This window comes from Punica granatum, chromosome 2 (genome assembly GCF_007655135.1).
Source record: "Punica granatum isolate Tunisia-2019 chromosome 2, ASM765513v2, whole genome shotgun sequence".
In the NCBI taxonomy this organism is placed as follows: domain Eukaryota; kingdom Viridiplantae; phylum Streptophyta; class Magnoliopsida; order Myrtales; family Lythraceae; genus Punica; species Punica granatum.
In genome coordinates, this window is record NC_045128.1 from 15,491,091 (window position 1) to 15,563,179 (window position 72,089).

At 36.8% G+C, this 72,089-nt stretch overlaps 5 protein-coding genes across 6 annotated transcripts; 1 reads left to right on the forward strand and 4 right to left on the reverse strand.

Annotated features, from left to right (window-relative positions):
- Positions 1-13,821: 13,821 nt before the first annotated feature.
- On the reverse strand, positions 13,822-14,715 carry LOC116197135. Of its 2 annotated transcripts, none has more exons than XM_031527171.1 (2): positions 14,456-14,715; positions 13,822-14,360 (listed from the first exon to the last, which is right to left on the reverse strand). In XM_031527171.1, the coding sequence occupies exons 1-2, from the start codon at positions 14,590-14,592 to the stop codon at positions 14,036-14,038; spliced, it is 462 nt and encodes a 153-aa protein (XP_031383031.1). In that variant the 5' UTR covers positions 14,593-14,715; the 3' UTR covers positions 13,822-14,035. The 2 variants fall into 2 exon arrangements, with proteins under 2 accessions (XP_031383031.1, XP_031383030.1); XM_031527170.1 differs by having other exon boundaries at positions 13,822-14,378.
- Positions 14,716-15,763: 1,048 nt separating this feature from the next.
- Positions 15,764-19,272, reverse strand: LOC116197839 (methylthioribose-1-phosphate isomerase). Its single transcript, XM_031528093.1, has 9 exons — positions 18,818-19,272; positions 18,611-18,666; positions 18,289-18,447; positions 18,019-18,118; positions 17,751-17,893; positions 17,567-17,672; positions 16,907-17,045; positions 16,552-16,820; positions 15,764-16,087 (listed from the first exon to the last, which is right to left on the reverse strand). Exons 1-9 carry the CDS (start codon positions 18,914-18,916, stop codon positions 16,016-16,018), a joined length of 1,143 nt encoding a protein of 380 aa, XP_031383953.1. The 5' UTR covers positions 18,917-19,272; the 3' UTR covers positions 15,764-16,015.
- A 13,272-nt stretch (positions 19,273-32,544) lies between these two features.
- Positions 32,545-39,954, forward strand: LOC116196435 (inter-alpha-trypsin inhibitor heavy chain H3). Its single transcript, XM_031526153.1, has 13 exons — positions 32,545-33,318; positions 33,560-33,712; positions 33,796-34,008; positions 34,109-34,198; positions 34,312-34,428; positions 34,515-34,784; positions 35,405-35,561; positions 36,411-36,488; positions 36,998-37,095; positions 37,635-37,805; positions 38,085-38,159; positions 38,639-38,746; positions 39,270-39,954. Exons 1-13 carry the CDS (start codon positions 32,926-32,928, stop codon positions 39,588-39,590), a joined length of 2,244 nt encoding a protein of 747 aa, XP_031382013.1. The 5' UTR covers positions 32,545-32,925; the 3' UTR covers positions 39,591-39,954.
- Positions 39,955-58,290: 18,336 nt separating this feature from the next.
- On the reverse strand, positions 58,291-60,308 carry LOC116196525. The gene has a single exon (XM_031526284.1). It carries the CDS (start codon positions 60,291-60,293, stop codon positions 58,500-58,502), a length of 1,794 nt encoding a protein of 597 aa, XP_031382144.1. The 5' UTR covers positions 60,294-60,308; the 3' UTR covers positions 58,291-58,499.
- A 1,631-nt stretch (positions 60,309-61,939) lies between these two features.
- Positions 61,940-65,051, reverse strand: LOC116197950 (ubiquinone biosynthesis protein COQ9-B, mitochondrial). Its single transcript, XM_031528234.1, has 6 exons — positions 64,648-65,051; positions 64,049-64,156; positions 63,307-63,465; positions 63,049-63,220; positions 62,590-62,663; positions 61,940-62,504 (listed from the first exon to the last, which is right to left on the reverse strand). Exons 1-6 carry the CDS (start codon positions 64,966-64,968, stop codon positions 62,424-62,426), a joined length of 915 nt encoding a protein of 304 aa, XP_031384094.1. The 5' UTR covers positions 64,969-65,051; the 3' UTR covers positions 61,940-62,423.
- Positions 65,052-72,089: the final 7,038 nt, after the last annotated feature.

Here is a 72,089-nt window from a genome sequence, read left to right on the forward strand (position 1 = left end):
CTCGGGAATTGGCTCCAAGCTAATGTTAATTTGCTGGATGCATAGAGACACCAAGAGCAGGATAATCCTATAGTTTTGTATATTCAACACGATGTAAAAAAAGTGATAAAGTCATTGTTGGATTGCCTGATATACATTCACGAAAAAGAAGAAACGTGAGCAAGGAGTTTCTACATAGATAATGTAGTAGTCATAAGTGGTGAGGCATAGTTTATCTATGTGAAACTATATAGCTTGCCCAATGGTACTACTCAATAGAAGGAGCAAGCTAAAAACGACTTGTTGAAATGCCTTCATGACATTCTCGTGGATATGTTCGGAAGAAAAAACCTGCCAGATGATATGAATGAGTGTATTCATGCATTGTAGAATCCCATAAGAAGATATTGTTTCTCAAAACTTCTTTTATAATTCTAATATTTTGGATATGAAAAGTTACTCTAATTATTTGAATTATCTTATCTTGTCCTTACTAATTTTGTTTATTCGCGCCACGCGAGATTTTTGGTCAAACAGTAACCGCTACATATCGCTTAGGGTACATATTGCATTACAGGATCTCAATGAGTACATGAGGACAATTCATGACTTACACCAAAACTATAAATATCTCGAAGCAATTAATCAAGCACAATTATGAAGTGCCCCATCGAAGATGGGATAGGGGGCTAAGGAGATGCCAAATCTTGGATGATTGTTAAAAAGTTTTCAAATTACAATAATAAGTACCCTAAAAGCCTATTAAAGTTCTTACGGAATGTTGTTGTCCACTCAATAGATGCATGTGCCAGGCAAAAAAAAGCTCACTCCTTACATTCTCTAATAATTGAAGTGAGAAGTGAGATTACTTTCTCTAATAATTGAATTAGCTTATTTATTTTTTATAGAAGAAAAATATGCTTGCTAATGAATTTGTCAATTTAGCTAGAGCAAGTTGATGGAGCTAATCCACGAACACTGCTTCTAGAGCAAGTTAATGTAGCCGCTGATTCGCCAGCTATCAGCAGGTTTCTCGTGCACGTATCCATTTCGCATCTCCTGATCTTAGTCATATGATAAACAACCTGAGGCTTGAATGAGTTAGTGTACTTCGTTTGGTACAAAAGTCCTTGTGTTGTGCATCATTTGGTATTGTGCGGATGGAATTGCCATTATTAAAAAGATCAATCACCTGCCATGGATGTTAAGATGCTTTCAGTAAATTGAATCTGCAAAACGAATCGCAAATGGGAAGTATACTCATCAATGTTTGCCATTGTTAGCTTAAAGCAAATTTTCATTTACTGTTTTCAAGCTTAAAACAAAATTATATATACAATTTTTTTATGACATTATTGACAAAATGACAATGGAATGCAACAAGATGAGTTTGCAAGCTAATCACCACGTTAATTGTCTTCTTTGTAAGTATGTCGAACCCAATTCTTCAAATCAGTGGATTGTATTTAAGTGGATTGTATTTCAATTAAAACCGCATGCAAAGACTAGCTCGCTCATTCGTCATCGACGTGGGAAGATCAACGGTTATGTACGAGCGCTATGGAATTAGCCTAAGGGATTGGTTCCAAGCTAATGTGAATTTGCTGGATGCATAGAGTCACTATGGATAGTATCATCCTACAGTTTTGTATATTCAACATGATGTAAAGAAAGTAATAAAAGTCATTGTTGAATTGCCCGATATACATTCACGAAAAAGAAGAAGCGTATGAGAGGAATTTCTACATAGATAATGTAGTAGTCATAAGTGGTGAGGCATAGTTTATCAATGTGAAACTATATAGCTTGCCCAATGGTACAACTCAGCAGAAGTCGCAAGCTAAAGACGACGAATGCCTTCATGACATTCTCGTGGATATGTTCGAAAGAAAAAGTATGTCAGATGATATGAATGAGTTTATTCATGCATGTGTAGAATCCCATAATAAGATATTGTTTCTCAAAACTTCTTTTACAATTCTAATATTTTGGATATGAATAGTTTCTCTAATTATTTGAATTATCTTATCTTGTCCTGACGAACTTTATTTATTCGTGCCACGAGATATTTTTGTTCGAACAGTAACCACTACATGTTGCTCAGAGTAAAAGTTGCATTACAAGATCTCAGTGAGTATATGAGGACAATTCATGACTTACACCAAAATTATAAATATTTCGAAGCGATTAATAAAGCCAGTGGGGGAGTAGCAATTATGAGTTCCCCATCGAAGATGGGATAGGGGCCAAAGAGATGCCCAATCATGGATGATTGTTAAAAGTTTTCGAATTACAATAATAAGTGCCCTAAACGCCTCTTAAGGTTCTTATGGAATGTTATTGTCCAATCAATGGATGCATGCTCTAGGGAAAAACTAAGCTCACTTCTTACTTTTCCTAACAATTGAAGTGAGAAGTGAGCTTACTTTCTCCAATAATTGAATTAGCTTATTAATTTTTTATAGAAGAAAAATATGCTTGCTAATGAATTTGTCAAATTAGCGGGAGCAAGTTGATGGAGCTAATCCGCAGACACTGGTTCTAGGGCAAGTTACTGTAGCAGCTGTTCCACTCGCTATCAACAAGCTTTTCTTGATCTTGGTCATATCATAAACAACATGATGATACAATTTTCAAGCTTAAAACAAAATTGTAGATACAATTTTTTTCATGCCATTATAGACAAAATGACAATGAAATGCAACAAGATGAGTTTGCAAGCTAGTCACCACGTTAATTGTCCTCTTAGTAAGTATGTCGAACCCTATTATTCAAATCAGTGAATTTGATTTCATTTAAAATCGCATGCAAAAATCAACTCTTGTAGTGATATCACTTACAAGTCTCTTGCTTTCATTCATCATCGACATGGGAAGATCGACAGTTATGTATGAGCTTAGCCTAAGGGATTGGTTCCAAGCTAATGTGAATTTTGGATGCACAGAGTCACCAAGGGCAGTATCATCCTATAGTTTTGTATATTCAACATGATGTAAAGAAAGTAATAAACTCATTGTTGAATTGCCTTATATACATTCACGAAAAAGAAGAAGCGTATGCAAGGAATTTCTCCATGGATAATGTAGCAGTCATAAGTGGTGAGACATAGTTTATCAATGTGAAACTATATAGCATGCCTAATTGTACAACTCAGCAGAAGGAGCAAGCTAAAGATGACGAGTTAAAATGCCTTCATGACATTCTTGTGGATATTTTCGGAAGAAAAAACCTGTCAAATGATATGAATGACTTTATGTATGCATTGTAGAATCCCATAATAAGATACTGTTTCTCAAAACTTTTTTTCAAGTTCTAATATTTTGTATATGAATGTTATGCTAATTATTTGAATTATCTTATCTTGTCTTTACTAAGTTTGTTTATTCGCGTAACATGAAATTTTTGTTCGAACAGTAACCGCTACATGTTGCTTAGAGTACATGCTGCATTATAGGATCTCAGTGAGTACATGAGGACAATTCATGACTTACACCAAAACTATAAATATCTCGAAACAATTAATCAAGCTAGTGAGGGAGTAGCAATTATGAGGTTCACCATTGAAGATGGGATAGGGCGCTAAAGAGATGCCAAATCATGGATAATTATTAAAAGTTTTCGAATTACAATAATAAACACTCTAAAAAGCCTCTTAAGGCTCTTACGGAATGTTGTTTTCCACTCAATAGATGCATGCGCTGGAGAAAAAGTAAGCTCATTCTTACTATCTCTAATAATTGAAGTGAGAAGTGAGCTTACTTTCACTAGTAATTGAATTAGCATATTTACTTTTTAAAGAAGAAAAATATGCTTACTAATGAATTTGTCAAATTAGTGGGAGCAAGTTGATGGAGCTAATCCACAGGCACTGGTTCTAGGGCAAGTTAATATAGCAGGTGATCCGCTAGCTATCAGCAGGTTTCTCGTGCATGCAATCATTTCGCATCTTTTGATCCTGCTCATATGATAAACAACCTGAGACTTGCATGAGTTAGTTTACTTCGTTTGGTCCAAAAGTCCTTGTGTTGTTCATCGTTTGGTAGTGTGCGGATGGAATTGGCATTATGAAAAAGATCGATCACCTGCCATGGATGTTATGATGCTTTCAGTAAATTGAATCGGCAAAAAGAATCGCAAGTAGGAAGAATACTCATCAATGTTCGCCATTGTTAGCTTAAAGCAAATTTTCATTTACAGTTATCAAGCGAAAAACAAAATTGTATATACAATTTTTTTTATGCCATTACTGACAAAACGATAATGGAATGCAACAAGATGAGTTTGTAGGCTAGTCACCACGTTAATTGTCTTCTCCGTAAGTATGTTGAACCCAATTCTTCAAATCAGTGGATTGTATTTCAATTAAAACCGCATGCAAAGACCAACTCTGTTCTAGTGGTATCACTTACCAGTCTCTTGCTCGCTCATTCATCGTCAATATGGGAAGATCGACAGTTATGTATGAGCACTATGGAAATAACCTCGGGAATTGGCTCCAAGCTAATGTGAATTTGCTGGATGTGCAGAGTCACCAAGGGCAGTATCATCCTATAGTTTTGTATATTCAAACGATGTAAAGAAAGTAATAAAGTCATTGTTGGACTGCCTTATATACATTCATGAAAAAGAAGAAGCGTATGCAAGGAATTTCTCCATGGATAATGTAGTAGTCATAAGTGGTGATGCATAGTTTATCAATGCCAAACTATATAGCGTTCCCAATGGTACAACTCAGTAGAAGGAGCAAGCTAAAGACGACGAGTTCAAATGCCTTCATAACATTCTTGTGGATATGTTGGGGAAAAACAAAACTTGTCAGATGAAATAAATGAGTTTATGTATGCATTGCAGAATCCCAGAATAAGATATCGTTTCTCAAAACTTTTTTTTTTTATAATTCTACTAAGTTGGACATGAATAGTTACTCTAACTATTTGAATTAACTGATCTTGTCCTTAGTAAATTTCATGCCACGCGAGATTTTTGTTCGAACAGTAAACGCTACATGTTGCTTGATAGGATCTCCTTGAGTATACGAGGACAATTCATGACTTACACCAAAACTATAAATATCTCGAAGCAATTAATCAAGCCAATGGGGGAGTAGAAATTATGAGTTCCCCATCAAAGATGGGATAGGGGGCTAAAGAGATGCCAAATCATCGATGATCGTTAAAAGTTTTCGAATTATAATAATATGTGTCCTAAAAGCCTCTTAAGGTTCTTACAGAATCTTATTGTCTAGTCAATAGATGCATGCTCTGGGGAAAAACTAAACTCACTTCTTACTTTCTCTAATAATTGAAGTGAGAAATGAGCTTACTTTCTCCAATAATTGAATTAGCTTATTAAGTTTTTATAGAAGAAAAATATGCTTGCTAATGAATTTGTCGAATTAGAGGGAGCAAGTTGATGGAACTAATTCGCAAAACACTAGTTCTAGGGCAAGTTACTATAGCCGTTGATCCGCTCACTATCAACAAGTTTTTCTTGATCTTGGTCATATGATAAACAACTTGAGACTTGCATGAGTTGGTGTACTTCGTTTGGTACATAAGTCCTTGTCTTGTGCATCATTTGGTATTGTGCAGATAGAATTGGCATTATAAAAAAGATCGATCACTTGCCATGGATGTTAAGATGTTTTCCGTAAATTGAATCTGCAAAAAGAATCGCACATGGGAAGTATACTTATCAATGTTCGCCATTGTTAGCTTAAAGTAAATTTCCACTTACAGTTTTCAAGCTTAAAACAAAATTGTAGATACATGTTTTTTTATGCCATTATTGACAAAATGACAATGGAATGCAACAAGATGAGTTTGCAAGCTAGTCACCACGTTAATTGTCCTCTTAATAAGGATGTCGAACCCTATTCTTCAAATCAGTGGATTGTATTTAAGTGGATTGTATTTCAATTAAAATCGCATACAAAGACCAACTCTATTGTAGTGATATCACTTGCAAGTCTCTTGCTCGCTCATTCGTCATCGATATGGGAAGATCGACAGATATGTATCAACGTTATGGAATTAGCCCCAGGGATTGACTCCAAGCTAATGTGAATTTGCCGGATGCACAAAGTCATCAAGGGCAGTATCATCCAATAGTTTTGTATATTCAACAAGATGTAAAGAAAGTAATAAAGTTATTGTTGGATTGCCTTATATACATTCACAAAAAAGAAGAGCGTATCCAAGGAATTTCTCCATGGATAATGTAGTAGTCATAAGTGGTGAGGCATAGTTTTATCAATGTGAAACTATATAGCGCGCCCAATAGTACAACTCAGTAGAAGGAGCAAGCTAAAGACGACAAGTTCAAATGCCTTCATGACATTCTTGTAGATATGTTCGGAAGAAAAAACTTGCCAGATGATATGAATGAGTTTATGCATGCATTGCAAAATCCCAGAATAAGATATTGTTTCTAAATTTTTTTTTATAATTCTAATAAGTTGGACATGAATAGTTACTCTAATTATTTGAATTAACTTATCTTGTCCTTACTATGCTCATTCGCGCCACGTGAGATTTTTGTTTGAACAATAACCGCTACAGATTACTTAGAGTATATGTTGCATTACAGGATCTCGATGAGTACACGAGGACAATTCGAGACTTGCACCAAATTTATAAATATCTCGAAGCAATTGATTACGCTAGCGGGAGAGTAGCAATTTTGAGGTTCCCGATTGAAGATGGGATAGGAGACTCAGGAGATGCCAAATCTTGGGTTGTTGTTAAAAGTTTTTGAATTACAATAATAAGTGCCCTAAAAGCCTCTTAAAGTTCTTACGAAATGTTGTTGTCCACTCGATAGATACATGCGTTGGGGAAAAAGTAAGCTCACTTCTTACTTTCTCTAATAATTGAAGTGAGAAGTGAGCTAACTTTCTCTAATAATTGAATTAGCTTATTTATTTTTTAAAGAAGAAAAACATGCTTGCTAATGAATTCGTCGAATTAGCGGGAGCAAGTTGATGGAGCTAATCCGCGTGCGCTGGTTTCTAGGGCAAGTTAATGTAGTAACTGGTCCGCTAGCTATTAGCAGGTTTCCCATGCAAGTAGCCATTTCGCATCTCTTGATATTGGTCATATGATAAACTACCTGAGTCTTGCATGAGTTAGTGTACTTCATTTGGTACAATATTCTTTGTGTTGTGCATCATTTAATATTATGCGGATGGAATTGGCATTATGAAAAGGAAGGATCACTTGCCATGGATGTTAAGATGGTTTCAATAAATTGAATATGCAGAAAGAATTGCAAATGGGAAGTATACTCATCAATGTTCGCCATTGTTAGCTAAAGAAAATATTCATTAACAGTTTCTAGCTTAAAACAAAATTGTAGACACAATTTTTTTTATGCCATTACTGACAAAACAACAGTGGAAAGCAAGAAGATGAGTTTGCAAGCTAGTCATCACATTAATTGTTTTCTTTGTAAGTATGTCCAACCCAATTCTTCAAATCAGTGGATTGTATTTAAGTGGATTCTAATTCATTAAAACAGCATGCAAAGACCAACTTTGTTGTAGTGATATCACTTACTAGCCTCTTGCTCGCTCATTCATCATCGACATGGGAAGATCGACAGTTATGTACGAGCGCTATGGAATTAGCCTCAGGGATTTGCTCCAACATCATGTGAATTTGCTGGATGCATAGAGTAACCAAGGGCAGTATCATCCTTCAGTTTTGGATATTCAACATGATGTAAAGAAAGTAATAAAGTCATTACTAGATTGCCTGATATACATGCACGAATAAGAAGAAGCGTATATAAGGAATTTCTCCATAGATAATGTGGTAGTCAAAAGTCGTGGGGCATAGTTTATCTATGTGAAACTATGTAGCTTGCCCAATGGTATAACTCAGTAGAAGGGACAAGTTAAAGATGACAATGTCAAATGCCTTCATGACATTCTTATGGATATGTACGGAAGAAAAAGCTTGTCAGATGATATGAATGAGTTTATGTATGCATTATAGAATCCCAAAATAAGATATTGTTTCTCAAAACTTTTTTCATAATTATAATATTTTGGATATGAATAGTTACTCTAATTATTTGAATAATCTTATTTTGTCCTTATTAACTTTGTTTATTCACGCCACGCGAGATTTTTTTTGGAAAGGTAACCGCTACATGTTGCTTAGAGAACATGTTGCATTACAGGATCTCAATGAGTACCTAAGGACAATTCATGGCTTACACTAAAACTATAAATATCTCGAAGCAATTGATCAAGCCACTGGGAGAGTAGCAGCTGATCCGCTAACTTTCAGCGATTTTTCATACACGCGGTCATTTTGCGTCTCTTGATCTTGGCCATATGATAAACAACCCAAGGCTTGCACGAGTTAGTGTCCTTCGTTTGGTATGAAAGTCCTTATGTTGTGCATCATTTGGTATTATGCGGATGGCAATGGTATTATGAAAGAGATCGATCACCTGCCATGGATGTTGATGCTTTCAATAATTTGAATTTTTTTAAAGAATCACAAATGGGAAGTATACTTATCAATGTTCGCCATTGTTAAGCAAATCTCCACTCACACTTTTCGAGCTTAAAACAAAATTGTAGATACAATTTTTTATGTCATTATTAACAAAATGAAAATGGAATGCAACAAGATGGGTTTGCAAGCTAGAGTCCACATTAATTGTATTCCTTGTAAGTATGTCGAACACATTTCTTCAAATCAGTGGTTTGTTTTTCATTGAAATTGTTTTAACCATTGATATTGCAAGTGTGATTGTCAAACATTTTCCTCACTTGGTAAGTACCAAGGTTCTTCATGAATTTAGCAACTATCTTCCAAGGACAGCTCCTTTCTTTACACCTCACTCTAATATACTCTTTACAATTTTTTTTTTAAGTATAGGTTCCTTTGGCTCTTCACAGAAGTCAAACAAATTGCATCCTTAAACTGTTTTCTATCTTCAAACAGTTGGCCTACTGTAAAAGTAGGCAACTCAGAAGTCGACTCATATTGAGAAAAAGTACCTGACTTTTTGAAGTAACTTCTGGGTTGTTTTTCTCTCACAATGTCTTCATCATCCCCAAATTTCGAAGTTGAGTCACCAAAGTTAATACCGCATGCCTCATTCGAAGATGGATAATCGGTTATGTATCCTTCATCTCCTTTTTCAACAGCAACAATAGGGCCATCTTTCTCTTTCCCCTTCTTGTCTGGCTTATCTTGTCTTGCTTCCCTTATAACAGTCTCTAGATCCTTCTGTAGCCGCAAACTCTTCAATTTTTCAGCTCTCTTCTTCTTTGCAATTTCAACTTGAGATGTGATGTCTTGGAGCTCAGGATCATCTTCTTCACTTAAATCTACAGGCACATCCGCATAAGCGAAATCACTCTCACTCCCACTTTTGTTCCCTTCGTTTTCTTCTGCAACTCGATCTACTATAGCGTCAACTCCCTTCCTTCCTACAGCACCTCCCTCAGTAGCCTTAGCACCTCCCTCGGTAACTTTAAGGCAAGGGTCGGTTATGTGCTTCACATACGATTGGCAATATTTATATTCCAACAGTTGCCCTATGAGTTGAATGACAGAACTATCCTTGTACACCTCAAATAATCCCTCTTTTAACCCCTTCCCATGGACCCTACACAAAACCACCTCTACATTACCTTTATACCCCATCTTTTCTAATTCTTTCACCATATGAGTGATAGACACTTTGTCCGGATCAATATCCCAAAGCAATATCTCATCCCCACCGTACAATAGTTCCCCTCATTCTTCCTTAAAGGACCCGCCATGATGTATTTCTAAAGTGTATCCATGATAGTTCAAATTGTGAATGTCATCCATTCTGCAAGACCAATGTAATAGAACAAGCATCACAATATTGATAATCTTTCATTAAAACACGATTTGCCAAAAAATTTCAACAATTGATGAAGAGTACCTACTAAGGAAAGCTCAGTAAATGATCAGTAAAAATTTCTACTACTTCGACGGGTCGGGTCTGCTGCTCCCCTCTCCTCCAATCCCGTATACTGTGGCCTTGTAAACCAATTGGGGTGCTTCGTCTTGTTGTTCTCCTGTGAACAGAGACAACAAGAACTCACAAACACAATCTTCTTCGGAACTCACAAGTGCATGAATTGTTGTTCTTTATACAGTAACCGAGTTGTTGTTCTCATCAGTTCTTATGCTTATGTTGTTTCATTTTTATGATCCAATGCTGTCAAAAAGTTATGGTCATACTTATCTAGCTTCTATTATGACAATTATGTCTTTTTCGTAAAGAAAGCACGACAGACAGTAGATTATGCTTCCATAGTAAAGTTATATCTTTTTGTCAACTTTCTATCATATAATTTGCGACGAAGAAAAATATAGTTATAGGTATATAAACATATAGGTACAGACATTATCAACAAAGAGGACATATAATTTATTTTTTGGCATGCATGGCTTGAATCGCCTGGACCAAATTCACTTCCGTGAAAAGCAATGTATTTACTGAACTGTTTAATTTCTTCCGTTACTGCACTCACAATCCAGCATTTACTGAACTGAACTCCAGTTGTGATTGAAACCAAAGAAATTGGTTGAACTGAAGAAAGAAGAAATTAGAAGCTCCCTCATTTACTGAACTGAACTAAACTCACAATCTTCGAAACCGAAGAAATTGGTTCACCGACATTGAAACCGAAGAAATTGGTTGAAACAGAAGAAATTAGAAGAAATTGGAAGCTCGACGCTCCCTCATTACTGAACTGAACTCACAATCTTCGAAACCAAAGAAATTAAAGTTCACCTCAACGATTTCAAAAGTTTGGGAGAAATTGGAACCTACGCAAGAATGAAATCAGCTACAGAGCACTGATACTCCACATTTGGAAGAAACGAACGGAACCGAGTTGGGGAAAGGAAAAGAAGGGCGGGAATCCGGAAATTTTAGGGTTTCGACCCGAACGGAACCAGATTGGGGAAAGGAAAAGAAGGGTGGGAATCTGGAAATTTTAGGGTTTCGACTCGAACGGAACCAGGCTGGGGAAAGGAAGAGAAGGGCGGGAATCCATAAGTTGTTTTCAACCCGAACGGAAATCTCGGGTTTATATTCGGGCCAATGGTGCCACGTCATCATTTAACTGACATGTGTAAGGAGTTGACGGTGTTAAATCCACGGTGGCGGGTTAGTAACGGAAGCGGACGGATAGGACCAATTCTGACACTTTTGCAAACGTTTTAGGACCAATTCTGACACTTTTTCAAACCTTTTAGGACTTTATTTTTCGAAATGAAACTTTTAGGACTCAATGTCAAAAATTGGCAAACATTTAGGACCGAAGCTGTCATTTTCCCGAAGAACAAGGGAGAGGGGAAGAAAGAAAAAAAGACATTTAATACCTCAAGTAAAGTGCAAAGAAAATTTAAAATAAAAAAATAAACCCAACTGTTTGAGCTAGTTGCTTAAATGGACCGGCTTTTTTATTTTTTTAATTAGGGTGTCCAGGCCCAATTTGAATGGACGGCATTTAAAATTATAATGCTTGATATAATGGTCAAGGATCCGCTTGGTTTTAGGGTTAGTTTTTAAAATTTTAACTCTAACTTTAACTTTACTCATTACACAACAAAAGTCAACAACACAATTATTACTTTTTCCATTTTTATCAATTTTTTTAACCATTCAATTCAATTTTTAATATTAAATTATCTCAACTATTCATTACTTTTTTACACTTTTTTCTCATAATTCAACAATACAATCAATACAACCTAATTAAAATCAAAATTCAACTCTACTTAACTCTAAAACCAAACACACTACAAATCTTCCTCATGAATGGTTCAAGTGATTGACCATAGAATTACTAGCCAAGTATGCCAGCACATGGGCTTTTTAATTAATGGGGTCTTTCTAGCAATGATATCGAGTCACCATAATACATTTGGTATTTTCAATTCAAGCATTTAATACTTCAGTTCAAGTATTTAATACTTTTAGTAATCGTGATTAATAAATGTTTTTTACTGCTACTTCCAATTTAAATGTTTAATATTATGGTTAAGGTATTTTGTATTTTGTATAATTCATTACAAATAGTAAAAGTACTAAACACTTGAACTGAAGTACTATTATAATATTTCAACATCATAACTGGATGTCATATTAAAATTTCTCTCATGTAAACAGATGATTAGACGTGGCATATACATTGGATGAATTGATTTCTATGTGAGGCCAAAGAATATTAGCAGCAATGGTTCCATTAGCTCGAAAGATCGAATAACATTTAGTTTATTGAAGAACCATTTCTTGATATGGAATGAATGAGAGCATTCCCCAAAATGAACCAAATGCATTTTATGGAAAGAGGGAAAAAAAATCAAATTTATGAACAAAGTTATGGCCTTTGTGATCATCTATGTATATTATTATTATTATTTATAGTAAAACATTAAAGCTGGTCCGTGGATTGGAGAAGGCGAGTGAGTAGAGTTTTGCCACTTGCGCCTCTCTTTTTCTTTTTTTAACATTAAAGTTGGTCCGTGGATTGGAGAGGAGGGCGAGTGAGCCGCTTTTTGCCACTCGCACCTCTCTTTTTCTTTTTCTTATTTTCAATTTCAGTTTCACTTTTATTTTAAATAATAATGTAGCGTTCGGATTTCATCCGACTAACTCCACCATCTGAATACCCTCTAAGCTTATGGTACATGTACGTTTAGTTATAGGCCGTGTAAGTTATTTATAAGGAAGTATTCTTCCACATCGCTTTTGATGAATTAACATAAAAGATTTGTGATACATTGGAATGGTGTATTTTTTGAAGACATGTCCACTACAATTTCGAGGAAGCGACTTCGTCAGTGCATGGATTTCAAGACCCATGTTTGACAATAGAAACCGAGTTTGACGACAAATTAATTAGTATAAAAGAATGTCACAAGTGTTGTATCCCTATAACCAATCCAATTTGATAAAATGTCTTTTCAATTTATCACCAATTTAGATAGTCCCTTTTATTTGTAATATCAGAAATAGCATTATTTTTTTCGATGAAACGCAAGACTTATTCTTTTTCGGGCATGGACTTTGTTGTCACGAAGAGATGCTTCTAATGAATGTTGAGCAACTAATACAAGTAAAGTTCATTCTTTTAAATTATTGGGCCACTTATAGCATATTATATTACGATTTTATTTTTCTAATTAGAATTATTGAAATTCAAATTAAGATTAGCAAGGCGAAACATTAGCTTATATACCATATGAAATACAATTAGTAACACTTTTAAAAGTATTTTTGGATCATTTAATATCAATCGAAAATTCATAATTCTTACAATATAATATAATTTTGTCATTAGTTTTAATTATACTCCATATTAGTTAGTACATAAACTATTACAATAAACCAAAAATTGACGAAAAAATTTCAACTTGCAGCAACGCGAGAGAGTTGCACCCTATATACTTTGATTTTATTAATAAATTATATATGCTAATATGCAGACAGTATAGATTATGCTTTTAATGAAAATTCATTCTTTGTAATTACTTGAAATTCATGAGCATATCACATTGTATCTTAAATTATAATAATTTTTCAAAAATTGAATCAAACCTATCATTCCTATTTGACAAATGACCTTTTTCCGACCCGCGGGACTGCCACGGGCATTGTCCTAGTATACATTAAAAAGGGATAAAATTAGAAAATGAAAAAAGAACAATCTAGAATATTCAAATTTGTTAATGCAGGGCACTCAATAGGGAGGAGAAACCATGAGCTGAAGCCCGAAGGGATTTGCCCAAGCAAATCAAAATGGAAAATTTGAAACCTCTCGTCAAACGAATCTGAGTAATTTCGTCGCAGGAGCCCGAATTGATATAGATAAAAGTAGATAGAAGTATACATAATACATTCCCACCGCCATCATCAACAAAACTAAACTATCATAAGTGAAGGGAATTTGAAAATTTTCCACATATACATCAGATACAATCACTTTTTACAACTGCACACATGACTTAAACACGGCTGCCATGTTTCACCAGTTTCAGGCTAGGACTTAACTAGAAATAAAAGAGAAGCAACTATCAGACCGAGCCAAAGGTGAGGCCGGGACGGGGCGGGCCGGCAGTCCTTGTGTCCTGTGCAAGGATGTGACCGAGTTCGATAGTAGAGTAGGGGGAGAATCCAAGCTCCAACAGGGTAAGCTCCCTGTGATCGGCATGGGGCACTTTGAGTCTTCATCGGGGATGAACTTCCTGAATCTTTGGCAAAAGGCTATGTGCCTGTCGAGAGCTTCTTTGACGGTGATGAGCTCTTCTGATCTCAATGCCTCATCCTTCACTGCCTCGATGCAGAGCCCACACAGCCACTTCCCCTGGTACCTGCAGCAAAAGATTATGCTATCCTAATCACGACTAGGATCATAATCGGATACAATAAAACCAGGATTGACATATATCGATAAAAGCGATGTTACCTTTCGCGGACTTTTTGAATATATGCAGGAGTGCATTCCTCGGTGAACCCACATGGGGTGCACTTCACGGTCTCGACTTCAACTACCGGAGTCGGTTCGGTGGGATTAGGTCGTATATCTGAGCCCGGAATTTGCATTTTCGTTAGGTATGTTGTTCAAGGGAAGACTGGTCTATAGAAGAAGAAAGATGAGAAGATAGTGTGTCTCATCGGCATGGATTTATCTGTTAACTTAGGTCAATGTCAGTGAATGTGACCGGAGGTTTTATGCCTGTTTGACATTTAGCAGAAAACTTGGCTTAAGATTTATGGACAATACTAGTGTCGTTTCTGGCAACCGCCAGCCAGTATTATTATTTTATTTTGAGTAAATTTCAATCCTACCTTCTATAATTTGTGAAATATCATTCCTTTCAAAAATTAGTCACACATCATCCCTCTTTTTGCTAACATGGCACCAAGTGAAAATTTACTTTGCCACGCGGATCTCATGTCATGGAACTAAACAAATCGATCCATTACCTGATTTCTTTACCCGAATCAAATAGATTTTAAAAAAAAAATAGTAGAAATCGACGAAAGAAAAGGTACTGCGTGATTAATTTTGAAAGGATGAAGTATCGCCGTCTATTTTACAAACTAGAATGAGGGTCATCAAAATTTAGCCTTTTATGTTTTTATGCCCTCTTCTTATGGCAGTGTCAGCCCACTATCAGCCACCACCACCTGGGCAAGCTCTCACCAGAGTTACCAAAGGTGGCCGATGATCTCGACTGGCAACGCACCGCCCAGAATTCGTCCCACCCCTTTGAATAGAAAGGGAAAGGGGAGAAGGGGACATTGATAGCCAGGGACTACTGATGATCTCGATTGGAGCAGTAGTGGCCAACTTCGAACGACCACCGTCCCCTTTTCTCTCTCCCTCTCTCTAGCGACAATGACCTTCCCCTTCTCTTTCCTCCCTCCTTGGTCACTGGCGTCAATTAAGCTAGAAGCGGTTGGCATCAAGCAACCATCGTGTCCATCTCCCTCCTTCCTCTCTCATCAGAGTAAAAGGGGGGAATAAATGTCCATTGTGAAGTATGACGCAGTTTCAAGTAAAGTCGATTTCACATTTCACGCCTTCATATGAATATCAGGCTTTTTATCCTACAGCTCGAGTTACCGAGCTAGGCTTGTTATCTTACATGGCCGAAATAGTTAGGTTTTCTGTCCCACACGACAATAAATTTCTGTGTGAGATATCAAAAGCGTAAACTGCCTATATAAACATAACAAAACGGCCACAGGGCCTTGGAAGTCCCCACGCTTTACAAAGTTTTTTTTTTTTTATAAATCAAATTTAAGTATAAATATCAATTCACAGGCTTATGCTTCAACTGCAGTGAGAAGCAGTTCAAAAAGTATTTTCTTATTACCATCATTAATCAGGAATATAAACTCTCCATGGAAAACATTGACATTCATGTTTGGTACCAACAAGCAAGTCGGGCAACTGCTTGAACCCATTTCCTTCAGTCTTCTAGATATCCTGCTGAGCTAAAGTCTTCATCTTAAACTCTCATCTGCTCGTGGCCTTATCAACAAAGGCTTTTATGTCGAAAGTATCTGAACCATTCTTCGTGATAACACCCTGCCTCAAACAGAAAATTTAGCCATCAGATACTTGATAGTTCAAAATTAGGCATTTTATTTTTTGAGACCTAAACTCCCAAAATTTTATACCTAAAACCAGTTTCCTACTGTAGTTTGAAGCATGGCCCCATTTTGGACATTGAGACATTGACACGCTATAAAATCCTTCTGCCACGGCTATAAATTATGAGCAACGCAGGCAGCATAACGATTTTCCTATCGATATTCTGGATAACTTCAATGGGTTCATAAAATTGGGACCAACATTTAAGCTCCCCAGAGGGCAAAATACTGAACATGAAAAGTTCAGGTAGCGAGGTGGGCCCAGGATTGAAACCACAGGGTTGGGATTGTTGATTGAAAAACTTCAGGGAGTGCATAATGGTCCAGAGTAAAACGTCAAGAAGCAAACTATTAATTAATTCATGAAAATTAATCCATAGAGAGGAGAGAGAAAGAGACCTCTTCTGTTACGATACCACTGATTAGATCCGCAGGAGTGACATCAAATGCAGGATTCCAAACCGATATACCAGATGCTGCCACCTGTTCCCCAAGTCCCCCTCGTGTGTTCAACAGTTCCTTTGCAGATCTTTCTTCTATAATGATCTCTCGACCCGAAGGAAGAGATAAGTCAACAGAAGTGAGAGGCGCAGCCACATAAAAGGGAATATCATGATGTTTTGCACACAGGGCAAGACTGTAGGTTCCGATCTTGTTTGCAGTATCACCTGGAATTCAATAATACATCAATCTTCCGCACAGAATCCCCTCTATCTGATCCAACAGGGAAGAAAAGGACAGAAAAGAAAGGTACCATTTGCAGCGACGCGATCTGCTCCGACTACAACTGCATCTACTTTTCCTGAATTCATGAGGGCAGCAGCAGCAGAGTCAGCTATAAGGGTAGCTGGGATGTTATCGTGTACAAGCTCATATGCAGTGAGCCTTGACCCCTACAATAGGGTTATGTATTCCAAGTAATTAGGAGCAGTAGGGGAAAATAATTTAATCAACTTCATCATGGAACTTAAGGATAACTTTCCTAGACCAATCCCTTCCATTATTATAGTTCATGCTTCAGGAATAACTTGTTAAACTTTTTTTGCATTTTTCAAGACGCACTACACACAGACACGGAGGGGGGGTGGGGGAGAGGGAGAGAGAGATGCAATGTATTTATTTATATCATACTCACTTAGCAGTTCTTTTATACATGCTTATGTGTTTCATCATTCTGGCATAGACGAGGGAAAATTGGAATTCGCAAGAGAGTGAAGTATTTTGTGTTACAGTTTCCGAGGAAAGAAAATGACGAAATTAGGCACATAATAACAGGCTGAACAATATGATCAGTTAATTAGAATCTTTCTTCTAAACAATATTTCCTTTTTATCAAGATCCCTTGAAGAAGAGAATATTGAAACAACAGAAATCTTATGATTCATGGATACGGACATAATAACGTAGAACTTACTTGATTGAACGGGCGAGTTTCAGTGCAATAAGCCCTCTCCAATGACCCTTGGAAATGAAGTGCTCGAATCACACCTAGGGCTGTCCCATATCCCGCTGTGGCAAGGCTGGGTAGAACTCAAAGCATAAGAACATGTACCGGAGAAGAGGGTCAGAAAGGAAACAAAAGCAGACAGAGCATTCACCTGCCAGTGTTGCAATGGGTCAACATAGAAATCTTCCCGGAGCTCTTCATGTGGAGCTTGATAAAACTCGCTCCGTGAGAGCCGATTGCTTTGTTTGAAGCAAAATCCTCTTTCAGCATAATCTCAGCTGCTTCTATATATCTCTACAGATTAAATGAAGAGGCAGTCAGGTGACTTGATTGCTCCAACAACTAACAGGAGCTCATAGAGTTCCTACATTATCAGGAGGTCTCACAAGTTTGAGTAGAAAGTTAATTATTATCATAACCTCGAAGATAATTCTAGCTTCAGAGGCAGTTTTAGCAACACTGCCTATAACTTCCTTCAGCTTTGTTGCAGCATCCGAAAGGTTAACAGCAGTTGGACGGCTTAAGAAAAAAAGACATATAAGATCACAATCAGCTCTGCCCCAAAAGTTGCAACTTGCCTAATATACAAGAAACATGACTGTACAAAACTAATTAGATAGTAATCACAATCCATGACAAAATTGATTTCGACTAAAACAAAACTAGTCCCACTGTCAGCAGCAAGCTACCTCGAAACGAGATAATCGAGTTTGCTGTCTAGGAAAGAAACTGCTTCATCGGGAGGCCCCTTAAAAGCCTGCAAGTTGAACACTTCGACAGCCAAAGAAAGGGCAGCTGAAATTGCAATTGCGGGTGCCCCACGAACCACCATCTCCTTTATTGCGAACCTGCGACAAGGACCAATTTCAAATAACTCCACTGGCTAACTTATACTTATCATCAAATCCGTATCAATCACTCGCGAAACACCCGACAATGAAACTGAAACAGAGAATCATCACACACAACAGTGGCAAAGTAGCACAGGTTGAGCTGTAATCGAAAAATTACCATCCATCAGCTGAATCTTTGATATCCAAATAGACCGACTCCAGTGGCAACTTCCTCTGACAAGAACCACAACAACAACAACGGCTGTTTCAGAAGAGAGTAATGTCGTGCAAAGATTTAGGCCACAAGACCCGAAATTTCCAACGGAAAGGTCGACCCAATAGCTGAAAACAGGAGGAGGAGAAAGCTCTCGAAGAGTGGGAGGACCTGATCGAGTAGACGTAGGGAGCCGCGGCTGTAGCAGATGGCTTGCAGGGTGTTGTCCGCCGCCGAATTTCCATTGGACGGGCTCGAATCGTTAGCCATTTTCGAGCAATTCCAGCCGCTGCAGAGATGACGGAACACCGAAAACAAGAACTCCGATGATGGTAAAGACCGGATTTTCTTCCGGTCTTAGGGTTTTGTCGAGGCAGATTCTTTCAGTCGGTGAGGCGACAGTGAGTTCACGGCTTCACTCTGATTCAGGAGCCTCGCTTGTCTGATGCGGAGAGAGGAGGTCGAGGGGACTGTTTTAGATTCCATGCTCCCGGTGCGGGTAAGTCCAAGCTACGTGTCGGTGGGACCCGTGGTCTCCTAGATTGGGTGTTCAGTGAGACTGGAGCATGTAAGATGGCCTGCGGGGAAATGGCGTGATTGAATTTTTTTTCTTGGGTCGATTATGGCGGAGACGAAGAACCGTATTCTAAGCCCGATCCATGTCGTTTTCAATATTCCTTTTACACATGCGCTTCCCTAATTAAAAAAAAAAACAAAAAACAAAAAACAAAAGTCCTCGGATTTGGGGAGATGTTTTTTTTTTTTTATGGCGCGTTTGGTTTGGTTTGAGAGTAAAATTCAGATTTTACATTGTAAAGTTAGAACTTTATATCGTATTTTATAATATTTGATTGTAAAGGATGTAAAAGTTAAGTATTGTAATTATTTTCTCGAGTTAGAACTTTATAGTAATGGTTGGTAAAATCTTTGCATTCGAAATATGTGTAATTGTTAGATTACAATGGACATTACAGTCATAGAATCCACATTTATTTCTGAAAAAAATCATATATTATAGGGAAAATAACTTCATATAGCACAATTTTTACTTTATTTTCACTTCATATCACGTTTTTAAAAGTTGTCAGGATCTAGCACGAATCACCATTTTATTCCCGGATCTAGCATACCGTTAAACTCCGTCTAAAAACCGTTAAACACCGTTAGACGGAGTTTAACGGCGTGCTAGATTCGGTAATAAAATAGTGATTCATGCTAGATTGTGACAACTTTTAAAAACGTGATAGAAAATGAAAATAAGGTAAAAACTGTGCTCCATGGGACTATTTCCCCTTAAAAAGTATTTACCACTCTTTTCGGTGTTCTGATTTTGATAGTTTTTGTGAACCTTACGATCTCAAAACGAGGTGAAACTTTTACCCCATGTTCCTGATGTTATTATAAACCTCCACACTAATTTTCAAATTTTTTCTGGGTGGTGAATTTTCAGATAAAAAATATTTACATCTTTTTTTAGTGTTTTGATTTAGATAACTGATGTGAATCGTCCAATCCCAAAACGAGGTGAAACTTTTACCCCACGTTCCTGATATTATTATAAAACTCCACACAAAATTTCAAATTTTTCTGGATGGTGAATTTTCAGATAAAAAATAATTACCCTTCTTTTCGGTGCTCTGATTTTGATAGTTTTTGTGAACCGTCTGATCTCAAAAAGAAATGAAACTTTTTTTTCCATGTTCCTAACATTATTATAAAGCTCCTCACAGATTTTCAGATTTTTTTGGATGGTGAATCTTCAGATAAAATATATTTACCCATCTTTTCAGTGTTTCGATTTTGATAGTTTTTGTTAATTGCTCGATCTCAAAATGAGATGAAACTTTTATCCCATAGGTCTGATGTTATTATAAAGCTCCACACAAATTTTCAGATTTTTATGGGTAGTGAATTTTCCGATAAAAAATATTTACCTCTTTTTTGGTGTTGTGATTTAGGTAGCTTTTGTGAATCGTTTGATCTCAAAACGAGGTGAAAAGTTTACCCGACGTTCCTGATATTATTATAAAGCTCCAAACAAAATTTCATATTTTTTTTTGCTGTGAATCTTCAGATAAAAAATAATTACCCTTCTTTTTCGGTGCTCTGATTTTGATAGTTTTTATGAACCGTTCGATCTCAAAACGATATGATAACTTTTTCCCATATTCCTAACATTATTATAAAGCTCCTCATAGATTTTCATATTTTTCTAGGCAGTGAATTTTCAGATAAATATATTTACCTATCTTTTCGGTGTTCCGATTTTGATAGTTTTTATGATTCGTCCGATCTCAAAACGAGATGAAATTTTTACCTCATATTCCTGATATTATTATAAAGCTTCACACATATTTTTCAAATTTTTCTAGATGGTGAATCTTCCGATAAAAAATATTTACCCATTTTTTTGGTATTCTAATTTTGATAGTTTTTGTGAACCATCTGATCTAAAAAATAGTTAAACTTTTAACCCATGTTCTTGATATTATTATAAAGCTCCACACTAATTTTCGAATTTTTCTGGGTAGTGAATTTTCAAATAAAAAAATGAAAATAGCTCAATATAACCTAGTTTTTACCTTATTTTCACTTCCTAGCACGTTTTTAAAAGTCGTCACGATCTAGCACGAATCACCATTTTATTCCCGGATCTAGCACACCGTTAAACTTTGTCTAACGGTGTTTAACGGTTTTTAGACAGAGATTAACGGTGTGCTAGATCCCGGAATAAAATTGTAATTCGTGCTAGATCATGACAACTTTAAAAAACGTGATAGGAAGTGAAAATAAGGTAAAAACTGTGCTATATGGGGCTATTTTCCCTATATTATATTATCAACCACATTTTCTGTGATTCAATATAGTTTGCAAAACACAACAATCTCACATTTCGACTTACAATTCCAACAACAAAAGTTCCATAATTAATTTTTTTCCCTAATCTTCACTTTTCATGCAATCCAACAATACTCGAACCAAACACCTGTGGCCAACCCTTTGGTGCTTCAATTGTCCAATTGCCTATCTGGAAATTTCTTTCCAACGATTTAGCTCTCAATTTTCGATTTTATCAAACACTTAGAACATCTAAAATGGCATTGTCCCCATTTCCATTTTTAAGGGTCCCTCAAAATGTCACAAGTGTGCCATGTCATAAAAATGGGGACCAAAGAAAAATAAGGACACTTCACACCAATGGAAGTCCCCATTTTTGGGTCCCATTTTAGAAAATAAAATTCAACTATTGGAGGATGGGAATGCTATAACAGCTGCCACGCGTCACCCATAAGAAAGGAAAGCAATCATTGCTTTTGCTTTCCTATTTTAAAATTATTTAAAGAAGAAAAGTTTAAAGCTGCAGGTAGGGCAATGTGGGGCTCCAGCTATAGCCACATGGTGGGTTCCAATTGGAGCTTGTCGCAGCAACAACAGTCCCTAAAACATTAGCAGGGACCGTCCCCCTTCTCTCCGAACTTCCTACCACTTTTCAAAATATAGTTGTTTCTTTCTAATTGTTCGCATACACGACTTCAATTTGAGCACTATCATTAAAAAATAATATATTTGACATAGTTAGCGCCGCATTAGCGTCCTCATTAGTTTTCCACTGAATGACTTAACGGGCAAACCTAAGTATTAGACGAAATTGGCCAATGAGGCAAATTTTTTTAAGTACTAAAGTGGGGGCAACTGAAATTTTTGAGCACCAGAGTGTTAGTGCACTCTTATTTTTCTCTCATTATGCCCTATAATATGTGGAAACTCAATGGCCCTGACTAATTCATTCTACATCCCTCCTTTGACAAATGAAAATGAAAAACCAAAATATAAAATAAAAAAGGAAAAAAGCATTTTTCTTAGGGGGACGATGATAATCTTAAACCCAACTCCAACAAGAGTAAATAAATAGATAGATAGATTTATATACCATTCAACTAATTTAGACTCAGTTCCTACATTACTAAATAACAAGGTACACGCTATAATTTTGTTATTTTTTAAGAATATTTAATACATCTATGAACTAAGAAAAAATTTAAATAAAAAGTTTTAACATTGTTTTGCAACTTTTAATAAAATACTAAATGTTATGATTTTATCAACAGCATAATAATAAAAAACAATAAAAAAAACTTAAATTGGGAATTACTGAAATGGAATTCCTGCATATGACACGATATTTTTGATAATTTTCATGTGTTTAAAATAGCTAGTAAGTCTAAATAATATAGGAACGAAATATTTAACTACAATAAATTGAAATAAAACATTGCAATTTAATAAAATAAAATTAAGAAGGACAATTGTCATGCAAAAAATGGTACTATAATATGGGGTTTTAACGCTATATATTCTATGGCTTCACCATTTTCTCAAATCTATCACATGTGGCAGCATCTCATTTTAGCTCACCAGTTCAGGCAACGCCTATCAACAGCAATTCAGATTATGACTTTAGCAAAAATACAGAAGATGACTCGATAGAGCAGCAAATTACTATTTATTCTCAAGTCAACAGAGATAGGCAGATGATTCAAGCATATGACAGAAGAACATACAGAATCATCCAGCAACATATAGAGCAAATAGACAGCTCAAACAGCATCCAAACCGGTATTTTCAGAATACATCGCCGAGAGTGCTATTTTCCACTGGTCCGCTCGACTATCAGAAGATAGTCAATATTGGGCTTCAAAAATTCCTCGCGACGTCAAACAGATGAAAAGTGTCTCCGAACACATTTCGCAGATCAACTGCTCCATACAGAGCAATTTTAGAATACAAACAACTTTTCAGTTGAAGTCCAAAAATGCCGGTTCATCCGAGAAAAGTTAATGCATGATGTCAATACAGGCATGTCCAACAATTATGCAGAGCATGATCATTGCTTCAAACTGTCTTTCAGAAGTCATATAGACTCCTCTAATGACTCCCGAACGACAGAACAAGCATAACTTTCAACGGAAAACCTTATCTGAATACTAGTCTGACAGAACATCGGCAAACCAAGTTATGCATTGCCTAGAAAACTGCAGTAGAATACGCAATTGGGCAAATCAGATAGCAATATCTCTTTCAGTTTCCCGAGTGACCTCCGAAGAGCAAAAAAGTCCATTTTCAACGAAAATTCATAAACGGAGGTCTTTTTCGTGGAAACTTGACGCCGGATGGTTGGCAAACCCAGTGCTACTCATCTCAATGCTCAACGTGAAATCCTCAAACGGAATCTCACAATCCATCTAGACCTTCAGAACACCGTTTTAGAGTTTCAGATGCAATTTTTCAGTCCTTCGAGACCTGTTCTCAACGAACGGAGATTACAGTGATCTCCGGCTCGCCCAAGCAACTTAGAATGCAGTCTGAGAAATCCGGCTTCGAACTCTTAGGACGTCTCTGGCTTCACATTGGCAATACCGGCTTATTGGTCAATAATTCAGTCTAATTGATAATGCATGTCAAAACGACCGATTCAGGATGCAGACCCGAGATGCGCATTCCGAAATGGCTAACTTTGCTCAGAACGCCTGAAATGAGCAAAATTGGCTTCCGAGCAAAAAATCACACGAATCTTCCTTTCGGCAAAATGGATGATTTCAGGCTCGTTTAAATCGTTTTTGCGCGCGCAATGATAATTTGACGTTCGTTTGATCCACGAACTTCGAACACGCGATCAATCAAGACCCAAACTTTGTCCCGAACTTCCTCTCAAGGCCGTGGGACCCACGGGTCAGCCATGACCAGCCTTATCCATGCCCAAGCCGTCCATGTCCCTTGTCTTCTTCTCCATTGCAACTTGCCTTTTCTTCTTCCAAAATATCAAGCACACAATTCCTCTTCAACACTCCAACTTCAACTCACCATCGATGCATTTGGCTCTTCCTCATCAATGCAATGGAAGAAGTCTTCATCATCATCCTCATTAAAAATTCGGATCCCACACAATCCATGGCCCTAATTGCACTTTTGCTTCACTAATCAAGTCATTAAGCTTGCATATATATAGCCTAAGTCATCTTCAAGCGCACACACACCTTCTCTTACATCAACACTTGCTATTTTCATCAAGCAAAAGCTCCCAAAGAGCTCAGCAAAATCGCAACCCCCTTTGGCTCAGCAAACACCAAGCAAGAACATCAAAGACTTAAGTCGGAATCATCCCGACTTAAATCCAAACTTCACCAAATTTCATATTCCATATGTTTTCGACCCTCTCTATCCATTTCCGGGCTTATATTTTAAGTTTGAAGCCTTTAAGCCATAGAACCAGCCTTGAACAGAATCAGGACAATTTTTGTCCTTCTCGAGTCAGATTTGGCAACCCGATTTCCAAGGCTTTCCAAATCGGTTTGAGCTGCCAAAACCCATCAAACACCTCCCCACACAATCCTAGGGTGTCAAGGAGTCAAGAAATCCAAGAAAAACCTGTCAATTTAACCCCAGGAAGAAGAAACAGTCCGACTGCCCAGCCGGGGTCGAAATTTCTGACTGTTTTTGCGGTTTTCTTGCAGATCGGGTCGATCCGAGACTCTTTTCGAAAAATGACCACCACAGTCATCTCTGGAGGTGAGTTAGGAGTCGGGAGCCATTGGCCTTGCCTCAAAATTCCATCGAGATCCACCGTGGTGAATTCCGACCCGAAAACTGCCCAGTCGGGTCTATTTTTCTAGACGTGCTCTGTTTTCCGTGATCCTTGCAGGGCTGTACAGGTCGACCCGATAACTCTGGGACCAACCGACCACCACAATCATCTCCGGGGGTCAATTAGGAGTCAGGGGCCGTTGACCTTGCCTCAAAATTCCATCGGGAGCCTCGGTGGCGACATCCGACTCGACTTGTGCCAATCAGGTCTATTCAGGTTCCAGTCGGGTCTGTTAAGGCTATTCGGGTCTGTGCAAGGCTAAAACAGCCAAAACCCGACCCAACAAAGGTCCAACCCTACTTTTTGCAGTCCCATCCCATATCTCGGGACTAGGTATGACCATTCCCAACTTAGAGGAGCTAGGACTTATACATTTTTGTTGTGTTTACGGAGTCATAAGGCGTTTTTATGCAAGTTTTACTTCCAAACTTTAATATTATGCAATTTTCTTATTATATCATGCATGTTTATCATCGTTTAATGTGCTAGCATGTCGGGAAACGTTTAAATCGAAGTCGAGAAGACCGATTTAAACCCGAACGACCAAATAGGCTCACGGGTTTCCTTTGAGGAAAAGTATCCGTGACCCCTTTGTTATTTTTTCGGGTTATAATCGGTTTCCTTATCCCGATTTGAGTTTATTCCTGAATCTTTATGTTTTCCCACATCCATGAAATCGGTATCGTTTTATCGATTCTTTAAATAACGTGTTTGTGCATGTTTGTGTGCTTGAATGAGTTTTCCAAATCATGACGATACTGATTTTGTTAAATACGTGTCACTTATCGTGTTTAACGCTTGAGCATGCGAGAAATAGTCGAAATCGGGTTCAAGAGAACGTTCGAGACCCGAAATGGGTCAGGGAAACCCATGGCTATTCCCAAGAGGAAAGAGCCGAAGGTTCCTCGACCTTATTCAGGTCAAGAACGGTCTCTTTACCTTGATGAAATTCATTTCTCGGATTTTGTGCAAATTGCAATTTCAATATCATCGCAAATCCCACATTAAAATTCCTTTAGAACATCGTTTTCAAAGGAAAAATGCATAAATTCATGTATCGATGACTCTTTCGGGCCCATTTGGATTCCAAGGGTATTTTGGTTATTTTGACCAAATTATCTTCGACCTTCCTGGACCCGTCTTGGTCGCCGTGTCATGAATTATTTTCATTAAATTGAGCTTTTCGGGTACTCAGACTTCATTCAGTGGATCAATCCATGATCTGTCTGACTGTCTGTAACCCGCACATTTACTGTATTCGGCATTTAATTTTAAGCTGTAAATCCACAAACAGGTTAATCGGGACGCTCACATGATTAAACCCACTTCACACTGATAAAGTTTGCACTAATTGGTCATTAACTGATAACTCGTCGATGAGTTGTCAAATGACGTTGGTGCCCTTTTCAAACTTATCAATTTCAAAACCCGAAACGCGCGGTCCGATGTAGCATGGACGTCTAGAAAGGGCTTCTGTGCTCAACTTGAGTTCTTACCTGATTTCAAGTAACTCAGGTCAGGATACAAAAGATCTTTCTAGATCACTTCCGGGCAGATCGACCGGTTCTTTGGTTTTTTCGGGGTTCTTGCACAACCCTGGACGATCCAGGGAATTGGTCGACACCGGCTACAGGACGAGGTGGCCCGCACTGCGATGTTTCCCCTTTTCTGAAAACAATTTTCAAATAAATGGCAAAATCGTCTTTTCACAATTCAGCGACACCCCTAGGGTTAGCATGACAAAAACACTACAGTACAAGATAGGAATGGGCTACATGTTCAGGTGTAGGTTCATCTGCATAACCTTTTCGTATCTAACTGATAAGTTTCTGTCATCCTAACATAGACTCGGGTAACTAGAACGGTTGTTTCTGTCACAAAACATGCAAAATCCTTATTAATCATTCACTCGACCTAACCAAATGCTAGATAATGGTTAGGGGAACTCTAGGTTCCAAATTTAGAGTCAAAACACGAGTTTGGTTAAATTAGTGGTAATTCAGTGACACAATACAAAATGACTGTAAAAACAATCCACACACACGAGACTTGAACACAGACACCATGTCTATCAAGTTTTCAAAGCGAAGCCGAATGCAGAATATTTTACATGCGTTTGCTTGTTTAGTATAGGCATTTGCTTGCAAAAACACCCCTGGGTTAATAATATGTTAATTCACGTAAACACGACAATAACAAACACTTTGTCTGTTATTAACATATTGCGTGTTATCTTTCTGCACTTGTTTATCATGCGGGTCGATCATGATCCCTAGGCCGAACAATATTAGGGTTCAACGCCCTAATCACCAATCACAGGGTCCAACACCCTAACCATCACTCACAGGGTTCAACGCCCTATTCAGTGAGAGCGTGCATCGAGTTTTAGTTCTTCGGTCTTTTCCTTAAACTCATGGTGAGTTGGAGAGGAATAATAACCGAACGCGAGTCTACGGGAATTCAGCCATTTGTAATTTGTATTTATTGTTTCTGAGAGCATTGTAAGGATTTTATTTTATACATTTTTTCTGTAAGAATTCCAGTCAGTAAGCGAACAGTTCGAGAGTCGAATTAATCGAATCGGTCCAATGATTGCTCAAAGGAAAGTAAATCCAAGATCTCGCGGTTCTAGTTCACGCAGGGATTCAACCTCCATGGTTCGATGAATTGTAACGCAAGATTGTGAATCAACTCCCTGACATACGGGATTACTTCTCTCTCGGCTTCTCAACCGACATCGATTAATTCATCGAATTTACGGTGTCAAAACGTGCGAGTTGAGCGCAACTTAACTCACGCGGTCATAAAAATAAAACGGCAAGCTTAGCAAACCAGAGTACCAAAAGGGTGTGCGGGATATAGGCCCGCACGTAATATGAACCCCTGAATTCGAAATTTTCGGTTCCGCATAGACCAATACCTTAATAAACTAGGTGTTCGATACCCCTAGACTTGGGTAACTTATCGGCCCTCGACCTCCGGGTCGTAAATGGTAAGTGGCGACTCCTTCTCTCACGCATGTCACGTCCATCACGCGTCCTCACGGGAAGGCGGACACTCCCAAGCCACGCGATCCAAAAGCGCGCGATGCGGGCCTCGACGAGAGCCCACGTTCGGGTCTGTACAACATGGTTTAAGAATTATCCAAAAAGGTCCATGGTTTACATGTTCCAGATCTATCCCGACTTCAATTTGTCCATTAATTTTTAACGATGTTAATGACGTGGAACGTAAGTGGGCTCATCCTTGCCACTGTGGCTCTTTGTCCGTGATAGATTCTAGAAAAGAATTAAAACCATGGGATAGATTTAAGAAAAAGATTAAAACCACGTGATAGGTTTGGGGCCCATTTATATTTCATTGATGGACAATCAACGTTGGAATAAGTTTGAAACATTATGTAAACCATAGGCCTTTTTGGAAAACTTTTAAAGTATGTGATGGATTTGAGAAAATGGTAAAATTATGAGATATATGACGTAAAAATCTCCTGTAATATATATAGTGTTGTTTTGTCAAGAAAAGAAAAGTAATCCATTAAAATTAAGAAAAACAATATTGCAATGATAAAAAAAATAAGGGAATTCATTTTCCTCGAAGGCTGAGTTTGGATTGGAGACTAGGTTTGAACTAGAGGCTGAGTCCAAACTGTGGGTTGAAACTGTAGTAGAGACTGAGCCACAATAAAGATGTCGTATACAATGTGGTGTGGACACGATAAAGTTGTCTCGGCCTGTTTTGGCCAAAAGGCTAAGCCAAATCTAAGTGAGAGTTGGTTACTCGGGGGCCTTCCCATGTGGCAATTGTTGAATATGAGTTCCCACACTTTGTTGTTTCATCCACCGAGCTGCGTTCGGCGTCATAGGCTGAATTGATACTTGCGACACCGAAGGAAACACGGATGTAGCCGGGACATGATTCTTGGATAAAGCAAATGTCGGCGTCGAAGGCATTAAGCTAACTAACCCATATGGCAAAACAGATGGGTGGTAACACGGTGGGCACCGCATATCAGTCGAGTGACCAATGAAGTTACAACTCCATGATTAGAAGAAGATGCTACTTCAGGGACTTCGTTAATGAACAAACCTGAATCTTTGATACTCTTCTCCTCAATAAGTGTCTCATGAGTTGCCTCTTGGCTTTGTTTCATCTCCAAAGCCACCTTTATCTCTCATCAATTTGGTGAGAAAGAGCTTTTAGCTTGTCTTCGAACGGTCTCATGATCATAGACAACCACTCGATCCTCTCAAACATAGGCGGCGCTAGGTCATCGGCATCGACTCGAGAACGAAATTTCCATCTTGATATCTAACACTTTTTTGGTGGAAAGGTGGGTCCCACCAGGCATTGTTTGTTCACATTAAAAACGTCAAGACACCAATTCGGCCACGCGTATGGTGATTGCATGGTGCTAGAAAAGCAATTCCAAGAAATTGACGAGTCACTAGTCGGCTCCACCGAAACAAAGCGAGTACCACGACCTGATTTTAAATTCAAATCAAAGTGCGCCTAAGACGATTCACGACTCGGGAATTTAGCCTTTTAGGTTCTTCACGAAAGTCCACGTATGAACACGAAACGAGTTTGAAAACAACCAAGCGACTATGCAACCTGCTTAATTACTATTCGGCCAACACTCAGCTTAAAAAGCCGAGTTTGAAGTGAAGAAAATCCACTCGATGTGAGTGAACTCGTCCCATCGATAATCTTCGGCAAGTGGTGTCGAAAGAAGATAATGTCTTCGCCTTGAAAACCTAGGAGCTCCAAGGACGAATTTTATCGATCCACAGAGAATCGATTGGGGGACATATGAAACGGGAATTGAAAGGTGCGGTAAAATAAGGTGCGATGAAACTAAAAGTGCTTGAAAGGTAAATGTGCAAGGAAAAATAAAGTATAGGTAAAGTAAAGTGCGGGAAAGGAAAAGATAAGTAAATAGTAGTCGGGGACCTTTACAATAGTAGATCGGCTCGATATATAGGTGTTATAAAAAGTTGAGTTTGAAGTGAAGGAAATCCACTCAATGCGAGTGAACCCGACCTGTCGATAAACTTCGGCAACTGATGTCGAAGGAAGATAATGTCTCCGTCTTGAAAAGCCCAGATCTCCAAGGACGATTTTTATCTATCCACAAGGAATCGATTGGAGGATAAATGAAACGAGAATTGAAATGTGCGGTAAAATAAGGCTATGAAAGTAAACGTGCTTGAAAGGTAAAGGTGCAAGGAAAAATAAAGGACAGATAAAGTAAAATGCAAGAAAGGAAAAGATAAGTAAATGGTACAATTGATGCGTTGGTCGAGAACCTTCACAATAGTAGACTGACTCGATATATATGGGTGTTATATGAAATCCTAAGGAATATATCGTAATCAGATATGCCTATAATTACAATTTGCAATAACATCAAAATAGGAAATTGACCCCTAAGGCTATCTAAATTGCCTAAAAATAAGATATCAAATAAAATCGGAGAAATATCTTACTTACTCGACTTTGTAAAATCAAAGATCACATGAGAATATCACGAGAATACCTTTACAGCCAAAAAAAGAGAAGCTTAATAAACCATCTGATGAACAAAAAAGATAGAAAAAGAAATATATTAAAAAAAAAAAAAGAAAACCAAAAGTCAAGAGTCTGGCAGACCCAAGCAATCCAACACTCCTATAGATTTTTTAATATTATAATTTGTAATTTTTCAGATCTGAACTTTTATAGCCGTTAGGGAATAACGAGGCAGGTCGCAAGATGCTCATCCTCGTACTTTTTTACTTTCTTGATGGCAATGCGAAGAAGCAGAACAAATTTGTTTTCTTTTTGACAAATAAGAATCTGAATAAATAGAAACTGGGGGATATGCTGAAATTTTAATAGCTGGATAAATCAAAAGTAATCCTGAGTTATATGAATTCATCGTAATAATAGCAGATTTAAGGAAGTCATGATTCTTTAGATGACCCATTAATAAGCTCAAGGTGCGTTGGAGTTTCCTAAAATTTGCTTTCAATATTATTTGGGAGTCCAAGATCTGACTTGACATACTCGAAAACTTGTCTTTAATGTATACCCTTAAAAGAAAAATATTATCAACACAAAGCGGAGCCAAATTACTCAAACTCACTAGTTCATACATTCTCCCATTTACCTTGTGATATAATATGTTATAATCGATATCGGTATTGGTTAATCGTATAGCAAATGAGTTTGAGCTAAGTTAAATATGGAATGCGTATTTCATGTTCAAGAGCGCGGATAAGAGACCTTAATATTATTTCTTAAATTTTTACTAGGATTATATGGCTTTAACCTCATTTCGAACACAAAAGTTCCAGTTGTTGGATGTTGGAGCCCAAACTCCATATAAGCACATGGATTACCTTTACGGTGCCGGTGTTGGATTTTTGCCATTGACATTTGACCTTAGGGCAGACTTTCTCTTCCGTTTTCTTGGCTTTTTAACTAGATTACAAACCCAAACAGCATCTTCCGTGTTCTTTTGAGAAGGTACAATATAAGGCGTACTTTGACACATTCTGTTTGACAACAACTAATCTACTTTGACGCCATCTGAAATTTTTCACTTGGCTTATATAAATTTGCGATAATCTCGAACCAAAAACTCCAAGCCCCATCTACTAGAATTCCTTCAGCGTGTCAGGTGTGGGATTTTTGCTTTATTGCCTCTGAACAGTAAGTAATTATAGAATGTGTTAAGTCCGTTAGATAGTGTACCTGACAATTTTCCTCATCAGAAAGTGATTCCTCATCAAATGTCTTTTTCCTTTTATTGTTCCCTTTACATATGGGATGATGTGATGATGCCCCGCTTAAAATCTAACTACTTATTTCATCTCCTGATCATTATCTACTTATTGTGAACTTTTCGTGTCCGAGATAATTACTTGAAATCAAGATATTCGGAATGATTTCTCGTCCTCTTTATTCATGGGTTGTTTAATATAATTGAAAAGGATAAGTACTAATTGTAAATTTTTTTTAATAATAATTGATACAAATAAATATTAATTAATATTATCCGAAAGGCTGTCGGCTGTCGCTTTCCCATGAAATTCCGGGGCGTCAACGGCCATTCAAATTTACCGTTCACGCACTCAGCACTTCAAAGTCGGCAAAACCTCGTACGTGTCGACCATCCATTGGCTACATCCCCAACGGGCTCCAACACTTCCCCACGCGTCGGGTGGGGGGTTCTGTAGCCCAAAAGCCAAATGCTGCCGTCCCTTTCGTTCTCCGATCCGCGCAGGAGATGAGCGTTATTCGATAGGCCATCGACAACGCCAAAGCAAGAACCTTTCTTCCTTCTCCTCCCCCCCCCCAAAGGATCAACCCCTTTCCCATTTCCATCTCAAATCATTCATCTTCGAGCAACATCACGGAATCTTCAGTATAACCCACCCTGAGGGGAAAGGGAGAGAGCCCGCATTCGCCATACCCTTTGCAAGCAACTTGTTGGGTACTCCTCTCCCCGTTCGATTCATCCGAGAAGAAAGGAACGGAGAGGGAGTTCGTCGGACAAGCTTTCAGGGGAACCCCCCATTTCTTTCTTCTGCACTGGTTCTTGGGGTGGGGAAGGAGGAGATTGATTTACTGATTGATCGTATTAGATCCCATGTCAGCGGAGGACTTCATCAAATCGGTGGATGATGGGATCCGCCTCTCGAAGCGGCTCTACTTTGGGAAAGACCGGGCGGTGGCCCCGCCCAAGACCCCGCCACCCATGGAGAGGTCGCTGCAGTCTTACCTGCCCTCCTCTCCGATGGTCTATGCCGTCATCCCCGACCCGTCCATCGTGGATAACCCCGACATCCCGAGCTACCAGCCCCATGTCTACGGGCGGTCCGATCCCCCTGCCCTGATCCCCCTTCAGATGAACAGCGTCGAGCTTAAGGCCGACTGCTACCTGGACACCGCCTTCGTATCTGTCTCTGGGACGTGGCGGGTGCACTGTGTCATGGGCAGCAAGTCCTGCGATTGCCGTATCGCGGTCCCTATGGGCGAGCAGGTAATTTTCGCATCACTATAGCAGTTTTTTCATGACCTGAGGTAAAGAACAACTCGATATTTTAAGCATTAGCTGGGTTTGATTCATATAGTTTGTCGGATTGCTCTAGACTCTGTGCTAACATTTCTCCGGCTTTCGAACTGGTATAGACACTTTGAAAACCATCAGTGGACTTATTACATATGGTTTTATTTTTCATTGGTCTGTTATGTCTTCTCAAGCAATATTATTTGGCTAACAGGGTTCAATTCTAGGTGTTGAAGTGACTATCTCCAGGAAGTCATACTGCACGCAATTCATACCCATTGAAGAGAAGAAGGATATCGACAAGGCAGCTCGAGTAGAGGATGGGGGCTTTCTCAAAGCTCACATATTTACCTTAAAAGTCCCTCAGGTAGAAAGTCGAAACATAAGGTTTACCATGTTTCATTTAGTTATAATTCTAACATCTGAACTTACGGGTGTTTGAGCTTTCAGGTAGATGGGGGTTCTAATATTTCGATCAAGATTTGCTGGTCTCAGAAGTTGCTATTTAGTGATGGTCAGTATACTTTGAATGTGCCATTTACCTTTCCCGAATATGTTATCCCTGCTGGGAAGAAACTCTCCAAAAAAGAAAGGATAGAGGTGAACGTGGATGCTGGAACAGAAAGCGAAGTTTTGTGCAAGACAACGAGCCATCCTTTGAAGGTCTGAACTGCTCCTTCTTTCCCCCTTTATTATGAATCCTGCCTTAGCAGCTAAATTAGCCAAAAAAATTTCCATTAAAGTACTTTCTTCGGTTCTTCAGGAATTGAGGCGGAAAGTGGGAAATTTGGGATTCTTATATGAAGCAGAAGTTCTTTCATGGTCTAATGCCGATCTTAACTTCTCATATACCGTGAGATACAGATTCCCCTTCTCTTATGCATTTTGTAATTTTACATATACCTCGTTTGCTCTGACATGTAGACTAAGAGCATTCTTTCCTGACCTTTTTGGTCCTTGTTCTAGGTCTCTTCAAGTCATATAATTGGCAATGTGCTCGTGCAATCTCCATCATTGTATGATGTTGATCAAAGAGAAATGTTTTGTCTTTACCTTCTCCCTGGAAACCAAAAGAGTAGCAAGGTTAGTCTGGCACTCTCCGGCTCTATGGCTGTTTTATCAATTTGCTTAATGCTGACCTGGTTTTTCTTGTTTCTTCCTTTCTGTAGTTGCTTAGAAAGGATGTCGTATTTGTTGTTGATATAAGTGGCAGTATGAAGGGAAAGCTACTGGAGGACACAAAGAATGCTCTATCTGCATCTCTCCATAAGCTTGGGCCTGAAGATTCATTTGCGATAATAGCTTTTAATTCTGAGGTTTACCAGTCGTCGATGTCCTTGGAATTGGCTACTCCTGAAGCAATTGATAGGGCTACCCAGTGGATAGAGATAAACTTTGTCCCAGGGGATGGTACAAATATCTTGAATCCTCTAAACAAGGTACCATTTTTCCTATTTTATTCTCATTATTATTGTTATTACTATTGCTGTTGTTGCGAAGATGAAATTGACAACGAATGTTTATGCACACAGATATCTAATTGAACAAAATAACCTATCGCTTTAACGATACTTAAATTCTTAATTAGTTATCTTGTGATCATTCTTGTTGAGGAACGAAGTAGAGTCAAAAGGTTTTGCAAATTGCATTACACTTACCAGCATTTATGTAGTCTCACATTCCTCAATGTATGCCCCAGTAAGCGTTTTCCTTTTCATATTCCCTCATCAAGAGGAAAGAAAAGTGAAAAACTTGGAAACTTCTGCCAGATTTCCTGAAACAGAGGCATCTGAGACTATGGGGGGTTTTGTTTGTTATTTGGGCAACAGGGCAAGACAATGGCCTTTTATTCTTGTGTAACCATGTGAGACAGTGTTTTCATATACACAAATGTTAAAATGTGGCGCTCACTCTCTCTCAGGATTTTCTTCAGGAAAGATATTCAACTGCCATATAAAGAAAGGAAAAATTAAAGAGAACTCGCTCCTTCATCTGACTGATCTATAAATAAATAAAACCGATTTACTGAGCATATATAAATTTAAATAATTCTTTTCAGGCAGTAGAGATGCTATCAGATTGTCGCGGTTCTGTTCCAATTATCTTCCTGATCACAGATGGGACTGTGGAAGATGAGCGACATATTTGCGATGTGATGAAAAGTAAAGTATTGAATGGAAGATCAACACATCCCCAAATATTCACTTTTGGCATAGGTAACAGTTCCTTGGGCTTTTTACTTAGAAGTTAGAACCATACATTAATATTTGAATGGGGTTAGTTTATTTTCTTATGTCTGACATTAATATTATCAATTAAGTAGAACTTTGTTGAGTGAGAGTGCGTTTGGATTGAGAGTTGAGTTGAGTTGAGTTTTGGTTTTAATTGGTTTGTAATGATTGTATTGTTGAATTATGAGAAAAAGTATGAAAAAGTAATAAATAATTGAGAGAAAATAATGATTAAGTAATGATTGTGTTGTTGAATTGTGAAAAAGTAATGAATAGTTGAGAGAATTTAATATTAAAAATTGAATTGAATGGTTAAAAATATTTAAAAAATAAAAAAAGTAATGATTGTGATGTTGAATTGAAGATAAGTGAAGTTGAGTTGAGTTGAGTTGAGTTTAACATTGTTTATAAAACAAACACACCCTAAGCATAAGTTGATTTGAAGCTGACCAATGGCATAGTCAAGCACGATGTAAGCTGCATCAATCACATATTCTTACCTTAATATCAACATCCTTTTAGTTCAGGCTTATGCTAGTGCGACGTGGAAGGCAAAATAGGAAAAAAGAGGGGCGAAAAAATAATAATAATAAAACATAACATCGGTTATGGAGACCGAGCCATGTTCTGGTCTGATATCATTATTTCATTGTTTGGTTTCCCTGAGATTTTAATCATTTAGGAGAATTGGCCTCTAAGGATGTCACATACTCCTTTTATCATTACCTAGCGGGATATTTGTTTATTTGTGTAGTTGAGTAATCTAAATATGTAGTCCTTTTCTTGTTCCTTTGGCAGCTCCTTTTGTTAACTTTTCTTGGAATAACTTTTCAGGTACATTCTGTAATCATCATTTCCTTAGGATGCTTGCAACTATAGGCAGGGGCCAATACGATGCTGCATATGATGTAGGTCAGTTGTTTCTGAGTTTACAAGTCTGATTTTCTTTTATATTATCTCATAATTTGCAAGCAGTGATTGAATGTTAGAAGGGATGGAACTGGGAACTGGTCTGTTAGTTCGTCTAATTTTGAGAATTTATATATGCATCGTATTAATATCTACTATTTAGAATTTTTTTTTAATATATGCTCTCCAATTTAACGACATATCAGCTCATCTGGGTTAGTTTTACTGCTCCTGGGTGCTAACGGCAGATCCACAGGAGTGTTTTAGGACGCATGATATGGGTCCACGTGACGAGTAATACTTTCTATGGCATGAGAAAATGATCTTATCATGGTGAATAGGCAATACGGGTTTCAGTTTAAAGATTGCAAAATTCATTTACTGTATCTAAATCTTTTTTGTGAATACTTGAGTGCAATTGTAGTTGCTCCTTTTACAATTTATAAGTAATCAGCAATCCTTAGAAGATTAGTTTGTGTGTTCTGATAGTTTCTCAATCAATTAATATCCAGATATGATTGATCTTCGAATGGAAGCACTTTTTTCGAGAGCGGCATCAACGATTCTTACAGATATTGCCATTGAGCCACTGGAGGATCTAGAGATTGAGGTACGCCAGTACAATATTCTAAGATGGAGTTCAAATGTAGTTTCAGATTTCATCCATCTGGCGTCTGTTATGTCATCTAATTATGTGAATTTAGAGAAGTTGCTGAATAGTTTTATTGCCGATTCAGCCATCTGATTGATGTTGTTTCCTGGTCATAACATTGGTCTCCTTGTATGTTATTTCTAATCATGCATATGGACCTTTTCTCTATACCTCACAGCATGACAAGCCTCATCAGTTGTCTCTGAAACCTCGTGCCATTCCCTTGTAGATACTTATATAAGGGGAATTGTGGTCTTTGGACCTTCAGATGCACCTTTTCATGTCGTATTTAAATTAACCAAATAGCAATCAGCACTGCTTTATCCTTCTGCTGAAAAAGCTGAAATTCTTTAAGAAATTCCATTCTGATCTCTATCAGTTTTATTCTGCAATAACTTTATCCCAGCAAAGTGAACTTGGCATTACATTTTCATGTACTGTGATACATATGCTCAATGCCTTCCCCAGAAAAGTGATCCATGCAGCTGATTTTGCAGATGTACCCTTCTCGTATCCCTGATCTATCATCGGCGTTCCCTTTGACTGTGTTCGGCAGATACAATGGTCGTTTGCCTGATCAGCTTAAAGTCACTGGCACTTTAGCAGATTCAAGTACTCATGTGATAGATTTGCATATTCACAAGGCAAAGGACATTCCTCTCGACAAGGTAGACTTTTCCTTGTCGTGTAATCTTTATACATTTTGAGGAGTTAACATTATTACGTTTGCCAAGATGTCTCGCCTGAACTGGAACTTGAATTATGAGCTTTAAGCAAACTGTATCTCATGGCAATCAGAAAGTCCAGTTCAGCTTTCATAAATTACCTGGTAACTTGGGTTGCCACGAAGGCTTCTATATGCCATGGATTTTATGGAAATTTATTTTAGTGCACTAGAAACTTTTTTTTTTGTGTCAACATCTTTGTGTGAATCTATTCCTGCTCAGGTATGTGCGAAGCCACAGATCGATCAGCTCACAGCTCAGTCATGGTTATCAGAAGATAAGTTGCTTGAAGAGAAGGTATAATTTTCTTTATCTGTTGTGTTTGGCAAATCTTTATTTCGAAAGCATAGTTAGCCGAACTCCGTAAGATTGGTTCTAGGATGCAAATTCATGCCCACACGCCGTGGGAAACTGGACTCATTGGGCCAGTTCACCTGCTAAACTGGCATCAATTGTCAGTTGTTTCATCAAACTGGATGTAAACCAGAAAACTCTCTGCAGTTGAAATTTAATGTGCTTTATGATAGTTACATAATGCATCTTAAATCCAAAAGGAACATATTAACGGGCACAGTCAGTTGGCTTGAAACCATGCCTCAACTGTTTCATGTCTGCTCTGGGTCCTGATAAAAATGTTTGAAAGTGTTCTACATTACTTGCAAGCTTGTCCCAGTTTCAGAACAGTCAACGCCAGAAGACAAGCATATGTTATTTGTGCATGTATCATTTTGTGAGGTTACATTGCCAAACTGGTTGATCGGGTTTGCCCTTTACAGGTCACAAAGCTTAGCATGCAAAACAGTGTTGCTTCAGAGTTTACCCGTATGATCCTGCAAGAGACCAATGAAGGAACGAAAGCCACAGAAACATCTGGATCAGAGAAGGTATGTTTGTCCTTCAATTGCCACGATATACTCTCTCACTGTATAAACTGCTCAATAACTTTTACGCCTTACTTCTTTTGTGAAGTGGCAATATATGCTGAGAGTCTGAGCTGTTTATGAGGTGCTCAATAAAGTCTAATTGGTTTGACAATCTTATGCTCGTGTAAATCGGGTTTGCTTCGTGATATCGAACCTTCTGAAACTTTGTTAAAGTTGCAAGGGGATATCGAGTTATGAAGTCACAGTTATTGCAGGTGAAAATTTTGTTAAAGTTGTTCTTTTGTGTAACAGTCAGTAACACGTAGAAGAAACATTATAGAAAGGAGTAGACGATTAAGTGAAAGTGACTATTAACCGTAAGTCAAGTATTGTTCAATCCTTGAAAGGAGTAGACGATTAAGTGAAAGTGACTATTAACCATAAGTCAAGTTTTGTTCAATGCTTGAGAAGGCGTTACCTTTTGCTGTGACTACTAACAAACAAAGGTTCACTTTCTGATGGGAACTGGCAATGGTGTCTACAGGACCCCAAAGGAGCACAGAAGAAGACCATCGTCCTCAGAAACCTTTGCGTTGGGTTCGGAAACTTACAGGCGACCAATGAGAACGTACCGCCCGGGGCAGAACAAGTGAAGCTGCCCGAGGCAGCAGAGATCTTAGTGAAGGCGGCTTCTAACTGCTGCGGGAAAATCTTCACCCACTGCTGCTGCATGTGCTGCATACAGTGCTGCTCCCGACTTAATGACCAGTTCGTGATTGTTCTGACTCAGCTCTGCAGCGCTCTCGCTTGCTTAGGGTGCTTTGAGTGTTGCACTCAGATCTGCTGTGGAGGGCACGATGGATAACAAAAGTTAAAACTTCGATCCCTCTTTTCTCCTGATTTTCAATCTGTGACCGAGCGGGGGTGCATAATTGACGAGGTATAGTTTGAAGTGTAAGATATTTCGGTTGTTCCACATGTATAACTTTATAAAAATGTGCAGTTACAAACGATACGGGAGCTTTTCTGAGCAGTTTGGAGAGACTCTTGGTTGGTTGCAAAGGTAAGATGTGGCTTTTGTACAAAGTTGGTGCGGAATAGATGGGATGTTTCTGTAACTCTTTTGGTTTAAGTTATCTCATCTCTCATTTGTAAGGTCATGATTGGTACTCGAGAACTAGAACAGAGAAAAAGTTATTTGCATGCAACATAACAGTTCTATTTCCATATTCCCTTTCTCTGATACCAAATGCGACGTACAGTAATTTGATTCTCGAATCATATGAATTCGTTAATCAGCTGAAGTAAAAACTTAAGGCAATGTGAATTTTCACTATTCTGGTTTTGTTTTGATAGTGTCAAACGAAAATTAGGACATACGACTTGTGAAAAGAAACAAGGTAAGAGATTTCGGGTTTCCGGCAAAACCCGCTTGCTACTTACACACGACGTACGTTGGAGGGCATCTTTTTGTACATTAATAGCATTAAGAATGAAGTATATAAATGATCTTCAGCCTGGTCTATTTATGGCATCAATTGCCTATCAATTTACCTCTTGAGGAAAATTTTCCCTACTGGCCCGGCGGGTCTCGTGTTGATGGCATGGGATCTGCCGAAACTTAATCCGTTTATATCTGATTGTTTGCTAACTGCTCATCAATAGGTTAAGCACAATTCTTGGTCTCACCAAAAAAAAAAGCTTTTATCAGTAGGGTTAAGTATCAAAAAGTTCAGGGAAAAATTTGAATGTGCACCCCGAAATTCATTTCATATATATTTTGCACCTTGAAGTTTGAGTTGTTTGTCGCATTATGCACTTTAGAGATGGTAAATTAAATCTGTTCAAATCTCCTTCCTTGAATGGTCTAAATCTTTATGAAACCTTAAGAAATTTTAATAGTTACAATACATTTAATTGATAAGGATCAAAGCCATAGAATTGACGAAAGTAGAACACTTTTGCTTGACTTTTGTTCGCGATCGAATCTATAGTAATGCCTATGGATTTCTTCTGCTAAATTATTGACAGATCTACGACACTCGTACAAAATGGGAGAACATACTAAAATAAAGGGTGCATAATACTAAAATTTAAACTTCTGGGTTCTAAAGAGACCGGAGGATAATTCTCAGTGTGCAAAATACTAAGGGCACGTTTGGTTCGAAGGATTAGAATAGACAGGGAATAGAATAGACTGGGATTAGAATAGACAGGGAATAGAATGAAAATTCTGATGAAATTTTTGTGTTTGGTTAGAGGGAATGGACAGGGAATAGAATTATAATTCTGATATTTGGTTGGGTTGAATAAGGAATAGAAAGAACAGGAATATGATAAAAGACAGAAATGCCCTTCATATAAATATAATGGATTTTATAGATAAATAGATAACTTTAATGACAATTTTTATAATTAATAAAAAAAATAAAAATTTAAAAATATAAAGAAAGGTAATTCTAAAAATTAAAAAATTTAATTAAATTACTAAAAATTGTGTTTATTAATAAAATTAATTATTTTAATAATGTAATAAGCATAATTATCTATTTTTATAATTTAAAAAAATAGTTTGTAAGGTCATGATTGGTACTCGAGAACTAGAACAAAGAAAAGTTATTTGCATCAACATAACAGTTTCTATTTCCATATCCCTTTCTCTGATACCAAATGCGCGTACAGTAATTTGATTCTCGAATCATATGAATTCGTTATCAGCTGAATAAAACTTAAGGGCAATGTGAATTTTCACTATTCTGGTTTTGTTTTGATAGGTCAATCAAACGAAAATTAGGACATACGACTTGTGAAAAGAAACAAGGTAAGAGATTTCGGGTTTCCGGCAAAACCCGCTTGCTACTTACACACGACGTACGTTGGAGGGCATCTTTTTGTACATTAATAGCATTAAGAATGAAGTATATAATGATCTTCAGCCTGGTCTATTTATGGCATCAATTGCCTATCAATTTACCTCTTGAGGAAAATTTTCCCTACTGGCCCGGCGGGTCTCGTGTTGATGGCATGGGATCTGCCGAAACTTAATCCGTTTATATCTGATTGTTTGCTAACTGCTCTCATCAATAGGTTAAGCACAATTCTTGGTCTCACCAAAAAAAAAAAGCTTTTATCAGTAGGTTAAGTATCAAAAAGTTCAGGGAAAAATTTGAATGTGCACCCCGAAATTCATTCATATATATTTTGCACCTTGAAGTTTGAGTTGTTTGTCGCATTATGCACTTTAGAGATGGTAAATTAAATCTGTTCAAATCTCCTTCCTTGAATGGTCTAAATCTTTATGAAACCTTAAGAAATTTTAATAGTTACAATACATTTAATTGATAAGGATCAAAGCCATAGAATTGACGAAAGTAGAACACTTTTGCTTGACTTTTGTTCGCGATCGAATCTATAGTAATGCCTATGGATTTCTTCTGCTAAATTATTGACAGATCTACGACACTCGTACAAAATGGGAGAACATACTAAAATAAAGGGTGCATAATACTAAAATTTAAACTTCTGGGTTCTAAAGAGACCGGAGGATAATTCTCAGTGTGCAAAATACTAAGGTTACATTGGAACTCCTTTTACCTTCTCACTTAAAGTTGTCTCTTTTTTCCACAGAGAAAAAAATTCTCTATGTTTTCTTTTATCATATAAAATTTCTTTTTCTTTTCTTATATTTGCTAATATCATACTTCTTGGTAACCTACTATATCATATGTAAATCCTTCTTTCTTCTCTATTTATTTCATTTTAAATGCCTTTTACTACTGTCAATTAATTCTCTTTCTTTTCTTCCAGTTTTCCTTAATATTCAAAGAAGAATTTATTTGTTTACGTAGAGATAAAATGAATATATAAATTAATTATTTCTAATAAATATTTAAGATAAAAGTATTCCGGATAGTAAAGTGCAGCGAAGAAAGTATTTGAAGTAAACCGCAATTATTCAATTTAGTTCTTTTTTTCCCACTTTGGATGTTTACTTTTACACTGTAGTTTGTATCCGTGCTACGGGCAGAGTTGCACATTCTTTTCAAATTTTCCAATACTTTTAGTGAAAAATAATAATATAATTTAAAAATTAACAAATTACATTAAAAAATAAGAACTTATCCCGAAAATGAAAAATAGTTTAAAATAGGTGGTTTTCTTTTCTCTGATGGGGTTGTGGGTTTAGTATGGGTGGTGATTTACTACTTAGTTACAAATATGACTTCAATATGATGATCCATAGTCATTGAAATTTATATAATAAGGGTATTCTGGAGAAATGCCAAAAGAGAGCTTTTGCCTTTACTTATTAGAATAAATTACATATTTGATTTGATGAAACAAAACGTAGAATCTATGGCAAGTGGTGGACTATGAGTATCCAATTGTGTTATTATTGGTTGAAAATAAGCTGAGGAAAAAATTATTATTTACCAATATAGGACATATACATACATATATATATATATATATATATTAATACTCCCAACCAAACTAGTTTTATACCCACCACGACAAGATAAGTAATTCTTTCTCCACACGTAATATATATATATATATATATATCAATCATGTTAAATAATGATAATTAGACATAACCTTAATCGAGGGACAAAAAGTACTCCTACGCAATATTATCTATATATATATATATATATATATATATTTATATTTTATTCCTAATTTATTTATTGAAGCTTTATATTTTAGGATTGATAAAAAATAGAAAAAGGCCCTGTTGAGGGTGAATTTGGGGCCCAAGGCCCCCCAAAAATGGCCCTTTTTTGAAGGCCCATAAACTTCAATGAGCTTTCGAAGCATCTGCATCTATGATATAACCTGAACATTGGGAACAGTCTGATATATTTACTTGCAAGAAGGCTCTTTTTTTTGCCCCTAAAAAAATAAGAGAGGGAAAATATAAAGGCACGTGTAGTCCCATCCTTGAAAATTGAGTATGGATTCTCTACGTGCTAGGTCAAGGCGTAAGCATCTCTCTTTGCTAGAAAGCCCTTTTACTTTTCCATTTCAAAAGGACTCTCTTCAACTTGTTAGATTTTGAGTTCTAAAGATGTGTACTGGCCATGTGTGAGCTCATTTATTAATTAATAAGACTTGTGTATGTAATAATCTTTAAACTGCAACCCATTAAAAAATATTGAAACATGAACTCATTGTGATGTCAAAACATAGGACGTAATTGTGGTGTTACTTGAAATATCCACAAGGATGAGAGCGGAAGACTCCAGTCCGCGCGGGAAGGGTCGGCGGCGCACAGCCTTTAACTGTAGAAGATGCGCTGATGCTTCCGTAACATGACACAGGGATGTCTTCGGCATGACGACAATTAAATACCCGATGAAGAATATTGGCTTAGAAGAATATATTTGAGAATGTACGGGGGTTTGGTTACAATAACATAATTTTTGTTGAGAAAGCCAATTAAAGAAAGCAAGCTTCAAAACCTATAGTAGGCTATTCAAGTACCAATGCTTACGATGTAGAAATTATAGTTTGGGGGTTTACCTTTGCGAACATAGGAATACTTTCCAGTTTGGGAAACCTACTTAGCTAGTGGAATTTCCATGTTTAGATTAAGCATTACATTTTTTTTTTTTTTTTCTTAGTTATAAGGGAGACTCAATTCCAATTACAATGAAAGAGAAATCATCAAAAACTAATAAAGGGGTACGGGTAGTCCTACTAATTATCGAACCTACGACCTTTAGATCAATAGGCAAGAGCATACGCTACTGCGCTACACTATTTTTCTATGATTAAGCACTACCTTAATCCTCCGCAAACCGAAAAAGCTGTCTCTTGCATATATATTCCAAACCAAGGGTTTTACATTGTTCTGCGTGTCTTATGTTTCAAAGAAAAGGCCTCTGAGTGCTCGGGGTATGTTATCTTTGAGGGAGACCCCTTTCCTTTGCTTGCGATGTGCAAATAATTCATTATATATCGTCCCGTACCATTACCAATCCCTCCAAGAAAGTTAGCTGGGGGAATTTCAACGACAATCGATATATCTTTGATAATTCTTTTGTGGGGATAAAGGAACATAGTTTTGCTTCCTTCATATATAACTACACGAATGATCAGACACAATCAGAAATAATTCAGTCAGCTCATGCATGCCCTTATAATGCGTTATACTGTCATCCATATGTTTATTTTCATTTCTTTTTTTACCACAAAAGAGGGCCCTACATATACGCATTTTAAAATATAGAAATAATTCCTCCAATATCTACCATGCTTTCACGGTATCATGTTAACAAGGCTAACCTACATATATAATGTACATGTTTAACTTTTGTGGCAATATAAGTAAATGATAGTAAAATGGAAATGTATTATGCGTATTATAAGGGTATTCTGGACTAGACAAATCACCCGCGTATGCGCGGGCTAGAATTATTATAATGATTAACAAAATTATTATCACTAAGTTCTTTCACTATGACCTTTATGAAAATAATTTGTTTGTTCTCTCACATCTTCCTATCATTTTATGAATGCAATCTCTCCTTGATTAGTAGAATGATGTCACTATAAGAATATATCGATTCTCCCTAATTCAAAAAATCTATTATTATATTCTTTCGCTATGACCTTTATGAAACTAATTTGTTTGTTCTCTTACATCTTCCTATCATTTTGTGAATGCAATCTCTGCTTGATAAATAGAATGATGTCACTATAAGAATATATCGATTCCCCCTAATTCAAAAAAATCCTCGAATGAATATATTTTATTTCTTACATCCAATAAAAAAATATATACCATAAATGCCATATATGGCATGATTGTATCCTCTCAAATATTCCATTAGTTGCTTAAATAAAAATTTTATTCTATACTTCATATAAAATTATCTCCCTCTAATCTATATACAATATAATTTATTTATCTCGAAATGATGATGATGATTTCAATATCTTTTGGTTTCTACAGTTGATGAATATTTTTCTCAAATTCCCCTCTATGTCAAAGATCATAGAGCCAAAAAATGGGTTCTTTATCTAGAATACGACACTTTTTTAAGTTCACAATAATCAAATTCTATTAATTATAAATAACATAAATCTAGTATTTATGACTTTTCATAAGTTTAAATCTTTTCGGCTTCTAAAGTCGAGGTGACAACATGATATTGTGACAATTTTCACATTCTTGTTGCTGGTGACACAAAAACGTCTCGCAACCAGAGTTAGGTTTCGTCGTAAGTGGCATATTATGACGCGTATCTTCGGTTTTTATTATTTTATATAGATAGATAGTTATGAGAGGGCATGTACGATTAATGTTATCATGATGTGTACATTTTTACACTAGATATGAGCCAAGAAAAGCAAATATTGAGTGAAATATATTAGGACTTGATACGATGATTGGCAGGAGGAAGAATTTTTGATAGCGGGGCGAATAAGTAGACGAATTCATTAAAATTGGAACCAGGTGAAATGATTTGTGACTCCTGGAAGGTTTAACTTTATTGAAATATATTGTCCCACACCAAAAAATTGAGAAAGAAACTACAAGTTTACATGATGCTTGACTTTAGCAACCTATCAACTTAAGCTCTTGGGTTGCAGATGTGCTCGAGCCCGTGTAGCGCCAAGTGAGAATTTTACATGGTATCAGAGAGGGTTATGCTTTCGCGCGCACGTTAAGCTTTTGAATTACAGATGGGCTCAAGTTCGTGTTGGGACGAGTGACAATTTTGCGAACTTTCCTTTTTTTAAAAAAAAAAAAAGAGTAAGATCTCCTTTGGTACGCGAGATTAGAATAAAATGAAATGGAATAAGCATCTCATTCTTCCACTTCAGTTCAGTAGTTCCTCATTTCATGTCACTTATATGAGTTGGAAAAGGCATTCTCATATGATAATATATATTGCGTAATTTGGTTGAATAATCAAAGAATAATCAAAGAGGATGTACAGCAATAACGCATATTTTCATCTGGTAACTAAGAGGTTCTAGGTTCGATACTCATTATAGGAACGTTCATGTCCCTTTATAAGCTATTATGATTTTTATTTTATCATACTAGGCCCATGGACCTCCCTTATAATGGGAAAAAAAGGATAAGTAATGATCATTTCCTCATTTGAAATGCTTTGAATAGGTATCATATATTTTCTTTTCATTTCATATATCAAAGAATATATATAGATTGATATTTTGGTAAATAAGTTCAGTATTATAATTATATTCCTTATATTGTCACGTTGAATGAAAAAAATAACAAGTTCTCTCTCAATACTATTACATTTCATTTTATAAAATCTCTTCCATTTCATAATTCATGCATATGAAACTCGATGTAAAGGTGTAACTTTCTTTAAAATCTCTTAAAGGGAGAAATACCCAAGTTATGCTAAAAAATTTACACTTTTTCTCCTATAATTATGATATAAATTCTACTATAGTTACATAGAATATGATTGTAGGGTGTATTATTTTACGCCTTCAAATAACATGGAACCATTCACGGAAAATCTCATTCATCAATGTTTTATATAAATTTATTTATAGAATTCACGTTTAGCCCAAAAATACTTTTTTATACACTTTCACCACAAATTCTAAAGTACAACTTTTTGTCTTTTAAAAACGGCAGAGGCCAAGGAAGCCACCTGCCGTCTGCCTTTGCCTGAGATGAGGTTACCTAGTGACCTCTCTAGTTTCCACTTTCCAATGACCCAAGTTGTAAGGTGGTCGTGCTCCGATTTTAGTACGGAAAAAAGGCAACAATTCGTTTTCACACTTCCCAGAAAAATAAAAAAGTTCTTTCCCATTCAAATCTTTAAAATGGGTTTTTTAGATAATGCCATAATTAAAAATGATTTCGTGACAAAAGAGAGATATCACATTCTTGAAGAAAATATCCAACTAAATTTATTTAATCTGCAAATAATCTGTTGATGGAGTACAAAGATAGCGTTAAAGAACATAAACTCAAATGACAATTTTAGAGGATATCCTACATTGCCTTTCATCTCTTTAGGGTAGTTCTAGGCTCTAGAATATGATCCGAAGACCCTCATATCGATGTGAGAGGATGCAACCATGTTGAGATGCTTAAATACCCATGGAATGATGGCTAAATCTCTTGATAATAGGCTGATGAACTCGTGACCGTGTCGTTAAGGATATCTCATACCGCTACAAACATGTAACTTGGATTGTTGAGGGGCACCTCTGCCGTTACAAGCTCAAATCTATGAGCTAAGCTACGCTGCGCTACTCCTAAGGTAGACTAGGCTACATATAAGCTAAAATAATTTAAAGATATGTGTTGATGTTTTGTTTATGTCAAAAGGCCCTTTCTGGTAAGTATCTTATGGTATTCATAGATTTCATCATCTCCAATAGGTTGAGATTTGATTTTTTTAGCACTGAGATCGTGGGTTTAGTAGTGGAAGCTTTCCTTTAGATTCATGCCAGGTTTTAGGACCCATTTATCACGTTCTAAATGAATAATATTCGATTGGCGTCCTTTAGTCACTAGTTCAAACTCACATAAATTGTCTACATACGACATCACATTTCATATTATGATCCCCCAACTATAAGCTTAGCGTACACATAGATGTCTCCCTAGTTTTACAACTTCACATGCCGTTTCAAACTTGTTAACCCATGAGTTAAGAATGTGCTTTATTATCTTGTTTATATGTCACCGCTTAGCTCCACTAATTAATGAGTCTAAGACTTTCCTAATATTACTAAAATGCTACGGGATTCACGGACTGCCCTATAATGACGAAAATGCCCCAACTAGCACTGCCACATGTATATATATCGGCAACAGATGCGTTCCCTCCCTCCCAACCCCAAAACCCGGGGGAGTGAGAGGGAGTATCGATGCTTGGGGATAGGCATAACAGCGGCCGGAGGTGGGAAACAAAGCAAAACAGAGGAGAAGAGCGAAAAACATTATTGTGCAACAAGAATATGAACGCAATTGACTGACCAATCGACTTCAAACTGGGATGGAATTTTTGTGGAAACGTTTGAAAAGCATAATCTAAACACTTTTCACTAGAATTTACCAAAACAAAAAAAAAAAAAAACACTTTTCATTAGAAATTAGAACAATATGAAAATTAACTTAATTACATTGTTTAGATATATAATTTATTGAAGCTTATAAATTACTTAATTTCCTCAAATTACAGCTCAAATATATATAGTCAAACCAAAAAAAAGAAAAAAAGATTTAGTAGATTAGGATCATAAAGTATACATAATATATAAATTTAAGACCGATGTTATGTAATTTATAGGCAACATATTGTAAAATGGATGTTACATACTCCTCCCTTCGATGGTAGCTTCTCGTCTACGGCAATACTACTCCTCATCAGCGTTAGCACCCCCACCCTTCACAATCAGAATCGCGATTCCAGCCGGTTTGCTCTTCCTCCCACTGGTTTAAATCAACCATTTTGTAGCTGCCTTTTCTTATTGATTTTTAACTGGTTCGGTTCCCTGTTGATATATCGTTGGTTTGAACTGATCAAGAGAGTGCTAGTTGCTTAGCTGCTTTAGTTCCTTATGTTTGATTATCTTGGGATTGGGCTGCTAGGTTAGGTTGATTAAGATTGGATGATGGTTGCTAATTTGAACCGATCGACAGAGCTCTAGCTGTACAACATCTCTAGTTCCTTAGATTTGACTGTCTAGGAATTGTGATTTGTGTTGAGAGCTTGTGCTCGGATATCGACCCAAGGCATCCTTATTATTCTATCTCTCGTAACGGAGATAGAAATTCACCGGGGATTAATGGATTGGATTGAGGATTCCTTTTCTTGATTTTTACAAGGGGTTCATGGAGAATTGTTATGGGAAGTAGTCGAACGAGATTATTAGTTTCAGGAAGGCTTTTACAATTGTAACGTTCTTACTCGTTGTGGATTCATGCCTATATTTCTTTTGTAACTTGCTTGGTGGATTAACTAATGTATGTGGCTCTTGTAATTTGTGCTTGGATATTTTCCCTTGGATCCGCTTTTTCAATGGACTGCTGAATTCATTCAACTATCAATTAAGGATCATCGTTACTGTTTGAGAAACACACCAGGAGAAGGCATCGATATAAATACTCTCAAAAGTCTGATGGTGTATATACTCTTGTGAGGTCAACATCACCAGTCAAGCTTCTCTGATTTTCAAATTTAAAGTTTAAAAATTGTGTCTTGAAATCTGAAGTTGAAGACTTGTATTTTAAAAGAAGTATTGAAATAAAGTTTTTTGAAGTATCTGACCTCTTCGTTTGTACATGAGAATCGTAGTGCATGATTTCCCTGTTATACATGAATAAAGATGGAAAATCAAGATTTCATCTTTTTCATAAAAAAAACTAAATATTTAGATATTTTAAATAAATCTAATTCAATAAACCTGTTCCAGTCATTAATTACATTGTTCATTGATATATAACAGACTAAAGTTTATAAATAACTTAATCCTTCAAATTACACTGCAAAGTCATAGTAATCTATAAAAAAAACTTTTAACATAAGGATTTAGTAGAATACATATATAAATACTTTAATATTACTACATTCTAATTTATCAACGTAAAATAAGTAAAATGTTAATACATCATAATTTATTTATTTATTTTATTGTTTTGAGAAGATCTTTTAAAAAACTTTAAACTCATACTTAAATTTTTATTTTAGTCCATAATAGTTAAGTCTACTTAGACTCTTAAACTCATACGGAAAATAAATTAATTTCCATGGTTTTGATTTATTTCCTCCTTATATTAAGATAATAACATAAAACACGATTTTCCACTTATAAAGTAACATAAACAAAGATTTAAACTCATGATATTAGATTTTCCCATTCTCATTAAAACTAAATAATCAAAGATATTTAAGGAGTGGTTAATCGATGGACTTCTCCAATCAGTGATGCTCAATGAAATGGAAAAGTTTATCCTTTAGTGTGTTGACCCGACTCGAATCAGAATTTGTCAGTAGCTATTTTCGTTTCCAAATACGAGGTGGTGCGGATCGAAAAATAATTCCAAGAGATCGTGATCCTCACTCTTCAATGGCCAATCAGCAAATGGACCAATTCTAATGGTCAAGAAACGAAAATCCAAGCGGAAATGTAAATATAGAGAAAAGTGACCGACTACTCAAAACAAGAATAGTTGATTCGTTCTCATGTCCTTTTTTAGGAAGCCAACCAATAAGGTCGTCGAGGTCGAGGAGGACGATGTTCCTTTTATTTATTACTTATTACTGTTCCGAGGTTTCTTTTTCTGCTTTTCCATTAAAAAAATAAAAAAGGAAATTTTGAAAAATAAAATAACGGAAAGGCCTCATAGGTGAGCGTGCATGAAGAATATATTTTCAAGAAAAAAAAAAGAAGAAAAAAGGTGAGAGTGCATGAAAAATATACCGACAGAGCCCTTAGAGACACGTGTTGGTCGGATGACGATGTTGATCAGCCGTCACTGCCCGTTGCCTCAATGACGCGTGGCCGACTCAATATGTCTTATTTCTTTATCCCAATTGTATGTTTCTTTCTTTTTCTTCCTTTTTTTTTTGACAAAATTCCCAACTTGCGTATCCAATGAAAAATCTTATATTGGATTCGCCGAAAAAGGAGCTCTTATATAGTCTATAATATATCCAATTTGTAATTATGTTATTATATATGTATAGGATAAAATAGATGATCTCACAAACCAATTATAATATCTCATGTGAACTGATTGACAATATTACGTCCATTTGGTCATCTCCCAGTAATAGAAGTACAAGGATTTCGAGGACAAAAAAAAAAAGAAAGTGAAATTTTTTCAATGGCAATGTTAAAACTTCAATCTATTTGGAAAACGAGTGAAAAGGGAAGAGAAGCTTGTTCACGAGCTTAACTTAAATTGAGATTAATATGTATATAATATCAGTGTAAAGTTATTTTAGCATATTTATCTAATAAATTATTGGTTAGGTGCAATTCCAACCCCGTAAGGTGGCTATGAGCATAACTTAAAAGATACCCCACTCGCCTCTTTTCTTTTTTCAAATCTTTTTTAAAAAAATCTCCTTTTTTCGTATTTTCAAATCTGATTTGAATACACTATCATGTAATCCGATCAATTTGTTAGAACCAGTTATTTTATCACTATAGTTGGACCACTTATTTTAGAAAAAGAGCATGTGGGGAAATTCCGTGTTTTCAAATTTGATCCATATAAACTATCACGTAATCTGATCAATTTGTTAGAATGAATTATCTAATCGTTATAGTTGGATCACTTATTTTTTAGAAAAAAGGCGAGTGGGAGCTTTTCCTTACTAGCCTCCCTTTCTTTTTCTTTTTTTTTTTTAAATTTTAAAATTTCACACTTTTTTAAAATTCTCCTTTTTTCCGTGTTTTCTAAATTGATCTAAATAAGCTATCACGTAATCTGATCAATTTGTTAGAACAAATTATCCGATCGTTATAGTTGGATCACTTACTTTTAGAAAAATGTACCGTTGATTATCATACATATATATATAAAATGCTAACGCTTTATCTCACTACAAGAAATACACCCATTAGAGACAAATAATGGGAGGCAATTATAACATTTGTCTCTAAACTTCTTATTTTGAGACAAATACAATATATGTCTCTCATTTGGATTTTATTTGTCTCTAAAGCATCTAAAATTACTACTTTAATAATTAATAAATTTATATCACAAGTATTACTAGCAAATAAGTATTTTGACTCTAAAAATTAATTTTTTAGAAACACATAAGCGGAGGTATATAAAAAATCTGCCATTAGATCCTTTCTTAGAAAGCAGAAGATTTAATTACTTCTAAATCCAATCATATCTGCCCTTATATATATTTTTAGAAGTAAAATAAAACTGTCTCGAAATCTAATTGTCATTCACCTTCAAATCAATAAATTTTATCTTACAAAGTAAGTAGATAAACTGTTGAAAGTTTGAAGGATTAATTTTACTTAAACATAAAAATTTTATTTGATATGAATTAAAGGATATTCAAATTACTTTTTACAAAAGTAGGAGTTTATCTTTTATTTATTTATAGGTGAAAATTACATTTTGCAAATGTTGAATTAAATAAAATCGTAAGCTAGTATTTTTTGTGTATTTTACATCATCTATTTTGTTCTTATATGATTTTTCATAAAACTTTTTGTCACATAAATAATCTTCAAATTTACCATCCTGTATAAAAAGAGAAGAATAATTAAATATATGCGAGATGTTCGATTTTCTATATATATATATATATATATATCAATTATTTTATTAATTTAAAATAATTATATAAATAAAAAAAAATTTAAAATACAACACATTTATATTTATCAAATATTAGCCCGAAGTGCATGCAAAATTGCTCTCCTTTTTTTTTTTTGCAAACTCAAGATTGGTCGTTTTGAAAATTGACCGGACTTTGAACACCTTTTTAAAATTTTTGAGGTACTTATTAGAGTAGGAAAGAGTACTTGACAGTTTAATAAAGAGTAAATAGGTAACTTGGTCCCTAACTTATTTTTCGCATCAATTTGGTCCCTCACTTTTTGAAATTGCATCAATTAGGTCCTTCTAACACAATTAGGTCCCTCATTTTCCCATTTTGCATCAATCCAGTCCATAAAGATAAGATTGTATATCAAATAGGTCACAGTAATATCAAGTGGTTCCCTTCTACTCGAATTGGCGTTGTTGGCTTAACGGTATCTAACTGCCATTAAGTCTTGAGGGTACAATTTGATGTGTTAGTCCACCATCTGAGGTAACATTGTTCTACATTCGGGTATGTGTTACATCAAATAGGTCCCTCAAATCAATATATTCTTCATTTTCCTTTTTCTTTTTCTTTTTTTCCTTTTTTCTCCCAAAAGAGGAAAAAAAAACAGAGAGAATAAGAAGAAATATGATGGGGGAGCTCCGGTAGGGGATGCCCCAGCCGGTGACCTCCACGGAGCTCCCTTGCTGTTCTTCTTCTTCTTTTCTACTTCTTCTCTTTGTATTTTTTTAAAATTATATTTTGGGTGGGAAAAGGAAAATAAATAAAGAAAAAAGGACTTATTTGATGTAATATTAGACCAAAGTGATATAACAATGACCCCTCATTTAACAACGTCAGCACCTATAGTTAACGGAATACCATGGAAGACCTAAATGATGTAACAAAGGACTAAAATGATGTAACCAGAGAACCAAATTGATGCGATTTTATTAAGTGAGGGACCCAATTGATGTAATAAGGGCCTAATTGATGCAATTTTGTTAAGGACATAAATGATGTAACAAGGACTAAATTAATTCAAATTGAAAAAATAAGGACCAAATTGATGCAGAAAAAAAGTCAGCGACCAAATTGACATAACCGTCGAAAGTCAGGGACCAAATTGCCCATTTACTCTTTTGATAAACTCTTTCTCCTATGATTTGCATGGAATGTGTTAAAATAATAAAAGTTCCCTTAACAATTGGATTTTATGTAATCTCAGCTTCTCAAACTAGCCAGTATACATCACAAGCCAAGGATCTATGGACGCGATTTAGCTATGTTGATTCCACAAATCATTTTTTAACATTTTTAGCTTGCAAGGCCAATGTATATCCCATGTCCTGTAGATTGTGGGATCTTATTATTAGGGTTCTCTTCTTGAAGAGGTGCACATGATTCTGGCCAATTTGATTGTAATTATTTTTTAATGACGAAGATTTGTTCCTCGGGACTCTGTAGGATCTCACAAGACTTGTTATACAATCCTTCCATCTCTGTGCAAAAACTTTCAAGGTAACCCACACTTGTGATAAGCACCAATTTGAAACACTTTTACAAATGCTATTGACGAAGGCGCTGCAAACTTAATATTATTAGTGATACTGGGGGAAAACTTGAGTGGCCAAATTTGAAACAATTTTGGAAAAACCAATGGCCAAATGATACATACTACAGCGGCAAAAGGAGGAAAGAGCATAAAAATTCATGGTCGAAGGGCATTTCCCCTAGTTATTAAATTTCTTTTTAATGAAACCAATATTAAATAAATAGTCGAAGTACCTGTAGAAAAAAAGTAAGTAGTCAAAGTGATAAAAACATTATGTCAGTGATCAAATTTCACCTCTAGTATAGAAGTTTGAAATCCACTTAAACCAGTTTGTGGCCACGGCAAGTGAACGACTAGGTAGGGATTTGTTTTAGCGCATACACTAAGGACAGCTCATAATTCTACCAAGAAACAAAATAAATCATTCTTTAGCTCACTTCCCATAAAATTTCCTTGCATTACTTGGTGCCATTACAACCTTTTTCTTTTACCCCGTTATAAACGAGTCCTTCAGCCAAGAGAGGGATAAGAGAAGGGAAAATAAAGGAGCACGATGAGTCCTATTACTAAGAATCATATTTCTGACCTTTTGACGATCATAGATTAAGAGAGAAGCCATTGCACTAAATTCATTTCTATCGATTCCATTGTATCTAAAACACGAGAGCATTTATGCAGGACATCTTATGCATCAAATTAAAACTCCTCTCCCGTCTCAAAATTTATACGAATCAATTTGGAGCCAACCAAAAGCTTAATGCTTTATCTGAAATTAAGAAAACTGGAGTAAAAGAAACTCCTTATTGCCCGATCCCTTCCTTTCCCTCTATTTTCCTTTGTTCAAACTAAGTGTAAACGACAATGACTGAAATGAAATGGGATCATGGAAGAGAGAGTTGTGGCCTCTCATTTTTGGGTATTTATTTGTGGAAGATATGCCCTAAACGGAGATATCGGCTCGGTGGGTAAGGGACATGCCCATGGGGTTTAATGGCTGCCCTTGCCTTGTGTGTCCTGCAGCTTCTGTCCTCCCGGGGTCCCATTTCCATCATCGCCTCATGTTTATGCAAGAAAATACATAATTTTCCTTCTTTGTCATAATGTAATGAGCCAAACACATACCGATATTTATTGAACCGATTGATCAGTTCTTAAGAGCGGAAGCCTGAAACGCAATCTGAAATGTATCGATAGTAGGGATCTTTTGGTTCTTGAATCAATAATCCTTTTTCTAAAAAATGAATCTACCTGGTTGATGCTTTATAAGGGCAGTACATGGTTCAAGGGCATATTAACAATAGAAGGAATAACCGAATCGAGCTCATGGTTTTACCTAGTTCAGGTTTAGGTGTGCTTTCATTCAATTATTTTGTAGGTCGACAAGGAGCCAGAAATTGCAAGAAAGACGAAACAAAAAGACTTTCTTATTCTTAGAGGGACAGCATAAGTGTAAAAATTCTACTGACCTATAAGCTATTGAGCTCTTTTATTTTTATTTTTTAATCCAAAAACTCGAACTAATAGGTTTTAACATCAAATCTCTTATAAATCCAATGTTTTCTTTCTATTTTTCTGATGAGGGATTTACCATTCGCAACAGCTACCCTCACATATCAGGAGAACACGTGGACCTAAATCACTCTCAACTATTTATTTTTTATGCGGGATTTATCATTGTCAACAGATGCAATCTAAAGATGAGCGAGAAATGTCATGAGGTATTGGATCCATGTCAATTGGATGACTTCCTCGATCTGGTTCGGTCCCAACATCAAGAGCTAGAGAATGGAGAGGATAGAAAAGTAAGAAGTATGGGAACTTGAACCACTAGCAAGCAAGCATACCCCAGTTTGTCTGCAGGACTTCTCGGACCCCATATTATGCGGCCACTGCTCTCCCCTCTCCCAATATTTTTCTGTGTGCACTAACCGATATTCAAAAGTCCAATAAAACTCGATTAAATCGGGTTCAGGTCAGGTCGTTCCACTCGAAAAATTAGAACTCTACCAATCGTAAATTTTCTTCATTTATAAGACTCAAACGAAATAACAAGCCCCAAATCACCTAAACCAACCCACCTTAGTCCTCTCTCCCTATATAAAGTTTAGTAATTCTTTCATTCCTTGGCTTGTAATTAAGTTGTCCATTTGGAGAGGTTCACCTCATTATATTCAGACACAGAGCTCTTCGTTTGGTTTGGTCCTCCCTTGCTAGGTGGCTGCTGCAGTAAAGACCAATACAAATGAAGGTAAGCATTTAATGGTTGGAATTAAGAGAAAGCATCACTCAAAGTGGGTGTCGTAAATGTGGAGGAAGATAATATTAGTTGATGTTTTTCTGTTGTTTATTACAGTTGCTCGCTTGGGTACAAAACAAGCTCAATGGGTGTAAGAAATCAACCACAATTGCACCTTGCTGTAAGTCTCTGCTCTTCATACGTCATCCTTCTCCAACTATATTGATCAGTACAATGCATTGATCATTGTCGACGTTAATTCATTTTTCATCACCTCCAGCTGCTACAAAAATTGAAGTTCATTTAGTCCCAAGGATATAACATCTCAGCTCGGTCGATTAACTGTTGCATTGGTTTCATGGTTTAATTCATCTCACCCACTTCTCTCTCTGTTATTTCCTCTCATTTTTTGCGCTGTCGGATTTCTGGGTCTCAGCTAATAACGTGCAGCCAAAATCAGCGGGTAAAGAAGAATTCAATGACTGGCCACGCGGACTGTTTGCAATTGGGACTCTTGGGAATGACAAGTCCACGGAAAACCCAGAAAGGAATCTCAATCCTCAGCAGCAACAAAATTTATCTGCTTCTACCCGAGACGACCTCACACCCGAAGAAATTGGGAACCTTCAGGAGGAGTTGATGTCTCTGTTGGGCAAGCAAGAAGAGAATGAACTCCCAGTCCCAGAAGAGTTGACAAGATTTTCCCAGGAACTCGCTCTGCAGTATCCAAGGAAAGGTGGCATTTTGCAGTGTACAAGCAAAACGTCACTGTCCCTCTTGAGGAAGATTTTCGTCTGCAGAAGCGGATTTCCTCCGATTCCAGCCAGCTTGAGAGATCCTCCACCAGAACCAGGAATCAGCAAGGTAATGTACCCATGTACCGTAAAATATCAGGGAGAAGTAGTAGAGAAGACCCTGTATTTCCATCCAATCCAATCGAACCAAGCTAAAGTAGCTGCATCATTGCACGAGAATTCTCATGATATGCATCCACCTTCAATATTGAGAAAGGCTATACCCAAATTAAATGTCTTATCTTTCTTCCATTCATTTCCAGATTTTGAGGGCAATGCTCAAAAAGAAGATATATCCTAGTCAAGCACTGTCTAACAAGAGATCCCTGGAGAATAATCAGCAAACCGCAAAAGTATCGGCCAAGGAAGATGAAGCAAACAAGGAGGCCAGCCCTGGAAGCAAATGGGTCAGGACTGACTCGGAATGTGCGTAACATCCATTAGTACCATATCCTTCATCCAGTAATCAAACTGATCAGTAATAGAATTGATCGTCATATAAACGCTTGACGTCCTGCTTAGAGTAGCTCATTTGAAATGTATGAAATGTGCCTCTGCTATCTCTGAATACCATTTCTGTCACTGAAGCTAATTCTTCGGAATGATAAATCACAATTAGACTAATGAACATGTCCATGTTTTTGCAGATATCGTTCTGGAGATATAAACCACTTCATCTCATATTCTTCTCAGTTGCTTCCTCAAGTTGCATGGTAGGAATGAAGCAAGTCGTTCATTTACTTGTATTCAACACAAAACAAAATGAAGGCCTTGTAATGGATCAATCAGAATACAACCAAAATCAACGGCTCATGCTCTACAGATCTCTCAGCATTTTGCACAAATCGGCAACCTTTTTAACGGTCCCGCTATTTCTTGTAATAAGAGAATCTCAAGCTTTGCTACCAATTGAACCATCCAAAATGGCATGCCTCATGAGGACGATCTCCTTCACGAGGTTCCGATAAGTGAATGGCCTCACTGCAGCTTTCAAAAACAGTTCCGGCGGAATCTCGCTCTTCTTTATCCTCTTCCTCCACGGCCCAATTCCAGCAATCTTCCACTCTTGAGGGCTCACTTTGGCCCGCTTTCCCCTCAGCTCGGTCTCATCCCCATCGTTATCTCTTCCTTTCTCCTTCGGCTTCATCTGGCTCCTATAAAACTCAGTGGACTTCTCTACGCTCCTCTTCGCCAACAGCTCCATCCTCTCGGAGCTACTCACTGCCTTCTTGAACTCCTCTTCCCAAAACTTCTCATCCTCCTCCACATCATCCGAACCCTCTTGTTCATCATCCACATCCTCAATCACATCATCATCCTCATCCTCATCATCACCAAAATCTTCGATCCAATCCACAATCTCATTATCGCCAGTATCACCTCGGGCCCGCCACTCGTCCTCCTCCTCATCCGGGGCATCACAGCCCAACTCCATCTCCTCGAGCTTTGCTTTCCACTCCTTTGTGTACGGATGCAACAACTCCACAGGATGATTCTCCAGCAAAAACCTCAAGCACTCGCTCCTCCTCTCGTCACTCAACCTTTCGTACGCCTTCACCACATCATCGACAAAAGCCTTTGGATTCACCTTCACAATCTTGCACAACCCACCGAAGTAAGTGGACAACTCAACACTTCCATCCTCATTCACCACCTCGAACTGGAACTCTCTCTCCGTTCTCGGGTCCAGGAAGGGCGTCAAAGCCCGGAAAAAGTTGTCCTGGGGCTCGAACCGGCACTGATAAACGGGCCTCTTAACATAGATTATGTCGGGCCTCATCCACGCAGCGCATTGGGTGACTAAACTCCTCGCCTTGTTCCCTAAGCGTCCCATTAAGCTCCACTTGTCCAGTCTCTGCTTCCCGGCTTCCAAGACCACCTCGGAGATCAATGTCCATTGCTCCCAAGGCGGGTCGGAGATTCTCCACTTCGGATGCCTGACGAAGACCCAGAAATATCGGAATCCGACGTTCTTATCCATCTCCTTCACTCTTTTGCCAAACTCGGACGCCATCTCGAACTGCTCAATTTTCTCCCACTCCTCGTGGGACCGAACCTCCCCAATCATCGTGACACACTCATCCGAGAACCGCCCCCTGATGGGTTCCCCAACCACGACGCCGCGCCACGAGTAGGGCCCGTACTCGCCGTACTTGTACCAGTCGTATGGGTGGCGTAGCTCGGGGTCGTCCTTCTCCATGAACCTGACCATCCGATCGTACCCAAGCCCAATCATCTGGAGCTCCTCCTCGGAGAAGTTATCAGCGTAGTTCTTGTTGGGATTCTTGAGGCGGTAGAAGAGGGACTCGGCGAGCTTCTGGCTCTTCCTGCGGGCGTTCCGCTTGGCCTCCCGGCGGACCCCAGCACCTCCCTCGATCCGACCAGGGGAGGGACCGCCGGGCTTCTTCTTGCTCCGGCCGGCGAGAGCGCGGACTTCGCGGCGGCCGGGCACATTGTAGCGGGGAAGAGAGGGTAAATCGGAGAGGGAGAGGGAGAGGGGCTTGGGGGTCCAGGGTCGTGGTGGGGGACTTAGGGTTAGGGTCTTGAGGAGAGGATTGGGGAAGGAAGAGGGCAGCAGAGGGTTTAGGGTTTTTGGAAGATGAAGGTCTCCGCTCAGCATCTGGAAAATGGAATGGAATTCGAATTGGATGAACGCTGGATCTCCCAGGAGAAACTCATTTCCCATTAGTCTATTATTTATCATTTCTCTTTTCTCCTTTTTCTTTTTCTTCTATTTCCCCTTTATCAATTATGAATTATCAATCATATGATTCATATCTATTTTATATAGTAATATATGAATGCAAGAATATAGTGGATCAGATCAGATGTCTTCAAAACGATCTTTTTCTAGAAAAATTTCTCGATTTCTAAATTTCTAAAAAAATTTGAATTTTCAAAAATAAATAAATAAATATAGATTTGTGAAACCATCCATTATTTTCTCAATTTTTTGCTTTATTTTAAAAATATTTTTAAATTCTTAAATATTTTTAAAGATATTATATATATATATATTTGGAACCGATCGCTATTTTCCAAGGTTTTTAAACTTCTTTTTTATGAATTTTCTTTTTAAAAATATAAATATAGATTTATGGGATTGATTTTTTTTGAATTTATTAAAACTATGAATATTTTATGAGAAAATCTACATAAGTCAAATCATGTAATTTGCTTTTCAAATAAAAATCGGATAATTTCTTTTGTAGATATAGTTATACAGTTATGATGTGTTATTTGTATTATATTATAATATATTATATTATGTTATACATGACACCATTGGTAGGAGACGTGCCAGTCATAACTGCGACCAATCAATCTCGAAAAAATATTATTACCACTAAAGTTCTTTAATTTTTCACACACATGCTCGCAAGTTTATTTTATTATGCCTTTGATTAGATTTTTGAAGGTGAGAGTTTTTCGACCTTTTGCTTTTTTTCACACAAACTTTTGACAACTTTTTAGTTCTTCAATTTTTCGCTCTTACTTTTTCAAACATAAAATTCTGTAAAATTTTAGAATTCTCTAATTTTATATAATATCATATTCTATCTCGTGCAACGCAAAGGCCTTACGATTAGTATAATATAAAGTGAAGTTATGGTGGATTAGACCAAATGATTTTAAAACGTTCTATTGTTAAATGAGATTTTCTCGAACTTTGAAATTTTTTAAAACAAAATTTTAAATTGTTTATATATATAGCTATATAATATTATAAGTTCATTATTTTTTCGAGTTTTTGAGCTTTTAAAAGCTAACTTTTGAATTTGATTTTAAAATATCTAAAACATACAAATATGTAGATTTGTAGAACCAATCACTACGTTCTCCACCAAATGTATATAACTTTTGAATTTGGTTTTAAAATATCCAAAACATACAAATATGTAGATTTGTAGAACCAATAACTACATTCTCCACCAAATATATTTAGATTTGCAAGATCAACCGTCACGTTCTTGCCTTTTTAAGCTTTTTTTCAAAACGAACTTTTAAATTTTTTAAAGCATATAGATATAGATTATGGCATCATTAGTTATTTTCTCAATATTTTGAATTTTATGAAAAATAAGACCACTTTACATAAAATAAAACAAAAATACTTTTTTAAATATTTGTAACAAAAGTGATTCTTTATCTTTTAAAAAATTAAAATATTTTTATACTTTATGGTAAATATCATGATACCATATTGTTATAATGTCTAAACTAATGTATTAGACAAAATTGAAGTTTAATTTGATTGCGTTAAGAAACATTCATATATATGTATCTTGATATATTAGTGTGTGTGTATGAAAGTTGAAATATATATCTCAGTTGAGATGATCCACTGAGAGCTCTCAAATTGCAAAAAGGAGAAGACTTTTACAATCTACTAGATTTTGTTTCAGCTCATCAGATGATCAGACTTCCCAAATCCGTCCTTTCCCATTATCAATCGAATCAAAAAATAACAAAGGCAAAGCCTTACACTTGCAGATCTTCAGATAAATATCCAAAATCGCCATAACCATGATTTGTTCACACCACAGAAACACCTCAATCACGGACCGAAGTAAGCATGTCAATCCAAGAAACACAAAATCGAGCGCAGGGGAGTGCGATGGCCGATGTAGAAGAGTTGCCTTGCAGCTGCTCTGTGCTAGGGCGGAAACAAGGGAGAAGATAGAGAGGAGAAGACGAAGGAGAACGGTAGCATTAATGGAGAACTGGAAGCAGGAAGTTTTTCTACTCGTGTATGACCAGGACGATAGATGATTTTGATGGAGACTGGTGATAATACCATTTAAGAGGCAGACAATCATCGCTGCATGACTCTATTAACAAATCCTTGCAGAGAGTTGCCCATTCCTGCGCCAACAGCTTCAGCCAAGTACTTTGCCTGCCAGATCCCACAAGAGCCCCCACCATTTTAAAATCCAAGTCCAGAAAAATAAAGGGGCAAATAGTTAAAGGTCAGGGACTACCTCTTGTATAGTCTTCTTCAGATCAAAAGCATCTTTTACTCGGTTATCCAAGAATGCCCAAGTATCACGAAATTCTGACATAAAATAAGTTTTCATCAGTAAAGACCTGTGATAGGATGTGAATAGACATTATCAGCGGAGGTATCACAGGCCCCCTCCAAAATAAGTTCGAAATAACATACTCATTCACTTCCCAGGTGCACAACAGGAGAAGACAGCACTAACCATTATTATATAAAAGCAGAAACTACTCTTCAGCTAAAATGCTGAATAAAAGATACATGTTGATACAGGAAAGAAATCAAAGACGATTTTGACATTTTTGAATAATTAAGAATGGAATAGGGAACAATATGGTTATGGAGCCAGGGACCAGCTACACAGTGTTAGAGCAAATTATGGCAATTTGATTGACTTATACAGAAAGATATTTCATAAATAAGTAGAGAAGAAACAAACCTGGGGAGCTATCAGTCAACATGTAAACCTCAGTGGTAGAGTATATGCCTCCGAGGATTGTCCTCTTCACGTACCAATCTATATCAGAGGATTCATCACCCGCAGCATGCCAGATCTCATCCATCAACATGGCTCGCTGCTTAAAACTAGTAGGAACATTCACTGGTTGTGACTGCAGGAGGCAGTTTCATTAGAGGGGTTTCAGGTGAAAAGAGCCAAGATTTTCAGGAATAATGATAATAATTTGCACATATATACCTGTATAGCAAGAGCTTCCGGCCACTTGGAGATGTAAGGTGCTTGCTTTTCTAGGCGAATTCTAACAAGCTTGGAGATGCGTTCACTAGGTATCAAATTGCTTAAGTCTTCGGAGTCTATTCTATCAGTTAGCCTTTGCAAGCAATCGTCCATGAAGTACTGAAGAATGAAAGAACAGAAAAGTAAGCATTAACTTGCTATTACACCACTTTAGTAACCCAGTTACATCAATAGCCACTTTTCACTGCTTTTGAACCAACTAAGCTTATTTACATTATATCCCATCGGTCACATTCAGTGCATGTATAGTGTAACATATGAAACCTCCATTTCTCAGGGACTCGGACAGTCCAACTTCTGGATAAGCAAATAACTTGACAACTAAATATCAGAACATAATAAAAACAGACGAAAGTAGGGATATCCTAAATCAATCAAGACTCAAGAGTATACGAACTCTAGCACAAGCTACATCTAAGCCTACTTACTTCCTGGAGACCCCTACCACAATTGCAAAGACAAAAACCAAGCACTGCCACCAAAATGATACAAGTACTGTTTTTATTGAAGTCGATGCAATCACGCCGACCCAGGAAAAGAACTAATGAGAGACCTTCCATTGAGCCACTAAATCACTGGCAACATTATTCAATTCCCCAGCTCATTCTAAGTCAACAGCTACCTTGCTGAGCATTAATGTGGAAGTAGAATATGCAGAGCATTGATATGAAGTGAATTATACCTCAACCAGGGCAGCTCCTTTCCTAGGGAAAGATCCAACAATGGAGGGAGACACACCGACCTCCTTTGCACCAGCGATCAACGCTCCTTCAGACCATCCTAGCATTTTCTGCAGGATCCCAGAAAAAACCAATATTTAAACAGACGGAATCAACACCGAGCAAGCAATGAACCTCAAGAGCACATAAAAAAAGAAAAAGAAAAGAATATGATCGGCATATTCCGAAAATCCTACCCTATTGTGCCTTTATCGAGACCAGTAATGTGTTGATGGACTAGACAGCAGAAATGCAAGTGGTATTGATCCAACCGCAACAATCAGGGACGCGTACAGAGTCTAACAAGTTCTCCGGCAACCGAGCAATGTTATTACAAAAAAATCCCCAGAAAAATCAAACTAATTTCATGGCGGCCACTGCTCCTATACATTTGCGGATGCGAATACATGAAATCAATAAACTATGGCTATCAAAGAGATATAATAACACAATCATCATCAGCACCATCATCATTATTGTTTGATTGAAACAATGTCCGTAACAACACCCGACAGAATCAGATTCAACGCATCATGTAATTATGAATGAGCAGTGAACGCACCACGTGCCGAAGAGAGGCCTGGAGCACTCGAGCTTGCTCCTCCTGGTAATCGAATGTAGGCGGCCTCTTCCTCTGATGGCGTTGCGCTTCTTCGTTGGAAGAGGACCGCGAAGGGGTGGAGTCAGCGTAGTAAGGAGTTTCCGGGCGAGGAGAGGCGGGATCGATCTGGGGGGTAGGGGTCTGATTGGGAGAAGTCTGACTGCTGCTAGCCGCCGAAGTGGAAAGGCGGGCGTAGTTGCTGGTGGTACGAGGCGCAGCCGCCGCCGCCGCCGCAGCGGCGCCGTGAGGGAGCACCGCCCTCTTCGCCGCCGTCCGGAGCATTTTGACTTTTGAAGCCGAGGGTGAACACTGTCGAAAGTGTACGGACGATGGAAGGAATGAAGGAATGAGTAAATCCAAACCTGCGTACAGGGAAACCTCCACGCGTTGCTCGTGAAGCGCCACGTGTCAATAGCAGCTACCATTGAGAGGGGCGGTTGACCTGTTCTCTTCCTGTCCGTCCACATAAGACTCATTAGCCACTCATACTGTGCCAACTCAGAAGAGCTATGGTACAGGTTGTGGTGTGGATACACACCATCACACTTAAACCAATCGGAGATTTTTTTTCAATAACAAGGGGACTGATGTGCGTAGTACAATGAATTGGCGATACGACTTTAGACGGAGGTGAAGATGGCCTATTTGGAATTTCGGATATTGATTGGCGTCGAGCTAGGTGGTGATCGGCGCCCACTGTCATAAAGAAACACAGAGGAGGGAGGTAAGGTGAGAAGAGAGATGTCGCATCGGAGGTGAAAGATAATGTAGTGGAGAGAGGAGTCGAGACAAAAACAGCTAGGGAGAGAGCAAGTCGTGGCCGAGAGAAGTCCAGGTCTCACCTTGCCCCCTCCCCATCCTCGCTGTCCCTATGCCATGCGTGTACCGATTGAGGAGAAATAAGACTGCTAAAAAATATCAAGATAATCGAAAAATTGCGAAAAAAAGAGTGTAATCAAAATCAATTAGAAATTCAAGTATTCGAAAATTAATTAGAAATTCAAGTATTCAAAAATATGATTTTGGTGACCATGCAATTTTTCCTAAAATTTTTAGTTTCAATTTGGTTTTCAGTCTTCTGTATATGTATATATGTTATATTTTTCTTTCCAAATATATGGCCTTACGAACCCTCATGAAAATGATAAGAGTTAGGACTCTAGGAGTGGTGCCGATGTGGTAGAGCAAGGCCGAGGAACGGTCATGTGTGACCGCGCCAGGAGAGTTAGGTCGGAGAGAGGGAGAGGCTAGACCTAGCCCATGGGCAAGAGAGATTGTTTTGGGTTTTCTGTGGTCTATTGTGATTAGTTGTGATCACTAATGATTTTCAATAGTTATAGGGTTGTCCCAATCTAGTTATATTTACCTTTTTGGTCACTTAATTAAGCATATTTTCTTTGGTGGCCCTTATCCATGTCTACATAAAAAAAAACAATTTTTCTCTGCGTGTATTGAGCTGAGGACTTGATGTATTTTACTACTTTGTGGACTTTGAACTTGGTTTACTATTCTACTTTTCGAATCATACACGACGTGCACCCCTCATTACAAGCAGCATGTTAAGATTTTTTTTTTCTGCTATCTTAATTTTTTTTTGCAAGAAGGTAATAATTTTATGGTACATTAATTATCTTATACAAAATAGTAGTGGATTTAGTAATATTAGGAAAATGCATGCGTGATGAACTTGTTGATTTGTTATTGTTGTGAAAGATGCCGAATTCGAGGAATTTAGACCAAGAAAAGAGAAGAAATAACACCGGCATATACGTAGTAAAACCCTCAAGACGAGCAAAACATCCACGGACAAAGTAGGGAAATTTCACTAGATCAATAAATCGGAGATTACATACTCACGCTTTCCAACCCTCGTTACAAGACCCAACCGAGAATAGCCTCACAATCCTCTTAGTTCTCACTACTCCCTCGGTCTATGCACCTTAGAGACTCTAAAAGAGTAAATCCGAGAATTCTCAAAAAGATTACCCATGATTCTCACACAACGTATTGTCTTGATACAAGACTCTCTTCCCTTTAAATAGATACAGTACCTTCCCAATATCTTAAAGATATCCTAATATAATTTTAGGATAAAGATATTCGAGAAATATTTCTAATATCCCCTAGATATAATTTTTATATTTAAAGATTTAAGAAATACAAAGAAATTCTTACAAAATAGGAAATATAATCTCAAAAGAATTTGAAATCTCGCCCATTCATTTTTCGTCCAATCTCATTATCGCTTCGGTCTTCGAGTCTTCGAGTTCTCCACTGAATACGAGACATACTCAACAAATCTCCATCTTGTCTCATGTTCTACCAAGTCCACATTGATGTAGACTCAACATGCTCTGTCATAGCCCTTCATGGGCTCTACCTTATCTTGTGTGATCGCTCAAGTCCAAGCCATCCTTGGACTCGTCCAAGCTCAACATTGATCGCATTAGACTGCAATTAACTTTTTTTAGTGTATTTTAATAAAATTTATATTACTTATAATATATTCTATTCGACTTTCGATGAATAAAGAAAGGCGAAAATAAATGTATTCACATTATTATTTTGTTTTATTATGCAAATTAAAAAAATTTTACTTTACTATACATAATTAATAATTTCCTCCCAAATTTTTATATAAAAAGTATACACATTTATTAATGAACTAAATAATAAAATAAAGAATAGTATAATAATATATATGTTTACAGTTAATTGTGAAGACATTAATATATAGGTTCAATTTTCTCAAAATCATATTGTATAAAATAATATATTCTATTAGACTTTCGATAAATAAAGAAATGAAGAAATAAATGTGTTCACATTGCTATTTTGTTTTATTATGCAAATTAAAATTTTATTTTACAATATATAATTAATAATTTTCCCCTAAATTTTTATATAAATATATATATATTACTTAATGAGGAAGTAAATAATAAAATAATATGTGTGCTTACTTAATCGTGAAGTAGATAATATCAATATAAATTCATTTTTCTCAGAATCTTACCGTATAAAGTAATATATTCTATTCGACTTTCGATCAATAAAGAAAGGAATAAATAAATGGTTTGATATTGCTATTTCGTTCTAGTATGTAAATTATTTTTTTATTTTACAATATATAATTAATATTTTTTCCTTAATTTTTTATATAAAATATATACATTACTTAATAAGGAAGTAAATGATAAAATATAAATAATATAATAATATATGTGTTTACTTAATTGTAAAGTAAATAATATTAATATATATGTTTATTTTTTTCAAAATCTTACTGTATAAAATAATATATTTTATTCGGCTTTCAATGAATAAACGAATGAAGAAATAAATTCGTTTGCATCACTATTATGTTTTATTATGCAAATTATTATTTTTATTTTATGTTCTCTAATTAACGGGTATTGATGATAGCGCATAGCACGGGCCATCTCCCTAGTTAGTAACTGAAGATGGCAAGTGTTTATGCCTTGCTTTTTCATATTCAGATGCAATGATCCCAAGCAAGCTATAGAAGCCAACTCCTAGTCCCGTCCCTTATGGTTTGTTTGGTTTCACAAATAAATTTTAACTTTAATTTTAACTTTACTCCACCTAACTCCACTTATCTTCAATTGAACAACACAATTATTACTTTCTTTCAACTATTCATTACTTTTTCACAATTCAACAACACAATTATTACTTTTTTCTTAACTAATCATTACTTTCTCTCAACTATTCATTACTTTTTTCAAAATTTAACAATACAATCATTATTTTTTCTAAACTATTAATTATTTTTCCACACTTTTTATCATAATTCAACAACAATCATTACAACCCAATTAAAATCAAAACTCAACTCTACTTAACTCTAAAACCAAACACAATATTAATCTTCGAACTGATTGAGAGATCTACCAGCCCCGCGACCAAGTCATTGCCATTGTCGAGATCTCTCCCAACATCCTCAATCCTGACATCCTATAGAAAGACGGTGTCCGGCATCCTCGATCAGTTTAAATCTTTTAGGTTAAGGCAACAGCTTTCACCACAATCATCATCTCTTCAATTATATATAAAAGAATATTATAACTGTTCGTGTATCATGAAATTTTCACTTTCTTTAATTTTACCCAATACTTGTAATTTATCCTATTTATCATATATTTTACTTTTTTCGGTGAACATCATATTAGTTAAAGCTTCCAATTTTTTTTTTAAAAAAGTAATAGAATCTTTTTGTATTTGAAATAAATACGGTGATATATGTAGTATCAGAAAATATCTATGCAGTAAGTGCAAAGTATCAAAAAGTAATTTATGCAATAAAAAATTGATAGTTTTAGATAAAGAAGGTAATAGAAAGGAAAGAGATGAATTTTGGTACTTTTAGATGAGAAAGTGCTAAAAAATATAATTTTAAAAAGAAAAAGAAAATTTTAAATAAAAACAAATAAAAGGTTAAAATGAAAAAAGGGAGTGAGGTTTATTTCGAGCTTAGGAACTAGGCTCAAAAGTATTGCAGCTTAACACTTTACACTACAGCAAAGTTGGTTTTAACTGACGTTATTGTCCTGACGCTTTGCAAAGCGTCGGCATAAATAGGCCCAAGGGGCCTTTCCGAACTCTTTGAAAAACATCGGCATAGATCAGTTCCAAGCGACGCTTTGGAAAGAGTGGCGTTTTGTTTATCATATTCCAACGTCTTTTGAGCTTTTCCAACCTTTTAGAAAACGTTCCTCGGATAGGTTAATCTCGACTCTTTTTTTTATCTTTGTTGACGCATTTTTTGTAGCCTAAAATGATACTTTAAGTGACGTTATTTGAGTCACCATATGCCTACTTTTCCCAACCATTTAAAAAACGTTAGGTTGAAGCGTCGATCCTTGTCTTTTTTAAAAAATAAATATTATTAGCATATTGTCATTTTACCACTGCATATTGCCAAATGTGTTGTGAAAGTGCAAAAGTGTGAGGGACAACACATTGATAGCTTATGGACAATGTCATTGGTATCGTGGTTCATAATAGAAAGGGCAACTTGTTGTCCCCTTATAATAATCTGTTGTCATGGAACGCACAATGGATGATGTTGATGAAATTAAATCTTTCGAGATTAAATTTACAATGTTCTCCAATAGTTATCTCAAATTGAGAAGAGAGCGGTTTATTGTTATGTGTTATCAATTGACAAAAATTCACAGCGGCTTTTTATCAAAATACATATATAATTACAAAAAATATTACAAAAAAGTTTTAGATATGCTCTATTGAGGAACCCATATCACTTTGATTCCTTTACGAGATCGCGTTTTCAACTATTGGAGTACGAGCTTCGAGAGGCCCGATCAAGAAGGCATTGTTCTTTAAGTGTGAGAATATATGAAGGAATAATTTATATGTAGGCATATATATGTTCAAACCTATAGGAAAAACCCACACCACAAACATTCCCAAAGTTAAAACAAACCAAGTTAATCGCCAGCATTTCGATCATACAAAACAATTTTTGAATTCCTTATGGCCTAAATTTCCTCAAAATAAAAAGAAAAACATCCCCTAAAAGCATGACCATATATTACAAGAAATCTATTGAACAATTAAAAGTGTGTATATTCATACCTTCTTGAAACACATAACTAAATTTCACGAAGAGACTTGAACCTATGGAACTAATTACTTCAAACTAGCACGTGACCGACTAGAAGTGTCAACAGTTAGAGTGACCAAATACACCACCTCCTAACTAGTTGCCCTAATTTTTAGAAGAACCAACTTACTTCCGACTAGCACAAATCCAACTAGGAGACCGGGCTGCTGACTTGACTATATCAATGGCAGGATGATTTCGTTGTTGATAGAATTAATTAGGGGATTAGTGAGTATAAAGAAGTCGATCACAACCGAGCTATGAATATTAGTTCACGTTATGTTAATAGAATTATACCTCAATGACCGTCAAAACAAAATAATGTTAAATCTATGAGGTGTAATGTGTTACAATGTTTGTGGACAACACACTATCACCTTATTGTAATGTGTTGTTGCTGGGAATTTATGCTACATGATCGAAAAGGCAATATGTTGTCTTCTTATGACAATCTATTATTACCTGAAATCGACATGGGCCGACGATTTAAGTGTTGCCTTAAGCTGTTTGGTCATATGGTTTTTGAAGTGTCGACCAAAACTTTTTAAGCCGACACTTCAAAAGTGTTGGCCCTTGTCCTTTTAAAAGAAAAAAAAATTCAAAGGCTTAGTGGGAAATTTTTTTGCCCAATCTTTGACAATTTCAAAATCCCAAAAGAATTTAAAAGCCTACTATATCACTCCCTCTCCATTCTTACTGCGAACTCCATCTCCTTCTTATTTTTCTTTTTTTCAATCACTTCCTCACTATCATTTCCCATTTCCAAAACCCTCTCTTTACTCTTCCCCTACACATAGAGTCTCTTTGTACTCTAAAGTAGTGTCTTCCATGGCGATTGCAGCTTTAACTTCGTCCAAACTAGTATACCCGCAGCAAGCTAACCCCCTTCCTTAACCCCTTAACTGTCACCACCACTAAGAGCAATGTCACCGTTAGCACCTCCTGAAATCATGCCTTAACTGTCTGTGAAGTTTGAGAGGAAGAAGTTACACATCAACATCAACATCAACACTATCGGACACATCAACCATGGGAAGACTAACCCGATGGCCTAGATGTCCTCTTTCAAACCGGTTCTTGACGTGCTTATACAACTCCTCTTCTATCTGGTTCCCTTGCTGCAGCTTTTCCTCCCTTCTCGAAGCTACTGCTGCTACTAGTGGCCGCTCCTCGATCTCGAAGTTGTTACTACTAGCAGACTCCCCTCCTCAATCTCTCATGCTAGTGGACTTTCTCTTTCAATTTCTTTCATTACTTTCATCCCCTTGCATTTGAATGAGAACTTCCATTAATGTATGATGATTCTTTATTGAAAGAAGTTTATGCTTGATTTTGATGATTCAAAGTTGTGGTTGAGTATCAATGATGGTGGTGTGATTGTTTGAACGATTTATGGTGTTTTCTTAATTTCTAGGGCATGCAATTTAATTGTAAAAAACTTGATAGCCTACGTCAATGGTAAAAGTACCCACTTTACCATTGACAATAGGTTATCAGTTTGCTGACAATTGATTGTCAATTTTTTTAACTAAAAAATGGTCTGGACCATCTCTTAGACATGGTTTTGGCCGATGCTTCTAAGGCACCGGCCTAGGCATGGTTTAGGCTGATGCTTCTGAGGTATTGACCTAGGCACTAGAAACGTAAGTCGATGCATGGTTTTAGGTGGCGCTCTATGTATGGTTTTGGCTGATGTTTTATAAAGCCAGCCTAGACATGATTTTTGGCCGACGCTTCCCAACGGTCGGCCTAGGGT

Excerpts from the sequence above, each read along its gene's own strand:
- LOC116197135 (XM_031527170.1), bottom strand. The coding sequence starts at position 14,592 with ATGCAAATTCCGGGCTCAGATATACGACCTAATCCCACCGAACCGACT. Across the intron at positions 14,379-14,455 it reads ATTCAAAAAGTCCGCGAAAG|CATAATCTTTTGCTGCAGGT; the intron begins GTAACATCGCTT and ends TGATTAGGATAG.
- LOC116197839 (XM_031528093.1), bottom strand. The coding sequence starts at position 18,916 with ATGGCTAACGATTCGAGCCCGTCCAATGGAAATTCGGCGGCGGACAAC. Across the intron at positions 18,448-18,610 it reads AAAGATTCAGCTGATGGATG|GTTCGCAATAAAGGAGATGG; the intron begins GTAATTTTTCGA and ends TCCTTGTCGCAG. Across the intron at positions 16,821-16,906 it reads AGATCGCGTCGCTGCAAATG|GTGATACTGCAAACAAGATC; the intron begins GTACCTTTCTTT and ends ATTGAATTCCAG.
- LOC116196435 (XM_031526153.1), top strand. The coding sequence starts at position 32,926 with ATGTCAGCGGAGGACTTCATCAAATCGGTGGATGATGGGATCCGCCTC. Across the intron at positions 35,562-36,410 it reads AATATTCACTTTTGGCATAG|GTACATTCTGTAATCATCAT; the intron begins GTAACAGTTCCT and ends ATAACTTTTCAG. Across the intron at positions 37,096-37,634 it reads TGGAGGATCTAGAGATTGAG|ATGTACCCTTCTCGTATCCC; the intron begins GTACGCCAGTAC and ends CTGATTTTGCAG.
- LOC116196525 (XM_031526284.1), bottom strand. The coding sequence starts at position 60,293 with ATGGGAAATGAGTTTCTCCTGGGAGATCCAGCGTTCATCCAATTCGAA.
- LOC116197950 (XM_031528234.1), bottom strand. The coding sequence starts at position 64,968 with ATGCTCCGGACGGCGGCGAAGAGGGCGGTGCTCCCTCACGGCGCCGCT. Across the intron at positions 64,157-64,647 it reads AGGCCTCTCTTCGGCACGTG|AAAATGCTAGGATGGTCTGA; the intron begins GTGCGTTCACTG and ends GGGATCCTGCAG. Across the intron at positions 62,664-63,048 it reads GTTGACTGATAGCTCCCCAG|AATTTCGTGATACTTGGGCA; the intron begins GTTTGTTTCTTC and ends ATTTTATGTCAG.